The sequence below is a fragment of the Rosa rugosa genome, chromosome 4 (genome assembly GCF_958449725.1).
Source record: "Rosa rugosa chromosome 4, drRosRugo1.1, whole genome shotgun sequence".
NCBI lineage: Eukaryota > Viridiplantae > Streptophyta > Magnoliopsida > Rosales > Rosaceae > Rosa > Rosa rugosa.
Genome location: NC_084823.1, coordinates 14202241 through 14273596, shown reverse-complemented (window position 1 = coordinate 14273596; position 71356 = coordinate 14202241). Strand labels below are relative to the sequence as shown.

Sequence of the window (71356 nt, the reverse complement as noted above, 5' to 3'; positions counted from 1 at the left end):
AGGGGAGGCGCTAAAGGCCTCCGTATACGGTACTCATCCGCGGCGGCGATAGAGTTTGGAAGGGTAGAAGTGTCTCTTTCTCACCCATTCATAATCTCTCACAAGCTTTTAATATAATGTCACACATTAAACATGGAGTTAGAGGTGAATTCAGATATTTTTCAACATAAAGGAAAAAAAAAAGGCCTTGCCTTTTTTTTTTTTCATATAGTAAGAGACATTACTCATAAAGAAGTTTTATATACACACCCCTAATTACTTAATGTACACGCCTATATTTTTTTACCATCAAACTTCCATCTTTACCCTTCCTCATTAATAAATAAACAAAAATAAAAACAAAGAAGAATCTACAAAAATAAAATAAGAATTAAATGTTTTATATATTTTCTTATAGGTTAAATTTTTTTCTCGTCTTGGATCATGATATAATCGACCTCTCTTCAGGATCATACGTGAACGTTAATGGCAGATGAAATAATTGTAGTCCATATGAAGAATTAACAAGCCACCAAATTGATTGAAACATATTGAAGGAGCAACCTTATTGATGTGAGAAAGAAGAAGGAGCAACCCTTATTGAATAACATATTAAATTATTCAATTTTTCAGCAATATATCAACCTTATTGATGTCAAAAAGAAGAAATATAATTAATAATTACCATATTGATATGTGTCAGAATTAATTAGCAATTAATTCCACAATAAATAAATAAAATTATAGTGAAAGAATGTATTAAATAAAAATCGGTGATACATAGCCGACCTAATTTTTTTTAAAGTTTTCATCATTTATTTATTTAATCAAGAGGAGCATAGATGGAAGTTTGATGAAAAAATGAGACAAAAAAATATAAGAGATGTGTATTAAGTAATTTAGGGGGTGTATTTAAAGTTTCTCTTACTCATATTCACTTTTTAATGAAAACACAAATAGCATTTTAATGTAATGGATAGAAATGATACCATATTCCTTTTATCAAACAATAACATTGGTCTAGAATATATTCTGTCTCTTTAAGACATTTTGTCAGATAGATAGTGTAGAATAGCTAATATACTCATGTTGTCAAAACTACATGATTATAATTATTTTAAGTTAAAAAAAAAAAACTTAAAAGATATTTTGTTTACATAGAATTATTATCTTTTCGATGGTTTGGTGGTCGTACGCTGGCTGAGGTTGCTCGAAGACGGCGGTGGTGGTTTGCGATGACAGCAACGATGGCAAAGGCTTGGGCTAGGCCTGTGGGCTGTTCTCTCTATACTGTGGTGGATGGTTTGTGGACCTGGAATGCTTTGTGCCCAGATTGGGCTAATGATGTTTTTACTGTTTATTCTCTTATTGGGAAAATTTTACAAATAATACCCCAAATAAAGTTCATTCATCATTTCGGTACCTCAATCTTTAAAACTATAACAATGGCACCTCAATATTGAAATCCGACACGATATCGATGCCTTCCGTTAATAAAGCCGTTAGGACAGATTTTTTCCATGGGCAAAATCATCTCTCCATCTTTTCCCCCCTTATCCATTGGTGCATACATCCAAGACTGGTCAAAAAGACTCCTCCCGGTCTCTCACCATCAGAATCTCACTTGCTCACTCTCTCTCTTTCTCTCTGTTCAAGTGAATCTGAAAAAAGGTAGAGGATAAGAGATTTTATTCCAATCCAGGCCTGGGTAAAGTAGGTTTGGGAATCCCAAATCCTGAATGGGCATGGCAAATTATTGGAGGTACTTTCGGATTAATGGAAATCCACCTGTATTTGGAGGTATGCAAAAATGGTCTCTCCATATGACTTTGGTTTCTTTTAGGGTTTTGTCTCCCTAACTCAATACTATGCTTGTTAGTGGTGTAGTAAGTATAGATTGTTTAAGAAAGTGAAGAATGTATTGTCTAGGTTTTTTTGGTTCTAGGGTTTTCTGTTGTCATGTTCTGTCATACTATAATGTTATTGCTGATGGGAATGGAGTTTAATGTGGGAAAGCTTTGAATATTGGTGGGTGATGAAGAAGTTTGAACATTGAATTTGGTTGGTGAAGTATTGAACTCATTGATGTTGAACATTTGAAAAATGGGACTAGCAGAATTAAAAAACACACTACTTATTTGGACTAACAAACATAAATAAAAGAGATATTAAATTGAGTCTATTTAGTATGCAGTTGGCATCATGTGTATTGGATTGAGTATATTAGGTTTAAATATGACTATAGCAGACTGTTGTTGACTACTATTGATTGTTATTGACTTATGTTTAAATCATGTTGAATGATGCAGGTCCAAATTAATTTACTGTAAAAATACATTATGGGGGAAGGTTTTACAGCTAAGGTGGTGTAAACAGATATTATAGGGGTGGATCAATTGTTTTCTTGGATGGTGTGGTTCTAGAGAAATTGTCATTTACAGGCTTCAACTATTAGGCACATGACTTGGGTTATACCCAAGGTCCAATTGCATATTGGTTTTGGATACCTGGCAGTGAAGCAGGAAGTGGCTATTTACCAATTGCAACAGATGTAGATGTTGTTGATATAGTTCAATTTATTCTAAGCACTAGAAGATTATTGGATGTGTATATTGTTTGTTTAGGTGAGAGGAAGGTTTTTCAGCCTTGGGAACTAGATGCCCTAACAACATTATTAATGGAAGGCAACGATATTGTGTCAGATTTCAATGTTGAGGTACCATTGTTATAGTTTTAAAGATTGAGATACCGAAATGATGAATGAACTTTATTTGGGGTACTATTTGTAAAATTTTCTCTTATTTTTATTCTTATTTTTAGTAGAATGTGGCTTTATGCCAGTAATAAGCCCATATCGAGTAGTGGTAGGGCGATGTGGGCTCCGTCAGGGACTGCACCTTTTGTGTGCCTGGTCTGCCCTAGTTAGGTGGCGAGTTCTTTGCTTTGTCAAATGGTCGCAAACTGCTAGTGGCAGGATGAAACTATGTGCCACTGGACTAGTTTTCCAGTGGCAACATAGTGGTAAAGCCGATCTTATTAGTATATTATGGCTTCTAGTAAGCATTTACTTTGTGGTATGTCGGCATACTTATTTTTATTCTTTTATTCTTTAAAGAGGAACAAAGGATTTTACGTACTCCTACCCCCATGGTGACTCGAACCCAGGACCTGGATCCTAGGTAGTGGATCATTTAGATATTTAGCTTCAAAATATGACTTTTAATTTGAATAAAGTGACGATCTTACACGTTAATTATCTTGTTGTTTCACAAATTCCTGTTTTACCTTCAGATGGAACTCAACGAACTTCACATGCATTATAAACTTTACCACCCTTTTCCATCAAAGCTAGGGCGTGATAAAGTAATCTGGCGTGATAAAGTAATCTGGGGTTCACATCCAAAACCAATTGGCAATAGATGAAGTGCCCAAACCCTTATAAATTCATAGGCAAGGTCCCACTCTGGCGTGATAAAGTAATCTGGGGTTCACATCCAAAACCAATTGGCAATAGATGAAGTGCCCAAACCCTTATAAATTCATAGGCAAGGTCCCACAAATCTGGGGTTCACATCCAAAATCAATTGATAATAGATGGAGTGACCCAAACTCTTATAAACTCATAGGCAATGTCCTATTTTTTCCATGTGGGATGTATATATTCTCAACACCGCCCTCGCGTATGTGGCGGCGAATTTTCAAACCATATACATGGACAACTTTGGGTGGCATGGAGCCCATGAGGCAGGTACACGTACATGAAATAACCTGCACAAATTTTCAAGCTATACACGTGGATAACTTTGGGTGACGTGGAGCACGTGTGGCTGTGAGACATATACACGTGGGATAACCTGCTTTGATACCATGATAGAGTAATCTGGGGTTCATATCCAAAACCAATTGGCAATGGATGGAGTGATCCAAGGCCTTATAAACTCATAAGCAGTGTCCCATTTTTCCCATATAAAATGTATATATTCTCAACAGGGCGCACAAGCAAATTTAACCTCCAATTCTGCTCGAGAAAGTAGAGCTGAAAGCTGATCGAGGTGATCTCTTTAGTGTTGAGACATCAGAGTTTTGTTAAACTCTCGAGTACTCAACTAGCTGTCATAGGAGGAGAGGGCCCGTCTTGAGCTCATTTTCATATTACTAGCTCTCAGCTCCCAGCCTCCCACATATTTCTTATGGACACAAAAAGACGCACCACTAGCTAGCTCCATCTACTTCACAAACTTCTCTCTCTGCTTCCTCCCTAACTAGCTCACTCAGTTTTCTCCCCGACTCTGACAAAACATAAACATGGTACAATCAAAGAAGTTCCGAGGGGTCAGGCAACGCCACTGGGGCTCTTGGGTATCTGAGATTCGTCATCCATTACTGTACCTAACTTAGACTCTCTCTCTCTCTCTCTCTCTCTCTCTCTCTCTCTCTCTCTCTCTCTCTCTCACCATCCATTAATTCCATATTATATGTGCCTTCATTTACTCGATTTTAAGTACAACATAGAATTTCTATATTGCTGGTTCAAAGTATTCTAGTTATTTATCTTAAATCTTCTTTATATGGTTTCCATGATAGAATAGTTCTCTTAATTATGTCTTGCAACGTACTATAGTTTGTTAGTTATTAGCTTATTATTACTAACCGTATGTGAAATTTGATCCTTAATTGCGTACTAACATTAAATAATTTATGTTGCAGGAAAAGGAGGATGTGGCTTGGGACATTTGAGAGTGCAGAAGAGGCAGCACGAGCCTACGACGAGGCTGCGATTCTGATGAGTGGTCGAAATGCCAAAACAAACTTTCCGGTCACCACAAATGAAATTGCAGCTGCTAATAATAAGAACTCTATTAACAACAAGAGCAACTCCAGCAGTACTACTACTACTTCACCTTCTGCAACCCTCAGCGCCAAGCTTCGCAAGTGTTGCTCTGCTTCCCTCACTTGCCTCAGGCTCGACACCGAGAATTCCCACATCGGAGTTTGGCAAAAGCGCGCTGGGCCACGCTCAGATTCGAATTGGCTGATGATGGTGGAGCTGGGACGGAAGAGTGGTTTAGAAGCGGAGAAGGTGGAGAGTACTAGCGTCCCTCAAGTGTCCGATGGACATGAAACGCAAGGATTGAACGAGGAGAAAAGGATTGCATTGCAGATGATAGAGGAACTTCTGAGTAGAAATTAATCGCTTGGTATTTTATTCTTTGGGGTTCCGGGTTCCGATCGATGATAGGTATGAAGGTAACTCCTAGCTAGTCGAGTATCAACATCACATGGAGGTTGTTCATACTTCATACCACCAAATTGTCCGAGGAATTTCCATGTGCTTAGTCATATCAATTAATGCATTTTCTAAATTTGTTTGGTTGAAGTTAAGGATTTGTTTCTTTGTGTTGACGATCAATTTGTCACTTGCTTATAACCAATATTTAGTTGGTTTTTTTTTTTTTTTTTTTTGGGGGGGGGGGGGGGACGAGAGAGAAAAGGGGCGACTGTTTTATGTAGTGACAATCGTTGTCAGTTGAGATCGATGTACGACAAGTAAAATTGATCGAGGTATAAGTTACTAAATTCTTTCACACCCTAGCAAACTGCATATATGTTCTTGGGCTAAATATAGATTACTACCTTATAGTTTGGGTCTAAAATCAATTCAGTCTCTGAACTTCTAATTTCATCAAAAACACCCCTGCACTTTCAATTTTGATCTAATAGGTCAAATTTGTTAGTTTTCCGACAATTGAGTTATTTAACTTGTTAATGTGACTCATAGATGACCCATGTTTTATGATGTGGTGTATGCAGGTCACCTCTAGTCAATTTAAGAGTGAGTCCTACTTTTAAAAATAAATAGTTTTTCAATAAATAATCCAATTATAACTTGAACTCATAACAAAATATTAATGAATTGGACCTATTAGATCAAAATTGAAAGTGCAGGGGTGTTTTTGATGAAATTAGAAGTCCAGGGACTGAATTGATTTTGGACCTAAACCACAGGGTAGTAACCAGTATTTAGCCCTATGTTCTTCAATCTGAAGACCATGGTGCTTAGTTAGGCATCTGTTATTGTCCACATATAGACATTTAAAAGAAAAACAGAGAGAAATGCTAGCACCTCCACATGTAAAGGTCATTGAAAGCATATATTAAAATTGCTTCTGATTCATGATCGATGGAATGATATTAAAAAGACAAAGGATTGAAGTACGGTGATGAATTTTTTTTTTTTTTTTGAAGTACGTTGATGCTTGCCATGGGTTTGATTTAGGGGGGTGTATTGTATTTGGATTTGTGCAGACTTTTTTTAAATGACGGACTTTTTGAAAAGTTGATAGACTCTTTAAAAAGTTGATAGACTGTTATGGATTTCTTAAAACCATTGATTTTAGCAACAGACTTTTATTGATTCATGAAAATCTATATACTTTATTATGAATGACTTCTACAGATTTCCTAGGATGTACAAAATATTAAAAAAAAAAAAAAAACAAATGCAGCCCAAACACAAAACAAAATAATAACTTGTTGTCTCTTCAATGCTCCAGTATCTTCTAATAGAAATTGACTCAAATAAATGATTGTTAGTCTGTCTAGCGAGTTTGTTCTCATTCCTAATCTCCCAACAATATAAATATACAATATAGATCACTTGATGTTTATGGTTAATTATTCTCATCAATTTTGTTGTAGCAATATTGATCAATGTCTTGATCTATAATCAATCAATTTAAATTCAATTGTTCAACCTTTTTTGAACCCTAATATAAATTTAAATTAATGAGAAAAATTAATTAATAAAATAAAATTTAGTATGGTTCAAGGTCTTAGGGACGTTAGACCACAATATTTGAGTTTTAGGGTTTCATAAATCATTTTTATTGCTATTAGGGTTCGAAGTATCACAATTGAAAAAAAAAATCACATTCAACAACTACAATGAACATGTTGGGTATCAAAAAATGTTGACATCATAAAAGATTAGAGAAAAGACAAAAAATTAAGAGAGGGATGATGAAGGACAAACTTCTTCGTGCATAGAGAGAAGAACTTTGATAAACTTTTTTTTTTTATGAGGAAACTTTGATAGACTTTTTGAAATCTTTGGTCTGGAGGCTGGAAAATTATTGGAGTTTGGTATGTATAGTTAACACTACAAAGTCCATGATTATCCATGATTTTCTAATTCCATAAGTATGAATGATATTTTGAATACCTCTGTACTTTTATTCATTTTTAAAAGTCCTAATTGAATACCCCTAGATTTTGGTAGAATTCATGAAGTCTTTAAAAATCCTAATTGAATACTTCAAGACTTTTATGGATTATTAAAAGTCTATATTGAATACACCCAGACTTTTAAATTCCATAGATTTCTTTAAAAGTTACACTAATTCCATATACAATACACCCCCCTTAATTTCAAGGATGGTACTGAAAGCAACATCAAAGTACTTGGGTCAGTTGGGTGATCACTTAATATTGCTAACGTAAAGGGTTGTGAATTATCAATCACACGTGCTGCGGAAAAAATCAAAAATGAGTTTATCTAGGATCTAAGTCCTAGGTTCAAGTCACCATGGGATTAGGAGTGAAATCTTTGATCATCTTTTTTTAAAAAGAATGAAAAAAAAAAAAAAACCTGTTTTTGTAAAAGTTCAAATTTGAAGTCGTACACTTTAGAAATAGTTTGTTTGGAGGCAATAAGTCCAAACTGCTCTTAATGAATGACTAACTTACTAAAGGAATCAGCTACAAAAATTCACATTAACGAGCTGCAAATTTTGTAGTCAAGCAAAATAAAGTCAACGCACTTGAATTTTTGTCTTTCTTACATGATTTGGTGCACTAGTATCGAGATGCCTACCAACGAATTGGCTAAGGAATAATTCGACATGCTGCTTTTCAGTCACAATTAGTGCCACTTTGTTACAATTTTGTGTAATATACTGTATTAATATAATAATTAGCACTTGAGATAAAAAGAATAGAGTTGTTAATCTCAATATTTGAAATGAAATCCAAATATAGGTGATTATAAAATTCTTAGTCATTTGATGACCGTGATATCCAAATTCATCGGAATTCTCAGCTATCTCTTCCTCTTCACCTAAACAGAACGACTTATGAATGAGTGATTCTATTTGAACATAGCAAATATATTAGTGAACCCAGCACTTAAAAGATTATCCAATAATTCTAACTTTACCCTTATCTACACCTAGCAACATAGTACAAACCCAGCAACCTTTCACAATACAAATTGTAACGCCCCAATTTACACCTCATCAAATCGAACACGTTACAGTGACGCATATCTTTAAGGTCACTAGCTAAGTAAACTTAACTAGTGTCCTAAAGATAAGCAAGCCATGTTAAATAAATAAGCTATAAATTATTTTTTGTTAAAGGAAAAGCACATTATGTGTCTTCGTCAAAGCGACTAACGGAGAGGGATTCTATACATTGATGATTGGTTTGTGTCTTACTCACCCTCTTCTTCCTTGGGTGAGTGCCAATCGAACCAAGTGACCTCCCCCTCTTCCTTGGGGAGCCACGGCCTCAACCACACCTCCACTAAGTGCGGTTGCAATGCCTCTATCTGCGGCATCGTGCCCCTTGTTGGGGACTTCTAACCTTGTAGACATATTTGTAGCTGGTATATGTGATCTCGTCACTTTTGCGATATCAGTAAACGCATCAGGCATCGAATCTGCTACGTTCTGAAGATCGATTATTCTTTTCACTTCACTGTCACTTTGTGAAGTGTGGGGATCAAAATGAGACAGAGTGGGAACAAACCACGACAATTCCTGTCGTTCCCTTGGAAAATCCTTTTTCCTATCTCCCCCTAACGATGGGAAGACTGTCTCATCAAATTGACAGTCCGCAAATCTAGCGGTAAAGAGATCGCCTGTCAAGGTTTCCAAATAGAGGATAATTGTTGGGGATTCGTATCCAACATAAATACTTAATCGTCACTGAGGACCCATTTTGGTGCGCTGTGGGGGCGCAATAGACACATATACTGCTCAACCAAATATGCAAAATAGGCCCATTTTACGCTTTATAATTATGCGTACACATGCATTTTCATTATGTTATTGCTTATATTTTTTTAGCATGCCATATATATTTTGTGATTTATGCAATTTTAGCATGTTTTATTTTATTTGCGCTTATATAATTTTCCTATGCATGCCTTTATTTGCTATGATTTATTATTAAATATGCTATGGCTATTTTTAGAATGCAATATACAAAAATTGTGTTTTGCCATGATAATGAAAATTCATGCGCATTATACACACACACTTACTGTGATAAAGTATTTTCACATAGCATCGAAAAAAATGTGACCATTACGAATCTTGGTCTTGAAATCTAATTCATACGTTTGGAAAATAATTCACGTGGATGTCTTTATGACTGCGTAATTTATTTCTTCTCTCTTGTTTATGTAGATGGCTGATCCATCTAGACCTGAATTTGACATTTTGGACTCAGACGGACTTGAGTACCATCGTTGGGTTTCCGATGTAGAAACTGCCTTTGTGGCAAGAGATTACATTGCCACCATTACCGACCCCAAAGACAATGGACCGTCTGACAAGGTGAAAGCAAATGCCTTAATGTTTCTGAGGCGACATATTGATCCTAGCCTTCGCTGGGAATACCTTCAATTGAAGACACCCAAAGAACTGTGGGATGCCCTTAAGGGACGTTTTGGGAACATTCATGACACATTGCTCCCAGAACTGACCGTTCAGTGGAATGAAATCCGCTTGCTTGACTATAAAAGGGTAAATGACTTCAACAAGGATATGTTACGCCTAAAATCACGTCTAAATTTCTGTGGAAAGGAACTCACAGAAGATGATATGATCCAGAAGACTCTTTCCAGTTTTCCTACTTCAGTAATTATACTAGTGAACCAGTATAGGCTGGAGTATGATAACAAAAGAATCACAACCTTCAACAAGCTGATCAACCTACTGCAAGTGGCTGAGAGGCATAATGAGGTTCTTTTGAACAACAATGCCAGGCCTATTGGGACAAAGAAAATTCCTGAGGCTAATTAAGGCAAAGTGAAAGGTGGACAGAACCCCAATGCAAAGGGGGTTGGACGTGCTGATCCCTACTCACGTGGCAACAATGCACCACGTGGCAAGGGACATGAGGGTCATGATATGGGCCGTGGAGGCCCTCCCAATGTATGGCGCAGAGATGGTGGTGCTGGCCCTAGTGGTCATGGAAAGAAGGTGCAAAGGGCACCTAAGAACCCTTCGGTCAAACAGAATAGAGTTGGCAATGAACCATGCTGTAGGTGTGGAGTCATTGGGCATTGGTACAAGAACTGCCAAGCAAGCAACAGAGTCGTAGCCAATTACAAGAGGTATAGGGAATCTAAAGAACAAGAGGCTCACTATATGGTAGAAGGAGGCCATGACCCAGACGTCAACCTCACAATTGCAGACTTTAATGGCAACAAGGAACTTGCTCAGTCAACCGATGCCCCAGATTTTGACTGATCTGCTTTATTTACTTTATTTTCCAAAAACAGTTGTAAATGCATAATGCCTCATTTTTAATTAGACTATTACTTGGTCTTAAAGTTTCTTTCAATAATACCTTGATGAATTAGAACAAGACCTTGACTTGATTATCGTTGGCTCATTAATAAATTTTGAATTTTATTCTCAAGCACTGAATTTATTCAAATTTATTTACTACACATATTTACATGGTTCGAAATTGCAATATAAAGATGTAAAACAATACATCTAGAGAAAAAATTATTATTAGAATGAAAAGATTATCATTCTACTAAACTAGAAATACTCTAAAGAATCTGAGATATATTTAAAGTCAAAGACGCTCTGTATGCACCAAGAGCTAATCGAACCTTGTTAAAGATTCAAAGATATTCGTGCCAACGATTATCATGTAGAAACACACTGTGAGAATGGAACTGAATACATTTATATTACCTTTAATGAATGTGGAAGGAAACGCATTTTAGAGAAACTTATGAGTCAATCTAGTGGACTGTACCTCACTACGATTCGGATCATTGAATCCTATATTGTCACCAACAGTGAAATGTGGGACACTGACTCATACAGGCTTTGGCATGACCGCCTAGGGCACCCCGGTTGTGACATGATGATCCGTATTTTAACGAACTCATATGGACATCCCTTCTTTCAAGTGAAAAATAAAATGGGACAAAAATCCTTCACACTGCACGGTGTCGGTTCTAGTACTGCTCAAATGCAGTCATTGCCTTCTGAAGTACCAGAAGCACTACCACTCTCCCATTATGCCTCATTGACTGTTTCAAAGGCACATCACTCGTTTTGCAAAACCTGCTCTTTAGCAAAAACAGGATCGAGACCTTCCTATGCTAAAGATATAAAATAAAACATTCCATTCTTACAAAGAATACAAGGAGATATCTGTGGACCTATCCATCCAGAATGCGGACCATTTTAAGTACTTTATGGTTCTGGTGGATACTTCGACACACTGGTCACATGTCGCTTTATTGTCCACAAGAAATGCTGCAAAACTCCTAACACAAATTATACGTTTAAGGGCTCACCACCCTGATAACCCTATCAAGTCTATAAGGCTTGATAACGCTGGAGAGTTTACATCAAAAGCATTTGATGAATATTGCATGCCTATTGGGATCGATGTAGAGCATCCTATACCCCATGTGCATACACAAAACGGTCTCGCAGAAGCCACCATCAAAAGGCTACATATGGTGGCTAGGGCATTGGTTATGTGCACCAACCTGCCTATATCTACCTGGGGTTATGCAATATTGCATGCAGCTTTACTTATTCGTTTCAGACCCACAGCTAGCCAACCATTTTCTGCGTACCAGTTGGTAACTGGGTATGAGCCTGACATTTCACACTTACGCATATTTGGTTGAGCAGTATATGTGCCTATTGCGCCCCCACAACGCACCAAAATGGGTCCTCAGAGACGATTAAGTATTTATGTTGGATACGAAACCCAATAATTATCCGCTATTTGGAAACCTTGACAGGTGATCTCTTTACCGCTAGATTTGCGGACTGTCACTTTGATGAGACAGTCTTCCCGTCGTTAGGGGGAGATAGGAAAAAGGATTTTCCAAGGGAACGACAGAAATTGTCGTGGTTTGTTCCCACTCTGTCTCATTTTGATCCCCACACTTCACAAAGTGAAAGTGAAGTGAAAAGAATAATCGATCTTCAGAACGTAGCAGATTCGATGCCTGATGTGTTTACTGATATCGCAAAAGTGACGAGATTACATATACCAGCTGCAAATGTGTCTGCAAGGTTAGAAGTCCCCAACAAGGGGCACGGTGCCGCGGATAGAGGCACTGCATCTGCACTTAGTGGCAGTGTGGTTGAGGCCGTGGCTCCCCAAGGAAGAGGGGGAGGTCACTTGGTTCGATTGACACTCACCCAAGGAAGAAGAGGATGAGTAAGGCACAAACCAATCATCAATGTATAGAATCCCTCTCATGAGATTGTCTCTGATTATAGTTATGTCCATGAATCAATATTGGAGGACGCTCCGATGTTAAAAATAATTCCAGAGAACAAAGAAATCTCAAAGGATTATGAGAGTGCATATGAGTTGATAGAAAGATCTTCCATACACATTGATGATATATACTGTTGCTCAAGGAATCATAGAGCACTATGATATCGAACCACGCTCTCTTGCAAAATGTCAACAAAGAGCAGATTGGCCGAAATGGAATGAAACAATCCAGGCAGAATTAGATTCTCTGACAAAGAGACAGGTATTTGGTCCGGTAGTGCTAACCCCACCAAGTGTAAAGCCTGTAGGACATAAATGGGCCTTTGTCAGAAAACGTAATGAGAAGACTGAAGTCCTAAGGTACAAGGCTCGCCTTGTGTTGTGGCGCAAGGTTTCTCACAACGCCCTGGAATTGACTACGAGGAGACATTCTCTCTCAAAATGGACGTTATAACGTTCCGCTACTTAGTTAGCTTAGTAGTTTCCAAAGGACTGGAAATGCAGCTCATAGATGTGGTTACTACATATCTCTATGGGGACCTAGATTCAGAGATATATATGAAAGTGCCTGATGGCCTTACATTACCCAAGTCAAGTGACTCTAAACCACAAAGTGCGTTTGCAATTAGGTTGAAACGCTCACTTTACGGATTGAAACAATCCGAGCGGATGTGGTATACCCGTCTAAGTGACTACTTGATTCTGAAGGGATATAAGAACGATGAATTATGCCCCTGCGTATTCATAAAGGAAACAAGTTCCAGATTTTCAATTGTAGCAGCATATGTCGATGATATGAACATAATCGGTACTCTTGATGAAATAAGAGAAACCGCGGGCTACTTGAAATCCGAATTTGAGATGAAGGATCGTGGGAAAACTTGATTCTGTCTAGGCTTTGAACTAGAACACCGAGTTTGTGGAATACTAATCCACCAGTCTGCATATGTCCAAAAGTCAGGCAATTTAACATGGACAAAGCGCATCTTGCTAGCACTCGCATGATCGGTCAAAGTTTGGATGTAAGGAAAGATCCATTTCGTCCAAAAGAATATGATGAAGAGATGTTGGGAGCTGAAATTCGCTATCTAAGTGCAATAGGCGCATTATTGTACTTAGCCCAATGTACTCGACCAGACATTGCATTCTCAATGAACTTGTTAGATTTAGCTCAGCGCCAATGCAGCGTTACTGGAATGGTATCAAGAACATTTTCGATACCTAAAAGGAACCATTGACTTGGGACTGTTCTTTCCCTACAGAGAGACAAGAGGGACCGTAGATGGAACTACAATCCCTAAAGGAAATGTTGATGGCAAAAGCGCCACTCCCTACACCAAAGCGCCAAATGACGTTTTGGTTGGTTTTGCTGATACTGGGTATCTCTCTGACCCACATAAAGATCGTTCCAAACTGGTTATGTATTTACCATTGGGAACACGGCGATATCTTGGAAATCAACTAAGCAAACCCTTGTGGCTACCTCCTTGAACCACTCAGAGATCATTGCTCTACATGAGGCGGTTCGTGAGTGTGTATGGTTAAGAGCTATCATTACACATATTCGAGGGACTAGTGGTTTGAGTTCTACCACTGAAAAGCCTACTTGCATTTAAGAAAATAATGCAGCTTGCATCGAACAGATGAAGCGAGGATATATCAAGGGTGATAATACAAAACACATATCGCCAAAGTTTTCCTACAATCAGCAACAACAGGGTCTCCTCAATATTCAAATGAATCAAGTAAGTTCTGAGGAGAATGTGGCAGATTTGTTCACCAAATCACTGCCTAAGGACACATTTGAGAAACATGTGAAAAGCATAGGAATTCGAAGACTTTCGAAGCTCACTAGATTAATGTAAGTATCAGGGGGAGGTGTAGACGTCAGGGGGAGTCTAACACACACATGTCATACTCAAATGTAAAAGGTGCGTTGTGCTCTTTTCCTTCGACCAAGGTGTATTTTTTGTCCCACATGGTTTTTATTGTTACTTGGCAAGGTTTTTAGTGAGGCAACAACTCATGCACCATTTCATCTTTGACTTGGCACAAGAGGGAGTCTTAAAGCAAAAACACATTATGTGCCTTCGTCAAAGTGATTGAAGGAGAGGGAATCAAGCAACTAGCAATTACCATCAATCAGCATGGATTACGGACCAATCAGTAGTTAATGTCATCATTGTAATTGTTTTTTCCATTGTAATTCTCTCCATATATAAAGGGGTTATGAAATGAAATGAGCAGACCAATTCCAATTCTCATTTTACTTTAACATTTTTAAAGAAACTAAATTTGAAATTAGACAAAAGCGTTAAGTAAAATTTTTGAGGTGAAATTTCAATGTCATTACTCTAAATAAATTGGAAACCTTTCAATGAAACTGGACATAAAAATTAGGTTAGACAAAATTTAATGTCAAACAAGATCGAAGCAAATTAGTATTAAATTACATTTGAAATAAATAAAAAACTGAAACATGAGAAACATTATAAATAAGTCATACGTGAAATAATTTCATCAGTATACCCAGCTCATTCTAGTAATGTCCCATTCACGTGCACAATACCTGTAACCAAAATTGTTGTAGGGATGAGTTTTTTTGTCATTGCTACTCAACAAGGCATTCACCTTGGTTAGGTTTAAAAACACGTAAAAATGTGTGTGTGTGTGTGTGTGTGTGTGTGTTATGGCTAGTATTTGAAAACTACGTATATAGGTAAAATAAAAATAAACTAATAAATATCAAATCATAAACCTTAAGTTTTATTTTAAAAATATTTATGCGGGCCCAGAAAACACAAACATGATGATTGGTCATTATACCAGCTACACCTTTACCAAGATTAACATTATAACCGGCAAAAAGTAGCGGGTGTATCCATTTACGCCGTATCACTTAGAAGTGTGTCACACCTCACACGATGTAAGACATCCATCCCATCCATACAGCCTTTCCAGAGGTTTAAGGGATCAAAACTCAAGGTAGCCGCTATGCTCCGCTCACTTAGGTCATCACATGATATTGAAAACAATTGAAAACAAGCATGGCAATAAAAATATCAAATCCTTTAGCTTCATAAAGAAATAACCATAGCCAAGCAATTATTAATGACCCAAAACACCAAAATTGGCTAAAATCATCTCACTTACCCCAGCAATAGATTTTTATTCTCATTAACCCAATTTAAAGAGAAATGACTATTATGCCCTTAACCTAATTAAATAAATATTATCATGCCACACTCTCTCATCCCTCCAATATGCACTCTCTCATTCTCTGATCTGTACTCTCTCATTCCTTACAATATGTGTGTATTGCATTCTCTTACATATTGTAAGGAATGTTTTGGTTGTGTGTGCATTTTTTTTTTTGTTTTTTTTTTCTTCAGATATCGCGTCTTGACCCTCTCTCTCTTCCTTTTTTTTGGGTAAAATGTGGGTACAAGGCCTAGAAGGAAAGGAAAAAACAAAATCTATTGGAGGGTAATAATGGTCTATTGGAGGGCAATAAACGTTTTGAATTGATGTAATCTCCTTGTTTTTTTTTTCTTCTGTAATCAAAGTTTTATTTGTCTAAATTTAGAGAGATTAGTTCTCATTCTGGCAACTGAAAGTCCTATTGGGGGGCAATAGAAGTCAATTGGGGGGTAATACATGGCTGATAGTCATCTATTGGGGGGAAATAGATGGCTAATAGTTATTTATTGGGGGGCAATAGATGTCTATTAGGAGGTAATAGACTATTGGGGCAATAGATGTCTATTGGGGTGGCAACAGACCTCTATTGCTCCTCTATTTGGGGGCAATAGATGTCAATAGAGGTCTATTAGGGGCAAAAAAACATTTCCGATGAGATTTTCAGCATATCCGGTGACCGGTGTCCGGTGACCGAACTCTGGCAGCCGGTGACGGGGCTCCAGCGAAGTCTCATATGATTTCTCTCTCTCTCTCTCTCTCTCTCTCTCTCTAAGTAACAAAGCGGTGAGGGTAAAATGGTATTAAAAAAAAAAAAATCTTAATGGGGTATTAGGGAATACCGAGTGTTTTGGGTAAGAGGGAATTAAAAAAACTTAATGGGGTAAGTGGAAAAAAAATCTTTAAAAATGGTGTAAATGGACAAAAATCCTTATTATTTATATCTAAGAATGATTCCTAACCTAGAGAGTCCCAAGTCATCATACCTAGAAGGCTAGAATATAGCAGTTTTGATTCCATTCGCTTTCTTGAGGCTGACACCACAACTTTTCACGTTTGGAAAATCACAGTCCTAGTCCGAAAACATTTGCTCTTTGGAACATGCACAGCCTGGCAAAGCTTTCCAACTTCCAGCTTCCTTAAAAGCTTCCACGACATACACTAAGAGCAACATTTTAGTTAAGAAGATAAATCAAATTCTGGAGACCAAACTAAACCAAAGTTGGACAATCTCCCTACCTTTGTTTTTTTACCAAATGGGAAATCTAGGAAGATTGGTTGGACACCTTCTTCTTCCAGTCGTTCCCTTCTTAACATCAGATTTTATAAACAAATTGACTCAAATCTCCCAATTTAGTCAACACTGTGAGTTATGTTCAGAAGGGCACTAGTGCTTCTTCTGGGCACAAATCAAAACTGAAAATGGGCCAAAGAACATTGTAATAGCTGCTGCAAACAGTAATTCCGATAGTGGCTGATACCAATGTTCTAGGCCCTTAAAAAAATTGTCAGGTCGATTAGAGGTTCGGCTTGCTTCTCCCCTACCTTTTAGCATTCCAGGCCCTAAAAAAAAGTTCCTTTGATATGGAGCTTTAATTACAAAAACTGAAATTTAATCAACAGTTTGATGATCTACAGCAAGCTCAAGAAGTTGAGGCAAGTCTTGAAGATAGAAAGAACAACAGGGCTTGAAACTATTGAAGAGTAATATGCATCATAATATTGGAGCTCAGATTACTGCAGCGAAGCCTAATTGACTTGATACACATTTACGCAAGTGTATGTATTATTGTCAAGATAGGAAAATGTTATGCCCAAAAGTTATTGTACCACGGGGATTAGTGGTTAGCCCATAATCCTTGGGTAGTCGGAACTAGAGTCACTAAGCAAATAAAAGAAAATTAAAGTAAATATAATAAAAATGCTAATTTAAGGCACTAAGCCTTAGCAATACTCGGCTTTGGTTCTCACCAAAGCCTAATCAAAGCTACAAGATTAGTGATGGATATTTATAATGGGTCGAATTTGTCACCAAAAATTGTAAATTGAATTTCCAATAACTAAATTGCATGAATTTAAATGAAAACTTTAACTAACAACTAAATTAAATAAAGGAAAGAAAAGTAAGAAATAGAAATTAGGTCACTAGGGTATCCTCCTAGCCAAATTCAATACACAAATATGTTCATACAATGGTCATTCAATTCATAATAGCATCAATAACCGTACCCAAGGTTTTTCAAGGCTCATATTAGATTAAGGGTCGTAGAAACTCAATTGGGACAATATAGAGTCTTGTCAGGGGCTCTAGTTGCATACCAAATGGCGAAGAGTTCTAAAATCAAGGCTCCCAAACTAGCTAGTACAGCAATCGAAATTGGTATTGTAGATAATCATGCTCTAAACTAGTGTCCTAGCCATAAATTCGTGAAGTAATTAAGTCCCCTAGTTCGTTCTAGACATGCTGATCTACACATTCAAGAATTAATCAAGTTCCTAATCATGCATCTAAGCTAAATAATATAAATTAGAATATACGCCAAACACGAAATTGAATACCGTTGAATTAAAACATATTTATTACATTAAATCCATGCTAGGGTTCACCCTAGTTTCCCAAAAAAAAAACTACTAACTACCCATATTTAAATACATCATCAAAAGTATAGAAAAATATGAAAGAGATGATACGGAAGAGAGGGGGGAGTTGACTTAGTCACTCCTAGCTATAGGCCAGTATGAACTAAGAAATTTATTCACCCAATTACCCAAAATAGAGGTGTGGTGTTCCTAATGATGATTCCTTGAAGCTTGATAAGTCCTAATAATGAACAATTGATGATAGGAAGATGGAAAGGGGAGAGACTAGAGAGCAACAGCCCTCCTCTTGTTGCGGCTACGGGGCGTTTTTAAGAGGAAGGAAGAGGAATATATATGGGTCGTGGTGGTCAGCTTCAGTGAGAGGATGAGGGGATGGATTGGATGGGTGGCTGTGATTGCAAGAGAAAGAAAATGGACGGACTAGATATCAAGTCTCGGTGAGAAAGGTCACGTGGGCTAAAACTGTGAGAACCATCAACCACCGTTTTTCACTTTTAAGACTGAATGAAGATGAAGATGAGAAAAGATAGCTTGATGCCATGTGTCATGAGCTTATTGGATAAGCCAAACAATTAGAGCATGTCCATGCATGTGTTTGAACCCAAAATAACATTTTTTCCCGACAAGGGGGACTCGAAGAAAACCGGGCCAATATCCGTGACCCAAGCTATTTATTTTCGACAAGTTCGGAAAATATTGTTTAGAGGCTAAGTAAAGCCTATTTGGAGGCCAAGCAATCTTGGAGCAAATCTGAATATTCTTTGATTTATTATTAATTATCAAGATATGGTGATTTGTTTGCTTGATTGCCAAGTATTGTGCAAGCGAGCAGATTGGGTTGATCAATTAAGGAAGGATGCAATTACCCTTCACTAGCCTTCCCAATCAATAATACCAGTGCTCGCGAAGACGCGAAGAGATATATTTGCAGTTAATGCATATCCTACAGTCCGCGCGCAACCAAGAGGAAGATTACGTCCAGGACTCCATAAGGTAATTAATCTTGCCTAGAAGATTGCTATGACAGAGTCAATCTTTCATTATCGCTTACGATAGTTATCAAAACTATTAAGAGTTTTGATTTGATTCAAGGCCAATAACTGTGGCCTAAAATATAGTATTTCATTCATATTTGGAAAGTGAATCTGCAGCAGCCTATATATAGAGGCTAAAAACGATACAGAAAGGACCTCTCTCGAATCAATCAATCCAAGCGATTACAAAGCCTCCCCGGAGCGAACCTTCAACCCCGTTGAAACCCGGTGACCGCCCGCCAGTCCTAGTCTCCTCGCGAGCCGACTGTCAGCATCACCAGATCAACCCGGCGACCGTACTTCCAGTCCCAGTCTCCTCGCGAGCCGACTGCCAGTACTACTGCCACCGATACACCCAGCGAAGCAAGGGCAACGCCCTTGCAACCCAGCGAAGCTAAAGTCACGCTTTAGTAAACCCGTGCTTCTCTCAACTTCCCAGTGATTGCTCTGCTTAGTCTACAATACTAAGTATCGATTCGGTGAACGCAAGAGACCACAACCAAAGCCCTTACCAAGTAAGGCAAAAAGTCTTTTCCCGAAAGGCAAGAGAAGAACCCTGTGACGAGATTGGTGCTCTCCTCATCCACAGCGCTTGAAGAAGAAGTCAGGTCAAGGAACTACCCCAATGACTGCACCCCGCGGTGCTGGCACGCCTGCGCAACCACAAGCTCAAAAGAGATTGTTTGCACACCAGCTGGTTTTGGAGCCAAACATTTTGGCACGCCCAGTGGGACAGTAATAGTGTTTCTTTGCGAACGCAACCATTGGGAAGTCTAGCAATAACCCTTATCAAAAAGGCTACGCTAACTGCTCAAAACATAAGACCTCCAGTTACAGACCGCATTCTCGCGCGGATTGTCGTGGTCTTTCTGAAGAACAAGTGACGCAACGATTCTCTCATCAGCCTCAATCACCCGGTATGTCAACTGCACAAGATGAGAATCGCTCGACCGCTACTGAGGGTCAGAGCGTCAATGTTAATCAGGCCAGCGAGCCTGTCATCCCCGCCATTGTCGACACTGCAATGGAAAGTGGAGAAGAAGAGGCTTTTGTTCCGAAGCCTATCCCGGAAGGAGCGACCGCTGAGGTCAAATTTGCGATCATCATGGAGAATATCGAGAACCATCGCAAGAAGATAGACGCTGATTTTGCCAGGGAAACCGCGAAGGCAAATCGGCTCACACACGAACTGAACGAGCGTATCGCCCAACAGACTGAGGATACCAAGCGACAAAAGCAAGTCATGGAGGCCATCGCAAACCAAAACATGCATACCTCATCGGAATTCGCGACCTTGCGCAAGGAAGGTCCCAGCTTGACTACCCAAGTTGGTTCACAGCAAGGCGAGTTGGAGAGTCAAGAAGTTGCAAGCGGAGGTGGTGTTGCTGAGATTGAATTGCCTATAGGAGGCGATCAATCTAAGGACAAAAACCTTCATCTCGACCAACCTGTTGCAGAAGAAGAAACCAATTTGCTCGCTGGTGAATCACAGCCTTACACAGGGGCTGTGCATGGAGAAGACGGTCAGCAAGAATGTTCTTCTGACGAAGTTGTCTCTGAACATGTACTCGACTTCTCCAATGATCAAGCCAAATATGTGGCTACTGATCAGATGCCTGGGGGGCAAGACGTAGCTCATGTTCAGGCTAGTGATCACCAAGATCAACTTAATTGTCAATTAATTGCTATCTACCTACTGGGCTTCATCATAATCAAAAGCATGGTCAAAGTCATGGTCCAATCAGTCATCAACCAAGCCATTATATGGCTATTGGACGTCATCATGGTCAAAAAGGTGACCAACGCCATAATCGACTTAATTATCAATTAAGTTTTGGTCTAGAAAGGCCAATCTGTGGCTTTAGTAATAAATTCAACTTGAAGTTCTTCATGGATTCTGCAAGGCCAACCGGTGGATTTGATATGTGTGGAGAATACATCTGCAACCCACCTTGCAAGAATGGCCAGAATAATTATTCTAGTGGCCAATTTGTACTTCGCGACTGTAAGTTTGAGTATCATCAATACAAGTTAACTCTTGTTTACAGTTATTCAAATTTCTTGCAAAAGAAATTTATCTATGATAATACTATATAGTCTATAGGGGCGTCTCGATATGATGCCTGGAAGGAAAAAAGAGGCAAACAAATACTTGATATGCCTATTTTTGAAGAAGAGATCAATTCACCTCTTTTCGGTGATTCTAATTATGATCTCGATGCAGGGCCAATATATGATGAATATGATGATAATTATAATTTAATTATTGGTTCCACAAGTCGTATGCAGGAGTACAAGTTCTTTGAAGCTCTTGATATGAAGAATTTAGACCAACCAGTGGTTAAATGCAAAAGCCAATTTGTGGCTTGTTCTGAAGACACCATGTTCTATGACATGGTAGTTGGCGACAAAGCCGATCTTGGGACAACGTCATCTCCAGAATTCCAATTAAAGATCATGCTTCGTTAACCAACAAAGATACTTGGGGGGCAATATTACTCCTTCTACGAGCCAAATTTCTTTCAAGTGTCCGACGCGAAGTATCTTTGTTATTTTCTTACAAGCTCCTGCGAGAGGGATTTTCGTGCCATGAATTTTGATACGTCGGAGCTTGGAGTGAAGCATAGATGGCCTCCCCCGTTGCCTTCTAGAGGTTAGCCAAACGCACTGATGCTAGCTTCTTTATTTGCTTCTAATTTTTAGTTTGCATCTTTTAGTTAGTTAAAAAAAAAAATAGAAAAAAAGAAAATACAAAAAGAGAGTTATGCGGCGCATAAGCAAGCGACCGCGAAAAGCGCGGGGCCGCGAGCGAAAGCATACGACAGGGAGGAGATGGCCGCTAAGCGAGATAGTCGCGAGGACATCAGCGAGTGGCCGCAAAGCAAGTGCTAGCGAGGAACACTTCGCGAATGCTGATCAAGTGAAGCGAACGCTCGTAAGGAACAAGAGGCAGAGCTCGCTGAGTGCACTTGGCCTAAGTTTCGTCAATGCGATTCGATCCGTGAAGCGCTGCACCAGGACTTCTTCCAACACGAGATGCACGCTCTGAGGCGAGGTCGCTCCAAGGTCCAGCGAGTGGTCCTTAGTGGATAATCTCCTGCCAACCACAGTGGCAGACGTCGAGGCGGAAGCAAGATGAAGGCTTTCTGGTGCTGAAGCAGAATCAGAGAAAGACATTGCAGCTGGCGAAAAAGGCAGAATTGAACATATTGAAACTACATATCCAACCCAGTGTTATCTCCCACTGCTACCGCGAAGAATTGAACCCAATCCCCAGGTAATAGTGATTAATTTGAACTCTTTGTTGATATATTGATCTTCTATGGGCTGCTTGGTTGAAATTTCATCACAGGTCTGAGAATCTGAGATATGCCCACGAGGTGTTTGATAAAATGCCTAAGAGAAACCTCCTGTGGAGGTGACATATGCAGACCTGGGGGGCATCAGGGGACTGAGGGCCTGTACGAGAGGAAGATATGGTGCTTTGGTCTCTGTTATTGGCAGTCCTGAAAGTCTGGGGACGAAACGCACAAGATTGCAGGCTTGGGGGGGCAGAACTGTTGCCTCGAGATCACAATCCTCAGCAGAACACAGTAGCATTCTTGTGATGATCAACAAATTGATTATTAAGACAGAGATAATCGAGATGCCAGCAAGTGGTTTTTGGTGGAGGTATATATGCCAATTACTGTGGCGGTATACATTGGTTTGCAGCGGAGGATACTGCATAGCTCTATATCGGAGGATTTGGGCCAATTGGTGCCTTTTTATTTATATACATATTTGAACGTCGGGCTAATGCTTTATCTGAGCCATCATGTTTGGTGTTAAAAATTAAATAATTGCAGCAGGGGCAAAGAGAAGAGGGTTGATGGAGAATTCTCATTGCCAAACTGGGCACGAATAGAAGAAAGAAAGACTCATCTTCCTGCATATTGGTTGGTTCAATTGCCAACACATGCAGGTGTTAAAGCAACAAGGAGTACGTGGCCCCTCAATATGCGGCAAGTTAAAGCAAGAAGGAGCAGGCTGATTGACACCCAATTTCATGGAAAGACGTCATGCGATTACAAGAAGAAAGTTCTTCTGCAACAATTAAATGGCTGCAAGACACTCTGCGAGAGTTTGGTCACCGCACGCAAAGGATAATTATAGCAGTGAGCTCGCGAGCGTTCATAACCGAAGCTCATTCTCATCACCGCGAAGGGTCGCGAGCAGTTTGAAGACTTCATGAGGCAGAGAGTCTTTGTCTATCAAGATTGAGTTGGTGGCAATCAAGCTTCATGGCCTAAGTAGAGGCCTATCCTATCTAAGATCAGTCCAGTGATACCAATTTTCATTTGAGCCAATCCAAGTGGCTTTAGCGCGACGTTATTACAAAATTAGTGCTGACTCAAGACCTCTTCAGTCAAGATGGGGAACTTTGACTTCGAGGTCTGGGGGGCAATGTTTGAACCCAAAATAACATTTTTCCCGACAAGGGGGACTCGAAGAAAACCGGGCCAATATCCGTGACCCAAGCTATTTATTTTCGACAAGTTCGGAAAATATTGTTTAGAGGCTAAGTAAAGCCTATTTGGAGGCCAAGCAATCTTGGAGCAAATCTGAATATTCTTCGATTTATTATTAATTATCAAGATATGGTGATTTGTTTGCTTGATTGCCAAGTATTGTGCAAGCGAGCAGATTGGGTTGATCAACTAAGGAAGGATGCAATTACCCTTCACTAGCCTTCCCAATCAATAATACTAGTGCTCGCGAAGACGCGAAGAGATATATTTGCAGTTAATGCATATCCTACAGTCCGCGCGCAACCAAGAGGAAGATTACGTCCAGGACTCCATAAGGTAATTAATCTTGCCTAGAAGATTGCTATGACAGAGTCAATCTTTCATTATCGCTTACGATAGTTATCAAAACTATTAAGAGTTTTGATTTGATTCAAGGCCAATAACTGTGGCCTAAAATATAGTATTTCATTCATATTTGGAAAGTGAATCTGCAGCAGCCTATATATAGAGGCTAAAAACGATACAGAAAGGACCTCTCTCGAATCAATCAATCCCAGCGATTATAAAGCCTCCCCGGAGCGAACCTTCAACCCCGTTGAAACCTGGTGACCGCCCGCCAGTCCTAGTCTCCTCGCGAGCCGACTGTCAGCATCACCAGATCAACCCGGCGACCGTACTTCCAGTCCCAGTCTCCTCGCGAGCCGACTGCCAGTACTACTGCCACCGATACACCTAGCGAAGCAAGGGTAACGCCCTCGCAACCTAGCGAAGCTAAAGTCACGCTTTAGCAAACCCGTGCTTCTCTCAACTTCCCAGTGATTGCTCTGCTTAGTCTATAATACTAAGTATCGATTCGGTGAACGCAAGAGACCACAACCAAAGCCTTTACCCAGTAAGGCAAAAAGTCCTTTCCCGAAAGGCAAGAGAAGAACCCTGTGACGAGGTTGGTGCTCTCCTCGTCCACAGCGCTTGAAGAAGAAGTCAGGTTAAGGGACTACCCCAACGACTGCACCCCGCGGTGCTGGCACGCCTGCGCAACCACAAGCTCAAAAGAGACTGTTTGCACACCAGCTGGTTTTGGAGCCAAACAGCATGCTTAAAGACTTAATTAAGCAATTGAGCCACTTGATTAATGAATTAAGCTCCCTTTCATTCTATATTTCATTGATCATGGTTGAGCGATGTTCTACTCGGGATACTCCAATTTATTTCATTTTTGTGTCATTTTATCTCGATTTTCGCAACTCCACTTATTTCCTACAAATAAATAAAAGTAGATTAATTACATAATAATTGATTTGGGTATTCACTTTTTTCTTGTGTTTTAGATATAATTATATGTATAAAATTGCGTGTAATCACTAATCATAACTTGCTTTGAACTGGCGGCTTTGCAGGGCCTGAAGAATCAAGGCTGCTCATTTGGTACATTTTATTGATCATATCCTTCCTCTTTGCTAGGAAACGTTGAAGTGAAGCTTTCCTTTGTGTCGGTATATTAGAAATGATGGGTCGTGTGGCAGTTGGCTTGATGGTCTCATGTTGGGTGAATCACTTGATTGCCAAACTTTCGGTAAAAGGTTAGAGCTCAAAGGAATCGAGGCAATCTTGAAACTAATCAGAATCTTCCCCAAGTAAAAGGCAAATCAAGCAGTGTTGGTGTTGGTCTCGACAGGACTAGAAACATGATCGGTTTGGTGGCTCTTGGATACAAAAAAAAAGGGTATAATTGAAAAAACATAGAATAATTTTTTAGCGGCGGGTGCATTTTGATATGGGTAAAAACTCCAAATAAAACCTGAACTATTGCGAAAGGTATTTTTTGGCACCTACAAAAAAAATTTTGGGTGCGGCTATTGCCACTCTACTAACGACATACTTTCTTCACCCTACAAATTTCTTATTTATCTAAATACTAAAATACCATAATATGAAATTACAATAAAAAATAATATTTATTAAAAATTACAATTTATTTTTCTTCTTCTACCTTACAAAACACGCACTTAAACTTCATTCTTTTTTTTTGTGAATGAAGGGCCTTAAACTTCATTCTTAATAAAGAAAATTTCACAAATGGTCACTGAACTTTACTGCGTTTGACACTTTGGTCACCCAAGTTTCAAATATATCATATTAGTTACTCAACTATTACACCGTCTTACACTATTTCTCTGTTAAAAAACTGATACAACACCCAACTTCAGGGGTATTTACATATAAGACTAAATACTCGTTACTCCTCATACTTTTGCATGAAAAACAGTTTAGTCCAAAATTTTAAAATTAAACAGTTTAGTCCTTATTTTTTCTAATTCTCACACAACAAGTCCTAAAATGACTATTATACCCCTCACTTTTTTTTTCTCTCTCTTTTTTATTTTTATTTTTCTGCCTCTCTCTCTCTTTGCGCACACACACACACACACACACATATATATATATATATATATACAGACCATATCCAGAGCGGAGCTCCGCTTTGAAATTAATGTGTGAAGTTCGAGTTTTGAGTCACTTTTCGGTCGCATATCCACATCTCGACCGTTCAATTTTTAGGTACTAGTGTATAGATCATCTCTGCAAATTTTCAGCCAAATTGATGATTGTTAAGATATCTAACTCTCTTAAACCAATGGACGGACTGAATCTGTCAACCTGAACTGTACTAGCTTTAAGGCAGAAATCAATACCTTAACGATTATCATTTTGGCTGAAAATTTGCAGAGATGATCTATACACTAGTACCTAAAAACTGAACGGTCGAGATGTGGATATGCGACCTAAAAGTGACCCAAAACTCGAACTTCACACGTTAATTTTCAAAGCGGAGCTCCGCTCTGGATAGGATCTGTATATATATATTGTGCATATATACACATATATACATATATATATATATATATATATATATATATATATGTATATGTAAGTACAAGTTTTGATTAAATTGGTGTGTTGGCATTCCATACAAAACGGGAAAATATCTTTGAGGTTTAACTTTCTTTATTTAAATATATTTTTCTGTTTATAAAATTGTGTATTTGATTCCCTAGGATTTTTAGGATTTTATGGATATCTTGGAATAAAAGCTCTTTCCTAATAGAAGTCTAATTAGGGTTGTTTCTGGGTTGTTTAAATGGTTGCCGCTGGTTGAATATATATTGCAGAAATATGCACGGCAAAAATGTGTGAAAAAAAACGCAAGAATAAGTGTAGGTGTCTTGCATGGTTTTTGAGTTTGTGTCTTCACAAAGAGTCAAAACAGTACTTGATCCATGTATAAGTGTTTGTGATCATAGTTTCATATGCATAATACTCTCTCAAGATCAGTAGGGAGCGAGACTGTGAAGAAAGAAGAACAAGATTTGAAGATCGTTCAAGTGAAGGAGTTCTAGAAGGAAGACAAACTTTGTATTAGATTTTGTGTGAATCTTATAGCCGAGCTAGTGCTATTCAAAGTTTGTAAAAGAACATATCCTTTTCAATATGAAGATCTTTATTTTGGGTTCTCAAGAGTAAGAGCCCCGCAGTGTTTTTAATCTCATACTTGAGGTTTTTACTGCGTAACCAAAATCTGGTGTTTAGTTTGTTATTTTGGTTTCTGCTGCCCAGTAAGGATTGATTAGTGCACTGCAATCCCCGTTTTCCAGAAAATCATATTCTGTCCCTGTATTTTCATTTGGCATCAGAGCAGGTTCTAAAGCTTTTTTAGTTGATCCGTGGTCAAGGATGGAACGTGAATATAACAGAGCCTCTAGTTCTATAAATTGCCCGCCTTTGTTTGATGGTGAAGACTATTCACAATGAAAGATTATGATGAGGGCTTTTCTCTACTCTCAAGATGAAAACATGTGGAATATAGTTGAGAATGGATGGGAACACCCAACCAAGGCCGAAGAATCAAAGAAAGTAGAAGGGTCCTCTGCAAGGGTTCTCAAACCTAGGAAGGAATGGACAGAAGAAGAAGTTCGTGATAGAACTTGTGACTTTAAGGCAAGGAATTCACTATTCACAGCTTTGTCCAAGAAAGAGAGGATGAGAATTAGCCACTGTGACACAGCCAAACAAGCTTGGGATCTACTTCAGGTTACTTATGAGGGAAACAAGAAGGTTAGAGGTCAGAAGCTTCAAAGACTCGTATTGGAATTTGAGAACATGACCATGGGGGAAGATGAATCAATTGATGATTTTCATGCTCGACTTCTCAATGTGACAAACCAATGCTGTAGCCTTGATGATCCATTTGAGGAGCATCGAATAGTCAAGAAATTTCTCAGAGCTCTTCCCTCAAAATTTCAAGCCAAGCAAATTGCAATAGAGGAGACTCATGACCTGGACACCTATTCTCTTGACGAACTTATAGGTAATCTCAAAACCTTTGAGATGAGGATCAAGCCCGAGAAAAAGGTAAAAAATACTTCTTTCTCTTCTGTTAAAAAGAAAGATGTTGTTGATGATTATGTGGATTTATCGTTGTTGACAAAAGAGTTCAAAAATTTTCTGAAAAATAAAAAATCCTTTGGAAACTCTTCGAAAATTTTGCCTAACAAACCTAAATGCTTTGAGTGTGGTGGAATTGGTCACCTTGCTGCCGATTGTGGCAATAAAAGGTATAATTTGCGTGGAAACAAGGCTCTAAAATCTACTTGGAGTGATAGTGATGAAGGCTCTCAGTCAGATGGTGAAGAGGTAAATCTTGCTCTTACTTCCTCTCTTAATATTGATGTTTCTGATAATTCTGACTTAGAAGATGATACCCTTGATGAAGAAACAAATGTCAAGTGTAAGCAATTATATCATGCTTCGAAAATTATTCTTCGAAAAAATTATACACTTGAAAAAGAAGTTGATTCTTTAAGAGAAGAAAAAGAGAAAATTGAGCTACAATTTGAAACTTCTCTAAAAGAATGGAATGTTGAGCGTACTAACCTTGTTGATAAGATAAAAGTTTTGCAGGATGAGGTTAAGTCTAAAGTTGGGGACAAGGAACATGGTGATCTCATTAATAAAATTAAAGTTTTGCAGGTTGAAGTCAAGGCTCAATCCACTTTAAGTGTTTCACTAACCCTTGAAAATGAGAAATTGCAGGATGAGTTGCTTAAAGTCAAGGAAAGCTTCAACAAGTTCTCCATAGGGTCTGAAAAGGTCTCCAAGATGATAGGATTTGGTAAAACTCACGCCAACAAAGAAGGGTTAGGGTTTGAAGGTGAGTCGTGCAAGCCTTTGACCTTTGTAAAAGGTGAAAATTCGTTGAGTCAATCACATGCATCAGATGACATTGATTCTGGTCCCAAATTGCCCAAAAGACCAGAACGTAAATTGGATCTTCAAACCTATAAAAAGGTTGCTCAGGTAAGTCCTGACAAACTTTGTCAGCCCAGGTATATTCACAACTCCAAAAACTTTGTTCCTACTTGTCATTATTGTGGAAAATTAGGACACATTCGTCCTAGGTGTAATATGCTTCGCAGGGTTACTCAAAATCAAAGGAAAACGTTGAGCATTAACTCACCTGCTTCGCTGCAAGCTGAGTTGAAAGAAGGTCTGAATCTGATCGCCAGGATTGCAAAGCTGGCTTCAATCCCCGTGGATCTGGAAATAAAAACGAAGAAGAAGCAAATCTGGATTAAAAAAGGTTCAAATAATCATTTTTCTACTCGATCATATGGATAATCTTGATAATATGCTTGAGCGTGCTTTTGTTCCTACTGATCACAAATTGGCAAATTCGTTTACTAGGCCTTTAGACATAACTCAATTTGAATCACTTAGAAGCACCGTTGGTGGATGCTCTAAGTATTGATACTCTCACTTCATTTGATCCATTTTGCATGCATTCATGGTGTATGTCTTCATGATAGTATAGGTGCATTTTCTTTACGTTTCTGCATTGTTAGGTTCAGTTTCTGAAAATTTAGGATTGAAAAATAGTGGTTTGTATCCCCGAGTGTTTGACAGATTATTTTGAACTTAGATTGACAAGGGCCATACTCTTTTCTTTAAATCTTTGTGCAATAAGGTGCCTAGCACGTTTTGAACTTGTACTTACGTCACTCTGTAATTGTGAGCTTGAACAACATATTATTTACAATCTTGAAACCTCACTTGCACACATACTCTAAGTGGTGGTAAGTCTTAATTGATGGTTGACTTGTTCTCATTGCTCATGTACGAAATTACTCTTGTTGGTTGCTCCTTGATAAATAAATAAATAAAAAATTATTGGTTTATGAAGCATGGCCAGGCTATTCCCAAAGTAAACAGGCCTCGGTCGTGACGAACGATATGAGGATTGGGAAGAAACAGGAATGGTTTGGTCACCCCGGTGGATTGTGAAACTATTGACTCGAGTAGATGTGCTCTTTGGGATGTCCTTGTTACATCTAGTACCCTAAAGTCATCTGACTTGGGAGCTGCTAGCATAATACTCGTTACATGGGTCGTAGTCTTCTTGAGCAAAAATGTTACTTTGTGTGAAAGGCAAAAAGAAAAAATTCAAAATCATGCCCACACGGTGTTATAAGGGGGAATAAAGTTTATGTGCTTAGATGTGTTTCGTATGTGAGCTTTGCTTTTCAGGTTTCCACAAATATTGCACACCCCATCTTGAGATATGTTCACTCTACACATCAAGAGGTATAGAATACTCGATCATTCTCTATCTTACCTTGTGATTGTCGGAATCAATTCACTCGTGTGAACTTATTTTGTTGCACTCTTGTTTATGGTTAAGTGGTATTGCTCTTGTTGGAAAAGCTATGCGAATTAAATCTGTTCTTAGCATTTGGATACAACCCACTCATTGTGTGTTTGCATTTCATTCTTGCATCTTTCATAACATGATTACACTTAGGGGGAGTATTAATACTTGGACTATCTTCCTCTGATTGATTCGACTTGGGCTACTGTCTATTATGCACTATCTATTTGTGATCCTCCTGTTTGGACCCAAAATGAACATTTTGGCCTGACAAGGCATGTGTTGGAGAAATTGAGCCAATGTCAGTGGCTCAAGCTATATATTGTCGACAAGCTCGAAATATATATTTAGAGGCTAAATAAAGCCTACTATGGAAGCATGGAAACATGAAAAGTCAACTTTAGCACATTTTCCTACTTCGGCTAGGAGAAACCGAGCTAAACAAGGAAGGAGGGGCGGCAGACTAACCAAATGAAATTGAAATGAGCTAAAACTGTCCAGATCAAATCTAGACATCCCAAGGATCATTTCTTATGAAGAGTGCCAGAGATTTTTTTGAGTGGAAGGCCTTCAAACAATCAGTCCAATTTTCTACAGAAGCAAAACTGGAAAACTGGACCTGTAAGAGGTCCAGCAGCATTTTCGGCCCAACCACATGGAATAAAAATCTGAAAATTTGTCAGGATGATCTACACTCATAGTGGAACATTTCATATGAAGAAGTCGAAGGCATATAATGAAGTCTTGTTGGAGAAATAATTGAAGGAATAAAGGGGCAGAAACTGACCTAAAACCAGCTCAATATTCACATGTTCATGTTTCCTACCCACATGAAGAAAGCTAGATGCTTTTCTCTTTTTCCTTGGATATATTTTTCTTCTACAATCTCTTTAATAGATCATCACCACTTCCATGTTGCTGCACCTTCATGTTTTGCTTTCATTTCATCTTTTCTCTATCTTTTCCATATTTTACAAGTGAACTTAGATATACTTTCATTATTTTTCTTCCACTCATCATTTCACTCTTCTTTTTCTTCCCTATATAAACACCTTCTCCTCTCATTCTAAGACACAAAGACATTCACAACATCAAAACATCTCTAAGATGATCTAAGTTCTCTCTAGAGCAAACCTCTCTAAGAGCAACTCCTCTCCTTCTCTTTCTCTTAGCGGTGATCACACTCCTAGTCCTAGTCTTCTCAGAAGCCGACTTTCAGTGCCACCAAACCCTCTGTCAACGTGCTTCGGTCCTAGTCTCCTCGGGAGCCGACGGTAGTGCCACGACCAAACAAACACATTCACATTCAACAACAACATCTCTAAGATGATCTAAGTTCTCTCTAGAGCAAACCTCTCTAAGAGCAACTCCTCTCCCTCTCTTTCTCTTTCTCTTACCGGTGATCACACTCCTAGTCCTAGTCTTCTCAGAAGCCGACTTTCAGTGCCACCAAACCCTCTGTCAACGTGCTTCGGTCCTAGTCTCCTCGGGAGCCGACGGTAGTGCCGCGACCACAACGGTTACAGAACCAGCCAAGCAAGGGTAACGCCCTAGCAACCCAGCCAAGCTAAAGTCACGCTTTAGCAAGATCTCAACATTTCCCGGTGATGTCGCTCTGCTCGATCTACAATATTGAGTATCGATTGTGTTAACAAGAAGAAACTTCAGCAAAGTCCTCACCACGAGGCACAAAGAATCCCACGACGAGGTTGGTGCTCTCCTCGTCTACAATCGCTTGATAGAAGTCAGGTCAAGGGACACCCCCGACGACCGCACCCGAACGGTGCTGGCACGCCCGCGCAGAAAAGAGACTGTTGACCAGCTGCAGTAAAATTGGAGCCAAACACCTCCTTCTACATTGCTTCCGCTACGTAAGTTACCTTTGTCATTTCTATTCAAAAAGGGGGAGAAAGCATATTCATAATTGTGATCACGTTATTCTATCTTATGCATTTTAAGAAATGTTTCAGGTATGAATGGATGAAGAGTTGTGATGTTCCTTCGGTACTTGTTGAGGGGGAGAGTTTGTCATAATTTATGTTTTGTATAGGAATGCCAAAGGGGGAGATGGTAAGTACAAGTTTTGATTAAATTGGTGTGCTGGCATTCCATACAAAACGGGAAAATATCTTTGAGGTTTAACTTTCTTTATTTAAAGATATTTTTCTGTTTATAAAATTGTGTATTTGATTCCCTAGGATTTTTAGGATTTTATGGATATCTTGGAATAAAAGCTCTTTCCTAATAGAAGTCTAATTAGGGTTGTTTCTGGGTTGTTTGAGTGGTTGCCGCTGGTTGAATATATATTGCAGAAATATGCACGGCAAAAATGTGTGAAAAAAAACGCAAGAATAAGTGTAGGTGTCTTGCATGGTTTTTGAGTTTGTGTCTTCACAAAGAGTCAAAACACTTGATCCATGTATAAGTGTTTGTGATCATAGTTTCATATGCATAATACTCTCTCAAGATCAGTAGGGAGCGAGACTGTGAAGAAAGAAGAACAAGATTTGAAGATCGTTCAAGTGAAGGAGTTCTAGAAGGAAGACAAACTTTGTATTAGATTTTGTGTGAATCTTATAGCCGAGCTAGTGCTATTCAAAGTTTGTAAAAGAACATATCCTTTTCAATATGAAGATCTTTATTTTGGGTTCTCAAGAGTAAGAGCCCCGCAGTGTTTTTAATCTCATACTTGAGGTTTTCACTGCGTAACCAAAATCTGGTGTTTAGTTTGTTATTTTGGTTTCTGCTGCCCAGTAAGGATTGATTAGTGCACTGCAATCCCCGTTTTCCAGAAAATCATATTCTGTCCTTGTATTTTCAGTATATATATATATATATATATATATATATATATATATATATATATATATATATATAGAGAGAGAGAGAGAGAGAGAGAGAGAGAGAGAGAGAGAGAGAGAGAGGTATAATAGTCATTTTAGGACCTGGTGTGTGAGAATTAGAAAGAATAATGACTAAACTGTTTTTCATGCAAAAATATGAGGAGTAACGAGGATTTAATCCTTACATATATAAGACTATCTTAGTGTTGCAGAACAACCATCGAAGTTGACTTATTAACTCACTTAATTGCTAGTAGCTTTAAAATAGTTCGAAGGCTCTCAAGCTTAATTATAGTTTGGTTCATGCTAATTTTTTTTTTTTTATCTAGTGATTGCTTGCTTGTTGGTATGCAGACGGGAAAGCTAAAGTAGCCAAGGAGATAATCGAAGCCATAGACAGGGAGAACAATTCGGTGATGACTTGGGAAGTAATTGGAGGAGACCTACTTGAGCATTACAAGTGCTTCAAGTTCATTCTGCATCTTACCACTCAAATGGTAATCAGGCCTCACCTATGGTGCATTGGATTTTGGAATATGAAAAGGTGGATGACAATGTTCCAGAACCCCATGCTTTGCTCTAGTTGGTAATTGACATCAACAAAGACATCGATGCTTGTTTAAACAATTAAACATTTGAATAAGCTAATCGTTGAAAATCATGCTCTACTTATCGAATATCATCATGTCAATGAGTCAATCTAATTGTCAAAGCAAAATTAAACTCCAATAAGTGCATCAGGAGCAGTACACATTAGCCACTACCACGTTTGAAATGTTCTCGAATTAATCTTTCTGCATGGGTTGGATATCGGATATAGCTGGAAGACACTTCTGGAAGGAGAAGTCTATATCCATACGTACATCATCAGTTCTTATGACAAATAGGCCGGAACCCATCAACCATAATAGTATCAATTCCACAGCCATCTTATCTTCGATCGGAATGTGGACGATAAGCCAGAATCCCCTTAATTTGCACCACCAGTTTTTCATCTTCAGGGGTCAGCTGCTCGCCATCCATATACCTATCCGAATGGATCGAGAATCTCTTTGGCAACCAAAACGATGGCCTCGACGTCCCTCAGAATCTAGCATTCCTTTTCTTTCCATTTGCAGTCGTCAGCGTCGTCCCACCCCGGATACTTTGGTGCCACGTTCACGCTCAGCACGCCTCTTAGAGTGGAGTTGTCCGCAGAGGATGAACTACTCTCCACCGCCGCCGCAGCCCGAATTGACTTGACGCCGCACGGAGGAGCGAAATACCTCGGAGAAGCATAGGATTCAAAGATCCCAGTTTCCTAATCTCACATTAATATCCCATACTGCTTGTTTATTTAACAATTATTGCTTTACATTTTGTATTGTATATATCTCGATCATTAATAGCTTAGAGTTCTACGTACATTTAGCTTTTGGAATCCTTCAAACTCCAGGACTTCAATGCCTGAACTTCGAGCTAAACATTAATTTGCATTATAGAAGTTTAATGCATTAAAACAGGCATATCATTGTGGCACTTGTGTGGTATGACAAAATATGCCAACTTTTGAGAACACTTTTTTATTGAAATTTTCTTATGTAAGTAGAAAAGAATACTTCAATTCAGGGTTAATTCGATAATTCTATTCATCCCACAATGAGGGTATATATACAAGTACAAAGGAGTAGTCTAACTCTAATAGAAAACAATCTTTCCATAATTACAGGATATCCTAATTAAATAAAAACCTAATTACATACAGATTTACAGCGATTCTACACTCCCCCTCAAGTTGGTGCATAGATATCTATCATGCCCAACTTGTCAACTGAGCTGTCAAATACCTTCCTGGACACTCCTTTAGTAAGAACATCAGCTAATTGCTCCTCTGAGTTTACAAATGGAAAGCGAATAACCTTTCTGTCAAGATTTTCTTTAATAAAATGACGGTCAACCTCCACATGCTTTGTTCTATCATGCTGAACTGGGTTATGTGCAATCTCAATGGCAGCTGTATTATCACAATGCAAATCCATAGGATTTTTAAGCTTGTATCCCAGGTCTTTCAAGACATTACGAATCCACAACATTTCACAGACTCCGTGTGCCATACCTCGGAACTCAGCTTCTGCACTTGATCTGGCAACAACTTTCTGCTTTTTGCTACGCCAAGTGACAAGGTTCCTTCCAACAAAAGTGAAGTACCCAGATGTAGAACGTCTGTCAGTTTTATCACCAGCCCAATCTGCATCTGTGTACCCAACAACTTCCAATTCATCTTTTTTCTGAAACAGTAACCCTTTACCTGGCGCCATCTTCAAGTACTTCAAAATACGAAAGACTGCATCCATATGCTCTTCACTAGGACAATGCATAAATTGACTAACAACACTTACAGCATAAGCAATATCAGGTCTAGTATGTGAAAGATAAATCAACCTTCCTACAAGACGTTGATACCTCCCTTTATCAGTTGGAACTTGATTAGGATAGATAGCAAGTCCGTGATTCATCTCAATGGGTGTCTCGATGGGTCTGCAGTCCAGCATCCCCGTTTCAGCAAGTAAATCAAGAACATATTTCCTCTGTGAAAGTGAAATCCCCTTCTTAGACCTTGCAACTTCAATACCCAAAAAATACTTCAGTTGTCCCAGATCCTTCATTTCAAACTCCTTTGACAAATACTTTTGCAATTCATTTATCTCTTTCGGATCATCCCCTGTAACAATCATGTCATCAACATACACAATAAGAGCTGTAATCTTACCACTCTTGCGCTTGATGAACAAGGTATGGTCAGAATTGCTCTGTCTGTATTCAAAGGCTTTCATGGACTTTGAAAATCTTCCAAACTAAGCTCTTGGAGACTGCTTCAGGCCATATAAAGACTTCTTCAATTTACACACCTTGCTAACGTCACTTGGGTAATTCTTAACACCTGGGGGCACATCCATGTACACTTCTTCTTCCAAACTCCCATTAAGAAACGCATTCTTCACATCAAACTGGTGCAAGGGCCAATCTTTGTTTGCTGCAAGTGAGATTAGAATCCGAACAGTATTAATCTTTGCCACAGGTGCAAAAGTCTCCTCATAATCAATCCCATAGCGTTGTGTATATCCTTTGGCAACCAACCTCGCCTTGTATCTATTAATAGTTCCATCTGCATTAAGCTTCACAGTAAATACCCAACGACATCCTACAGTCTTCTTTCCAACCGGCATAGGTACTAGCTCCCATGTTGCATTCTTTTGAAGAGCTTCCAATTCTTCATTCATCGCCTTTGTCCATTTTGGATCCGTCAATGCATCCTGCACGTTACTAGGAATAGATACAGTAGATAATTGATCAACAACAAGTGCATGTGACCCAGAAATCCTATGGTTAGACATAAAATTAGCTATAGGGTATTTAGCTTTGGCTTTGATATCTGGTTCATATTGTTTCTTAGGAATTCCCTTGGTAACCCTTTGTGATTTCCTAGGTTCGACACTTTCTAACCCAGAAGACTCATTACAGTTTAGGGGTACCTGAGGTGGATCATTCTGACCGGGATCTTCAGTTGGTGATGCAGAAGGGGAAATATCTTGTGTGTGAGCTTCAGATATGTCTTGATTTTGATTCAAACTATCCAGAAAAGTTGTCTCTTCTGTCTCGGAATTCACAACACTCTGTTCGGCAGTTACATTTCCTATTTCGGAATTCACGACACTTCGTTCGGCAGTCGCATTTTCTGTTTCGGAATTCGCAACACTTCGTTCGGCAGTCGCATTGTCTATTTTGGAATTTACAATGCTCTGTTCGGCAACTGCATTTTCTGTTTCCGAATTTCTACCTTCAAATCTATCCTCCAAATTTTCCAAGTCTTCAAAGACATCAAAATCAATAATAGAACGAGGATTCCCTTCACAACCTCTCTCCCCCTGAAGGGAAGACTGAGAAGCTCCCCCTGAGTAATAAGGCTCGGATTCACGAAAAGCAACATCAAGAGAGACATGTATAGTGCCAGTGAGGGGATCATAACATCGATAACCCTTCTGGAAGTCAGCATAACCAACAAAGATACACTTACGGGCACGGGGATCAAGCTTGCTGCGTTGAGGCTTGGGAATATGAACATAGGCTGTGCACCCAAACACCCGGGGCTCCAAATTAGGCATAGAAGGGATGGTTAAAAGTGTATGAAGCGTCTGATGAGGATTCTGAAACTCAATCACCCGTGAAGGAGTACGGTTGATAAGATATGCTGCTGATTTTATTGCTTCTCCCCAATAGGACCGAGGTACATTCATGCCAAATAAGGAAGCACGAACAACTTCCATCAACTGCCTGTTCTTCCGTTCTGCTAAACCATTCTGTTGAGGAGTATAAGAATTGGAGGTTTGATGACGAATTCCATGTGACCGGCAAAACTCAATCATAGGGCCATTCACATACTCTCCACCATTGTCAGACTGAAACACTCTGATGGATTGTTGATACTGAGTTGCCACCATTTTGTGAAATTCGGTAAACATTCCAAATACATCACTCTTATTCTTCAGTAATGACACCCATGTCATGCGAGTGCAATCATCAATAAATGTTACAAAATACCGAGCTCCAGAAAGAGAAGAAATTTTCGCAGGACCCCAGACATCGGAGTGAATCTTCATAAAAGGAACAGGACTTTTATTAAGACTTGGTGAATATGAAATACGGTGACTCTTGGCCAGTTCACAGATGTCACAGTGGAAATCCAAATCACTAACAACTGAAAACAATTGAGGTTGTAGCTTCTTAAGATAACGAAAGGATAGATGACCTAAACGGCGATGCCATAACCATACAGCTTCCTTCGCATTCTCTACCCCGTTGATCTGATTAGCTTGTCCCAAAAGATGCTTCTGTTTCTTTCCAGTCTCTGTCAGATCCAGATAATATAATTTCCCCCTTCTAACACCATAACCAAGAATCCGTCGAGTCAGAATGTCCTGAAACACACAGAAAGACGGATAGAAGGTCACAATACATGCAAGAGCTAAAATAACTTGACCAACAGACAGGAGATTATAAGCTAGTGATGGAACAACTAAGACAGATTCAAGGGTTAAGGTATCAGATAAAGCAATAGAACCTTCTCCGGTGACCGGAGTTGGAGTACCATCAGCAGTAGAGACAACGTCTTGAGGGGAACGTCTAAGGTTTTTCACAAGACTTGGGTCATTGGTCATATGGTCAGATGCACCTGTATCAATTATCCATGTACTATTAAAAGTAACCTTACCCTTCATACCTGACTGCGCTACATTAGCGGAGGCATTGTCTAGGTAAACTTCCTCTTTAGTAGCAACAGCGGCCTTGCCCAGATTCTTTCGCGGTTTCTTGGTGAAGTCCCACCAATCAGGGTAACCAATCACTTCATAGCACCGCTCCTTGCTATGACCTAACTCCCCACAGATAATGCACCTTTTGTTTGCATATGGATTTGGTTTACGGTGTGGAGAAGGTCTTGAGAAGCCTGGAGGACCCTGTTTGCGTTGAGCCATAACAGAAAATTCGGTAGTCACCGAATTCCCCATAGCCTGTTTCTCTGATTGCATCATTGAGGAATTCATGATTTTCGCAGGATTGGATTTTCAAGGGTTTCAAGATGGATACGAATGTTTTTGAATTTTTTTTTTTTTTTTTTTTTTTTTTTCGAAAAAAGGTAGGGTGATGGTGGTTTGAAATTCAGGATGGTTTGATTTCAACGGTGGTGGTACGCAGCGGTTTGTGGTGTTCTTCGGGATTCAGGAGTCAGGATTCAAAGGATGCAGCGCAAGTTCAAAGGATTGAACCTGCTCTGATACCAAGTAGAAAAGAATACTTCAATTCAGGGTTAATTCGATAATTCTATTCATCCCACAATGAGGGTATATATACAAGTACAAAGGAGTAGTCTAACTCTAATAGGAAACAATCTTTCCATAATTACAGGATATCCTAATTAAATAAAAACCTAATTACATACAGATTTACAGCGATTCTACAATGTAGACATAATCTCATCACCGATGATAGAGCATGGAGACGGCTTGGAAAAAATATCGAGTTTTCTTATTTTCACGATTTTTTCTAGTTGCAGACTAGTAAAATAATAAATATATATATATATATATATATATATATATATATATATATATATATATTCTTTATTTTTGTGAGCCTTCACTTTGAATGGGTTCTAAGAATCATATTTTATTTAAAGTGAAATTTTGGAATGAGAAATTTTGAATAAAAAGTTATCATGACATGGTTTGGCACTCATGGCATGTTAAAACATGCCAAATCTTGTCCACACTATTTTTTATTGACACTCTCCTTGTCATAATGGTAGAGCATGATTCATAGGATATGTTCCGGTTGACAGCTTGATTTTCTATTTATATGATTTTCTCAGTTCTCCAAATTTGAAAATCTTAAAAAAGAAATATTATGCCAAAAAATTTTAGTTTTGTCAGTTCTAGAATTGCTTAAAAATTATTGTTCAAGGTTGAAAAATTTTGGGGAGAAAATAAGAATATGCTATTTTGGCCAAAAATTCATGTGCGATAAGCCTATCCACGATTTTTTGTGGAAATCATATATGATTTCGGCGATTTTTTTTAGAAGGAAGTTTTAGGGTTTGTTCTCACAGGATTAAAAAAGCATACAACATCTTTCTTTTGGTGTGCTTAACATGCCTAACATTAGGTTTAGCCTCACTTAACGGTGGATCCCTCGCTAAGTTATATCCTAAATATTGATAATAGGTCCAATAAACTTATCATCATAAACTGTCAAATAGATGGGAATGTTTCGAATTCATGTGACATCTGAAATAACTGAAGACCCAAAAATGAGAAAAGAAGTGGAATGTATACGCAGGGGATTATATACCATCTAGGTCCTCTTTATTCTCCCCTTCCTATATAACTGTAAGGCACCAAGTATTGCTTCCACGCTACCTAGCTAAAGTATTTACTATTTAGTGTGGTTTATAAAGGAAATCAAAATGTCCAATTATGGTAAGGTGGAGGTGGCTATTGAGATCAAGGCTGGTGCTGACGAGTTTTATGATATGGTTGTACACAGACCACACCATGTACCCAACAACAAACTTGATGGTGTTGCAACTAATCAAGCTGACAAGTCCTCATCCGCAAAAGTCGGTTCTATCTCATCCTGGAAGTATTTCCAAGGTAGGTACATACTAATCAAGTTTTATTATATATGTATAGTACTGGGTGTTTTTATTTCTTTACCAACTGATTAATTGCATATATATGCTTACTAATGCAGATGGGAAAGCTAAAGTATCCCAGGAGATGATTGAAGCCCTGGACAGCAAGAAACATTCAGCAACTTGGAAAGTCGTTGAAGGAGAACTTCTTGATGATTACAAGAGCTTCAAGTTCATCCTGCAAATTATTACCACTCCAAACCCGAAAGCAACGGTGCATGTGATTTTGGAGTATGAGAAGATGCATGACGATGTTGCAGACCCATATTTTATGCTCCAGGCCGTAACTGATAACATCAAAGGCGTCGATGCTCAACTATTCACTCAGAGCAGGACCTGAGGTGAGCTGGAAGAGGTCGCCGCCTCGAGACCCAGCATTTTTCCAGCAAGAAATGGGCTCAACTTTCTATCCAATTATTGTATAAATAACTAATTAAATAAAAAAATCTGACAATGCATGCTAATAAAAATTGAAAGTTCGAAACCTGCTCACTAGAAGTAGCCCTGTGTATTTACTCATCCATAATCAGCTGCTTATCAATAATAAGGCTGTTTATTCAATTTGATCCTATATGTCAATGTTTCGGTATGCCAAGATTCATTCCTTACAGCACCCACCAACACCAATCTCACCCTGGAGGAACCATCCACGTCCCACCGTCAGGCTTGCACCAAGAAGCTGATATTTCTGCATCTTACACATGGTAGTTGCCTTAAATCACTACATGGCTTCACTCAAAATAACTTGTATGAAGTTATAAACCAGCTTTAAAATTCTCATTCCAGGCGAAACCATGAAATTTGTAGGTTAGCAGCAAGCCAACTGTCCCAGTTAACAAAAGGTACCTATTAGGCCTCAGAGTAATACACAAAGCTTGAGCTTTTAGTAACAGTCACCAAGTGACTCATGGTTTTTTTCGGAGCCTGGACAAGAAGGGCTGCAAGGGTCGTCAGTTAATTTCCTGCTGAGTCTTTTACTCACAAGCCTTCCTTGTACCATGATCCATGTAAACAAGCCTTCCTTGCACCATGATCCATGTAAATACTTTCAATGCTGGGGGCTTGGAAGCTTCCAAATACTAGTGCATTTGGTATCATAAGGGCTATCATCAGTTAATTTCCTGCTGTGCCTTCTATCATTAATCACAAGCCTTCCTTGCACCATGATCCATGTACAAAATTTCAATGCTGGTGACTTGGAAGCTTCCAAATACTAGTGCATTTGGTATCATAAGTGCTGTCATCAGTAATTTCCAGCTGTGCCTTCAATCATTAGTCACAAGCCTTCCTTGCATCATGATCCATGTATATATTTTCAATGTTGGGTAACTGGAGGCTTCCGAATATGTCTATTTGGTATTGTTAGAGCTGTAGGAACCAAAATGACTCAAAATAACTTACATTATACTTTAAGCAGAACTGCAGAAGGAACAGAATTCCCTTTTGAAGTATGCTTCCAAATCAATTTATCAGCTCCACCACCAGTCATAGCAGTTCGAATGCTGAGAATTCTATCCACTGAAGTAGGCAAGCACTGAAGCAAAGTCTTGGAATCCCAGCGAATGGCATTCCAAAAGTGCTGGAAAATGGGTATTTAAATTTAAAAGGCTAAATTCAGTAGCCAAATCTAAGAACTCCACAACCAGTCCAGTCATCAACCCAAGACCTTGCAGACCATCCATCGCCAAATCTCCAAATAGACCATCCTAATCAAACCAGCCCCAAAATGAATACTACTCCAACTGCCACTATCTCCTTGAACCATGCACAGCTTGCCTTAACTCGATTAAATAGTCTGCTAATAAGGTATGAGATTGAAGTTATTTTTCCATAAATGCTTGGATCGTATTTCTATATTTCTATCAAAACTGCCAAAATCTAAAGTCAGACTTCCAGACTTTTTATGCGTGCCAAATAAAGAAAAGCACAAAGCTTATAGTGGTTTAACCACTCGACTGCATTTGTGTTTTCTAAATGAAGCATGGATGGTCAGAAATTTAGAAATGGGCACTTACTACATGAGAAGCACCATGAGGAACTGTACCTCTGTTTCTATACTACTTTCGGTAGATAACTAGGTAATGTGCCCGCGGCCCGCGCTTTGCTGCGGGTTTTGAAGTTGAATAATTTAGCTGTAGTAGCATACAGCAGTTGGATTGTTCTTAATATAAAAAATAGGACACATTGCTCATAAAGACTAAATCTCCACATGATCTTCAATAAATATCTTGTAAGCAAACATTCAAGATGCTTTTGTTATCCCCAGCAATTAGAAGTAAATCATAAAATCAATCATATATTCAGAGATCAGATTTGAAAATTTTTAATGTTTGAAAGGATGCTATTACAGAAGCAAAATACAAAAGGAAAGAATGGTATTGAGGCTGTTGAAAAGTAATTACAACCTCATAGATGAGTTTATATAAACTCTTCTTTTTGTTAGCATCCACCTGAGCTGTTGCAGCTTCTTTATCTTTAGCTACAGGTTCTTTCTTTATTGTCATAGACTCCGCTCCATGGCTTTCATCAATGCATCAACTTTTTTCATCAGGCATCTGGAAAAGTCATAATATGTATCAAGTACATTCAGGCTGCAGAGATATTGCATTGAGGTTACTTAATGGCACAGATTATTATCTGTGACTTGTTTGACTTGGTGTGTTCATGAACATATTTTAATTCGATCTGTAATTCTGTATACAACCCTGGAATGATGTACTCTGTAGAATAAGGAAAGCAGATATGATGGAAAAGCCTTGCAGATAAAATCCCAACATACTATATGACCATGCATGCACCAAATCCTTGCTAACATGGGGTTTCAAGTGCTCCATTTAACTCAACCTAAATAGTTTTATTTATACTTTCAATTCAGCTGTTGACATATATATAGGCTTAATATTCCTTCAGCATAAGTTTATCATCAGCAGTGTTTTGATTTGGAAATGCCTTTTAGTAATAATGCTAAACAACCTACAGGTTCTTATTCCATGTAATAAACTAACAATTATGAAACATAAATAATATGCACCGTACAATCTGAAACAGCAGAAAGCAATTGTACTACAGGACTGTTTAAATTTTAAGATATCAGGAAGATCTAGTGTGCTTATTATGGCATGTGGAACTGAATAGGAGCATGCTTTCTGAGGACTTACCATCAAATAACAAATTCATGACAGTAAAATGTGTAGCTACTTCATAGCATGACTTTTCAAGGGAGCATCGTATCCATGCAAAAAAGGATGAGTGTGATGCATATTGTAAAAAAAACAAAAATTTATCCACTTCAACTTTACCTGAATTGGTGTTTTCTCAAACGGCTCTGTAGTTCAAAGAGTGTCCAAATTGTGGGAAGCTCTAGCATTTTCTTCAAGAGCACGAACTATCACTTTCCCTGAAAAAGCGAAGATGACTATTACAAACCCAAAAACCCACAAAAAGAAAATCTATCGTCCTGCATCAATGAAGGGTTTGATCACTGTGCACACACTGTGAACATTGTAACATATGAAAGATTTCAAAGTAGTTTCAAAAATTTACAACAGGAAATACAAAAATAGAATTCATTATCCCTAAAGCTGAACTGACAAAAAACATATCAAACAAATTTGAACTGGCCAAACACCTGCTCACTTACCATGAGATACCATTCAGAACAATTGATAGCATAATTCAAAGGTGATCACAAACTTGAGCAAAAATATCCTAACTGACCATAAAGCAAAGGGTCCTGCAATCCAAAATGCAGCAATGGTAAGAATGCAGCTCTCTTTTCTGCCACCTGGTTTGAGAAAATATTGCCTTTTGAGGCAGAAAGCCAGTTAAACAATAGACTTACTGACCAGCCATCTCATAGGCTTCCACCAAGTTACATCAAAAACAATAATTTCAATTCAGTTAATCAAGAAATGAACTTCAATATTCTAAACTTTCCAACTTTGACTACAATAAACAAACAGAGACAATTTCAGGAATTCTCACCACCACAAACGATAATTAAACATTTCTAACCGCATGTTAGCTCATCGGACTTGCGAATTAATCTGCATTTCTGCTAACTAACCACAGAATGAAAAAAATAATGGACCTGGAAGTATCAAGAAATCATAGATATACATGAATCTATTGCTAGTAGCAGCAGTATAAATCTTTTCCTCAAACCTAACAGTAATTTATCCACTCAGCAGTGTAATCATAAGCTTCATACTAACTGTTCTGAGCTTCTAATTGCTTTCTACCATTTGTGTACAGATCACATTCATGACTTGTATGCAATAGCAAAACATCGTATAACTTTTGATAGTTCATACATAGTCGGAGAAGTAAAAAAAAGATACCTTACATAAGCATATACAACGTCCAAGAGTTAAGCAATTTTTACAATCCAGCAATTCTAGGAGCTTTGTATCGCAACTTCCTATTATGAACCTCCTGCAAAGCACACAATTGACAATATCAAGCATTCAAAATGGAAAACACTGCCTTAACCAAATCCGACTCAATTTGGTCAATAATTGAATTAATCGTTATCAAGGTAACGACACAAACAGTAAAATTTTATTCTCAAGACAGTAAAGATATTCAAATTTAAAAAGACCAGTGGCTGTAATCTTTGATTTCTGAACAGGATATCTTGAAATAAAACAAAAACTCTGAAAGGGGTTTTCATTGCAGAGTTACTGGGATAGAAAGAAAAAGACACAAAACTCAATCAAATCCTAATATGCAAACTATCACACATAAACCTTAAATTCTTTAGAAACCAGTACCCTAGCATTCCATAATGCCAATTTTTCTTTGTTGACTGTGATTTCATTACAGGCGGACGCTTGATCTAAACATCATCAGCATTGGGATATTTATACGATGGCATTGTTATGGGAGCGAGGATTTGATAACAATGACTATTACGGCTATGAAGACACCAACTGTACAAACCGAAGCCTGCAACAACGATCACAACATTTGTGATCAGTGATAGGGTGATGGGTAGCACAATCTTCATCACTACAAAGTAGTTTAGGTACACGTACATAGTTCAATACGAAGACATATTTCACTAATGCACAACATGGTTATCAGCCAAAAAGGAAGCATAAGAATAAGGCCAGTCCCTAAGATAGTGAGTGATGCTACATGGTGCTTTAACTAATTAAAGTATGCTAGCCTCACTACACTGAAGATGTGAATTACTGAAGGGTCTCTCTATCACTTATGATCATGGATGTAGAAACATAAGCAAGGGAAGCCAAGTTGGATCACACTCAAATGTAAAACTAACCAAAATATTGTAGACAAAAGGAAGAATTGAGAAGGGAGGTTACAACAGATCAGTTATAACTGTTAAATCCATAACAGAATACAACTTAATTTTGGGTTCTATTTTCAGAATACAACACATACAAACCCAAATCAAACACACACCTCTTTTCCTGCTAAAAGCTATCCCCCAAACTCGATCTAAATTTTTGAATCCACCTCTCCGGAAACAAACCCAAACTCTTCCCCCAAAGTCCACCACAATCTTGAATCCCTCCTCTTCTCTTTCGCACCCCCAGCAACCTACGATGACATCAAATCAAAAATTTTAAATCTCAAATTTGGCAAATCAGCATAGAAAACCAACCTCTCCTACTCGTTTTCAGCCCAACCTACGTATCTCAGATCCTGATTGATGCGGTCGATACTCGCATCTAATGCCACGCTTCTATCGGACAGCTTGATGGCCACGCCTGTATCTCAGAGCTGGATAGCTATAGTCGATGGAAGTCTACCGAACAAACTACAAAACGCTCAGCCTTTCTCTCGCTACATAATGAACTTCGGGGGCAAAACGGCCATTCCATTGCTGCTATGAGCAATGCTTAGGAACAGTACAGGTGCTTTAGTATATAGTAAATATCCAGTACAGTCTCTGGTTAATCCAACAGTGCCAACTCAAAATAACTTAAATTATACCTTGCCAAGAATCATATCAGTCAGAGGCTCAGAGATATAGAACCCGGGCACTTACTAAATGAGATGCACCAGACAATATGAACCTTTTTTCCTATATTTATTTGGGTAGAGCTATTCTGCAACAATGGATGACCATCCAAGAATGCCAACTAGAGTAACTTATATTATAATTTGCCTAGGATTATACTGGATCACTCTCAACTCTTAAGCTTAGATTCAAGGCTTCATTGAAAAAGATTTGGAACAATCGTGAGAATGAGTTTCATACCACTCCATACATTGACCACCGGTAAGAACCAATTCAAAAAAAATATATGTATTCCACATCTTATTAGATATCAAAGAAATTAACTTATTTGTTAAGATGATACAAAGAAACTGAATTTACATACGGCTCTTTGCCACCAGATCTATTAACCAACTCTCTGTCTTCCCAAACCTTTTGGCCTGCAAATGCATCAACACAAAGCTTGAAAAACATTTGCAACAACAAAAAAGGACAGAATTTGAAAGAGCTAAATGAAAATTAATAACAATTAATCTGAATCATTAGAAGAATGCTAAGCCATCAAGGTGGTTTTCCAGAAAGAAGTATGAAGTTCCATATGTGTATCATATTGTCATTACCTGATCGGCTGAATGGATGATTCTTTCTTCACTCCTCCTTTCCATACTCCGGTAGGTTCCTATCCATACCATTTCTTCTTTGATTAACTACCATTGTCTCTTAACTAAAATGGCAGACGCAATAGTCATCCTTGAAGAGCAAAAACTCATCATCATTCCACTACTCAAATGAAGCATCATCATGTACCCCTAAGAGAAACTTCCAATTGCTCAATTCTCTTAGCCAGATCATGCTTCCCACTATTCTTCAATCCATCCGTGACCAAATCAAAGCACCGTGAAATCGGCATCAACCCCAACTCAGTCATCTCCATCAAGTAATTCGCAGCCTCAACAAACCGGCCTCCACGTCCAGCCATAGTTATCAACATGGTATATACCGGCCGATTCGGAGGATGACCCTTGACCTTCATCTCACTAAAGAAACAAAATGCATCATCAAACTGACCATTCCTACACATCCCCTTAACAATAGGGGCATACAAGCCCGGAAACGGCCTGTGCCCGTCCTCAATCGCATTATGCAAAAGCCTAAATGCATCATCCATCCTCCCAACCTTCGAAACCGCCGGTATCAACACTTTATAAGTATTAATATCAGGACAAAGCCCCAATCCAGTTGCCTCCCAATAAAGACCAATGCAAAACTCAACCTCCCCAGACTTACAAATAGCTTCTAGCAATGCATTAAAAGTAGAAACATCAGGTACACAGTTTTCCTTCACCATTTTCCTTACCATATCTTTGGCAGCCTCAATATAACCAGCATTGAGCAACCCCTCAACCAACAGATCACGGCCTCGAACCGGCGGATTAAACCCCTTCTCACTCATCTCCTCCAAGAACAGCTGCGCCTCCTTCATCTTCCCATTAGAACACCAAGCATTGACCAAAATGGAATACGTCATCTTATTCGGAATGAGCCCTTTTCGAATCAGCCTCCTCACCAAGGCATAAGCGCCGTGAAAGAGCTTAGTCTGGCAGAGAGAGAAGAGCAGAGCGTTGTGAACTTCCACCGACTGCAAGCAGTTAAAGGTTTTGGGAGCTCGATTGAAGAGCTCAACGGCCTGGTCGATTAGGCCGTGCTTGCCATACTCTTGGATAATGAAGCAAAGGGTGTCCTGGGAGAGTGTTAAACCGTGGTGGGTTTTCATGGAGTCGAGGATTTTCCACATGGACTCGTATTTTTTGGAGCGGGCGAGAGTCTTGACGAGCTCTTCGGTTTCGAGGGTGGTGGGGTGGTAGGTGGGGTGGTGGGTGCGGGCCCAATTGAAGAAGCGGAGGGACTCGGTGGCGGAGGCGGAGCAGGCGCGGAGGACGCGGAAGACGAGGTCGGAGTCGACGGAGATGCGGAGCTTGTTGAGGGTGCGCTCCATGAAGTGGTCGCGGCGGACGATGTTGGTGATGTGGTGGATGGCGGAGAAGTAGTCGTCTTTGGTGGGGGCCACGGCGGGGTTTTGGGGAGGGAAGGCATTGAGGGTGGTGAGGTGGCGGAGGAGGAGGAGGTGGAGGGTTTTTGGGTTTTGGTTTTGGTTTTGGTGGAGATAGAGGTGGAGGGAACTTTTGGCGAAGGACCTGAGCATTTTTTTTGCGTCGTTGTTCGCAGTTTAGTAGGGAGTAGCGTGGGACTTTAAGCAAGAACGTAGTGGTGCTCTCCAAATTCTAATATGGAGTCGCATTTCTTTGGAAAAACTATACAACCTTCAAATATCATCTCCGTAAAAAACTAAATGAATAATCCTAGTGAAATTCAGAATTTTCAACTTATATGATGGAGGGATTTTTTTCTTTCTTTTTTTGAGGGGTACGGAATCAGATTCCATTACAAATAGAGACGTTTCTCTGTCAAGTTAGAGGGATCCGAAAATCCCTCAATAAATTATTCAAAGCCAAAAAATCCAAAAGCAGAAACCAAACTAAATAAAACAAAACAGAAAAGCACAAAAAGAAAAAATACAGACCTACATCATCCCATACAAAGCAACTAACATGAAGCAATGACGCCTAAAGACCCTCTTAGTGTACATCCCAACAACATCCCAGCAAAAGCATCCGCCTAAGATAGTGTAAGAACTATTACTCGAACCCTCTTGGGAAAGGGTGTCCTCCTTTGGCTCCTCCGCAGCAAGGCCCACACCTGCCACCTCTGCAGGCTTGGGTTTGTTTCGACGATCACGAGGGCGGCCCTTTTTCTTTAGAACCTTCCCAATAGCAGTAATGGGGACCTCCTCTAGATTCTCATCCAAGGTTTTCGGCAAAGCCACCTCTACCAAGCAAAGACGCTTCCCAGCCACAAGTCAGTTATCTTCACGGAGCTTGTGCACACCCAAATCCCTTGTTGTCCCCCCAAAAGAAAATAGTTAGCCTTGGGTACAGAATACTTACCAGCAGTGAGACTCAGTCCATTCAACAGCCCAGACCTGGTCAACCCTCCAGCGGTCAACTCGAACTCAAAATTAGGGTTTCCCGCCGAAAAAAAATGGGGCCTCCAAACAAGCACTAGCTGCCACCTTTACTGGAGATCCAGCCTCTGACCTAGTTTCTAGCACCGGCCCCAGGCCCCTTAGGCATTTCTCTAACCAATCCCAGCTCCATGCTCGCCACCACTAGAGACGGCAACCCTGACGTTGGTTCCTCGACATCACAACCCGGCTCTGATCCTTCATACCCCAACACTGGCAACACTAAAGCCTCCGCCACCGAACCTTTGTCACATGTACTACCTCCATGACTAAAATAGCCACACTATGAGAAAAATACCGTGGCATTTTTCATACCGTAACTCCAAAAGCACTGAGACCTCCAGCAAAAAATCAAAGGTACACCGAGCCCAGACCCTCCGGTCAACATCATGGAACAAACGGATCCTTTGAATGGGATTCTTCCGCAGTAGCACCACTTTGTCAGCCTGAGCAAACACTCCCAGAGCATTGCCGATTAGGATTAGGGTGCGCTTGTTGCACATGGAAACCCGCAGCCCTTTCACCACCACCCAGAGCTCCAAAGATTGGAGGGAGACCGCGTCTAGTAATTCGACCCCGTCATAGTCCGTCAACACTGATATAGAGCTACTGTAAAACCAAGGACCTCAGTGAAGAATGCGGTTCTTCTCCTTCTATTCCATGAATTGAAACGCCAAAACACCACCCTCCTCTTTATGGATCGAAACCCGCTTCAAGGAGAGATTAAGTGATGGATTTCATTTGTTATATGAATTGTTCAAATTTGAGTTCTAGATATGAGAGTGACATTATGGAATACGACAATATCATTGTCTTCTACAAACAAGTTTTTTTTTTTTTTTAGAATGACTTCTACAAACAAGTTTGGTTTCCATGGAAGCGAGAAAACTACCTTACCTTAAACCAAATATACCATTGTCTACTAAAAATGAACGCCTCCTCTCGATTTAAGCGAGGCACTGATATTCTTCAACAAAGTCATTGAAGCTTCATCACAGATATTTGAATCGTCCATTCAAGAAGTACTTATTGATTTGCTTTTTACCTATACTTCAGATTTTTTGCTGGAGAAACAGAGTTGATTACTTAACTTCATCGATCAATTTTCAAATGAATAGCTGTTAGAAGCAATATTTTAAGGTTAATAGTTATTCTAAGAGCTAAAAATTGATTAAGTAACCTGAAATTATTTCATACTATATTGAAAAAAAAAATTAATTATTCAGATTTTTTTTTTAGTGAAAAATAGATTTCAATATAACTCAAGCTAGAATGACACAAACAACCATCCCAAAATATGAGAAAACATGAAACCATTCACTTATACATCAAAACTCACTTATTTGAGAGCCTACAAACTACATAAATCACCTCACACAAAGTTTAGATTGAAACTCCCTTCGTTAATGCACTTAATTGTGGTACTCCAAAAGCTTCGTTAAACTAGGTGTAAAATAATCTCATAGTATGTAGGCAAGACCAACCTAAACACAGCTTACAACTTTCATCGTATTGTGCTCTCCAAAGAGCAACTCTTCTCAAAATCTCAAAAAAAAAGGAAAGGTGCTGAGTTGGAATCCCATTCTAAAAGAACTAACCAATAAGTTTTCCCTTACCCTTAGAGTTAGGGCAAGGAGTCTTGCATGGGTATGTCAAGAGCATCTTCTTGTTCATTCTTTGCCATTCAGAAGGTCCAAAGGCAAGATTATGCAACAACACATGAAGCAATAAAGTACGAAGATTTAAAGCCTTCTAGTCGGTCATAGCACACAAGGTTTTGCAAGAACACGATTATATTCCTTTCAATGTGACTAGAGGGCTCCAAGGCTATGAAGTCAAGCTAAGGAGATGTGCCTTAGGAGGGGTTTTGTTTTTTGCACCCAATGGATGACCTCTTTTCTTCCCAGTAGTTTTGTTGGTAGCCTCAATTAGCTTTTCTTGCACCATAGTGCCTCCAGGTGTTTCAATCAGCCCCATTGAATAAGCAGTAAATTTAGAGGAGAACTCTAGAGCTTTGAGCTTTTTTGGTTGCATTGTATCTGCTCCAGAAAATAAGATACATCATGTTCCTTCAACTTCTTTAAGGAGGGAGTCGATTTGCGCACCACCCTCTCTCACTTTCCAACCTACTGCTCTTCCACTAAAATTATGGCCAAAGCCTTTAGAGCTTGCACTAGCCCTATTCTCAACATTGATGATAACAGGCTTCTTAGACTTTTTTGTCAAACTTTGCTCATATTAGTGAATAGACACTACAACAATGATAGTCATTTCCAAGGGTGGACTTTGGTCGAAAAAGGCACTTTCCCCGTCGGAAAAAGCTATTTCCGACAGCTAGGTGCCCTCGGTGGTCCTCGGAAAAGATATCATCGGAAATAGTCTTTTTTCGACCAACCCTCGGAAAAAGATATATTTCCGACAGCCAGATGTGGTCGTAAATAATTTTTCGGCGGTCGGAAATTGTTACTCCTCAACGACGACAAATTGTATTTCCGACAAAAGATGTTTGTTGGAAATAATTCGTTGCTTGTAGGAAAAAATTGGTTGCTAGCCAATCCATTTTTTTCCAAGGACTTATTTCTGACGAATAGGAGTGGTCGAAAAAAATATTTCCGATAAGAATATTTAATTCCGATGACTAGTTGGCATCGAAAATGAATAAGTTTCGAGGGTCATATTTGTTTGGCTCCAATTTTGTTGCAGCTGGTCAACAGTCTCTTTTCTGCGCGGGCGTGCCAGCACCGTTCGGGTGCGGTCGTCGGGGGTGTCCCTTGACCTGACTTCTTTCAAGCAATTGTGGACGAGGAGAGCACCAACCTCGTCGTGGGATTCTTTGTGCCTCGTGGCGAGGACTTTTGCTGAGCTTCTTGAAAATCACAATCGATACTCGATGTTGTAGATCGAGCAGAGCGAGAACCACTGGGAAGTGAGGAGAACTTGCTAAAGCGTGACTTTAGCTTGGCTGGGTTGCTAGGGCGTTACCCTTGCTTGGCTGGTTCTGTAACCGTTGTGGTCGCGGCACTACCGTCGGCTCCCGAGGAGACTAGGACCGAAGTACGTTGACAGAGGGTTTGGTGGCACTGAAAGTCGGCTTCTGAGAAGACTAGGACTAAGAGTGAGATCACCGGTAAGAGAAAGAGAAAGAGAGGGAGAGGAGTTGCTCTTAGAGAGGTTTGCTCTAGAGAGAACTTAGATCATCTTAGAGATGTTGTTGTTGAATGTGAATGTGTGTGTTAGAATGAGAAGAGAAGGTGTTTATATAGGGAAGAAAAAGAAGAGTGAAATGATGAGTAGAAGAAAAATAATGAAAGTAGATCTAAGTTCACTTGTAAAATATGGAAAAGATAGAGAAAAGATGAAATGAAAGCAAAGCATGAAGGTGCAGCAACATGGAAGTGGTGATGATCTATTAAAGAGATTGTATAAGAAAAATATATCCAAGGAAAAAGAGAAAAGCATCTAGCTTTCTTCATGTGGGTAGGAAACATGAACATGTGAATATTGAGCTGGTTTTAGGTCAGTTTCTGCCCCTTTATTCCTTCAATTATTTCTCCAACAAGACTTCATTATATGCCTTCGACTTCTTCATATGAAATGTTCCACTATGAGTGTAGATCATCCTGACAAATTTTCAGATTTTTATTCCATGTGGTTGGGCCGAAAATGCTGCTAGACCTCTTACAGGTCCAGTTTTCCAGTTTTGCTTCTGTAGAAAATTGGGCTGATTGTTTGAAGGCCTTCCACTCACAAAAAGCTCTTACACTCTTCATAAGAAATGATCCTTGGGCTGTCTAGAATGGATCTGCAGAGTTTCAGCTCATTTCAAGTTCATTTGGTCAGGCTGTCGCCCCTCCTTCCTTGTTTAGCTCGGTTTCTCCTAGCCGAAGTAGGAAAATGTGCTAAAGTTAACTTTTCATGCTTCCATAGTAGGCTTTATTTAGCCTCTAAATATATATTTCGAGCTTGTCGACAATATATAGCTTGAGCCACTGACATTGGCTCAATTTCTCCAACACATGCCTTGTCAGGCCAAAATGCTCATTTTGGGTCCAAACAATATTTTCCTCGGAAATTGATATTTTCTGTCGGAAAAATATAATCTAATATTTCCGAGAATGATATTGTAGTCGGAAAAAGTGGTCGGAAATGTTTTTCACGAGATTTATTCGTTGAAATTTGTCAGGAATTTTTTTTTCCTCCCACTCAATTTAATTGTCAATTAACCTGATCGGAAGAGGTAGATGAATCAAGATAATTTTTTTTATTAAACACAAGGAGACAATTAAATCTTCATAAAAAAATTGCATTAGATGAAGCATAGTTAATCATTCATACATGTTCAGATAAAGATAAATATTCAATATTTGGTCTTTATAATATAATCATTCTTAAGCAAGGAAGCTAGCTAACAATATATCTAATAAAAGTCCTCATTAGAGTTTGCATCATACTCATCAGCAACATCTTCATCACCATCTTCATCAGTACCATCTTCATCATGGTGTGCACTTGAATCTGTTGCAATATTGTCCTATTGTAAAAGAAAAACAAAGAAGTTAGAATGCAAAATAAGAAGTTAGAATGCAATATTGTCCAATTCATACATCTCTAGAGATGTATGAATTGGAGTAGGCATAGAGGAAGAGAATTAGAAAGTTGCTCCTCCCAAATTGAAACATCCTTCAGCGAAGTTGATTTTCAGAGTTAATGACTTCTAGACCCTAGCAACAACCTGCCGCACCAATACACATGACCCAGATGCATGGAAAACCAAGCCACATTTTCTATAGCGTCCAAGTTCTAAAGAGATTTGATAGTGTGAATAATATGTGATATCTCCTATTCATTCAGAATGGTTTACAACGTTTTATATAACAAAAATGCTAATTCTATCCATAATTATAGGACTAACTATATTAATACAAATCTCTTAATTAACTTGTGATAATACAGAAGATCCCAATAGCGAAGACTCCAAATCATATGGGACTTCTTTCCTCAATACTCCCCCTCAAGTTGGAGTGTATGTTAATTACACCCAACTTGCTCAATAGTGCTGAAAATTGCTTCGAACCTAGCAGCTTGGTGAACAAATCAGCTGGTTGTTCCTTTGTTCGAATATATATGCATGGTTTTGACTAGCCCCCTCTGTACTTTTTCCCGCACAACATGGCAATCTATCTCAATATGCTTTGTGCATTCGTGGAAGAATGGATTTGATGCTATATGAATGGCAACCTGATTATCACAGAATAATTTAACTGCATGTGCATGTTTAACATTCAAATCTCTTAATAAACTTCGAAGCCACGTAATCTCACAGTACGTTGTTGCCATAGATCTATACTCCGCTTCTGCACTAGAACGAGACATTGTTCCTTGCTTCTTTGTTTTCCATGAGATGGGTGCGTTGCCTAAGAAAATACAATAGCCAGTAGTTGATCTTCTTGTGTCCTTGCAACGTGCCCAGTCTGCATCAAAATATGCCTTGATCTCCAATTGTCCGGTGGAAGGCAAAAGTATTCCTTGTCTTGGTGTCTGCTTAACATATCTCAACACCTTGTAAGCTGCATCTAGATGAGGTTGTCCTGGGTTATCCATAAATTGACTTAGGATATGTACAACATATACGAGGTCTGGTCTCGTGATTGTGAGGTATATGAGCCTTCCAACTAATCTGCGATACTGAGAGGCATCCTTTAACACGACTCCATCACCTTGCGTTAGCACCAAGTTCTGAACAATTGGGAATCGAGATGGTTTAGCACCTAGGAAGCCTGCATCTTCAAGGACCTCTAATGCATACTTTCGTTGGCACAAAACAATGCCTTGCTTAGACCTTGCCACCTCTATTCCAAGGAAGTACCTTAACTGACCTATATCTTTGAGCTTGAAATGACTTGCAAGGACGTGTTTTGTCTCCATGATCTCTTGTAAGTTGTTTCCTGCCAGTATAATATCGTCAACATAGACTAGCAAGGCTGTGAATCTACCTTGAGTGTGTCGGACAAAGAGTGAGTAATCAGACCAAGACAGATTGAATCCGGCAACCTTGAGAGCACTAGAAAGTTTCAAAAACCACTGCCTTGATGCTTACTTGAGGCCATACAATGATTTATGTAACTTGCAAACTCTATTCTCCCCCTTTCGTCCAAAACCAGGAGGAAACTTAATTCATGTACACATCTTCATAGAGGTCACCATTAAGGACAGCATTGTTGACATCTAGTTGATGAAGATGCCAACCATGAAGAGCTGCAAGGCTAAGTATCACTCGATCTGTTGTTAGTTTGGCCACCGGAGCAAAAGTCTCGCGGTAGTCAATCCCTGCAACTTGACTATAACCTTTTGCAACCAAACAAGCTTTATACCTCTCTACTGTGCCATCTAGGTTGTGTTTGATCTTGTAAACCCACTTGCAACCGATTGGTTTCTTGTCAGGGGGAAGAGACACCAAACTCCATGTCTTATTTTCTTGAAGAGCTTGAATCTCTTTGTCCATAGCTTCTCTCCATCGTGGTTCAAGGACAGCCTGAGAGAAAGATCTAGGTTCCTTTTCGAGTGTAATGTTAACAGTGAAAGCTTTATGTGTAGGAGAGAGTCTATCATAGGATAAAACATGAGCAATAGAATGAGGGGTACCTGGAGGAGATGATGGTGCAGTACGTGAAGGAAGGGCTGCCTTAATATGAAAGCCTTACAATGTGGTCGGAATTCTGGTTGGCCGGGATGATCTTCGTGGTTGTGGCAATGAAGAATGAGGTATTTCATCTTGGGATACGGATAAGTCTGGTGGTGAAGTATTTGGAGAAAGAGATGGTGCAATATTTGAATCTGAGTGATTTGTGGGATTGATATCAGCGAAAGTTGTGGGATTAGAATCAAGATTTGATTCCAAGGGATTTGAGAAGATTTGATCGCCATCAATGTGAGGTGAGGTAGATAAAGAAGGAAAGATTTGAGGAGGTGTCGGAGAACTGACAGGAAGATGTGGAGAGTTTGGATCGATAAGGAAACTCGGTTTCAAAGAAGATGACATCTCGTGAGACTAACATTTTCTTATCTTTCAAGCTATAGACTTTATATCCCTTTTGACCATGAGGGTAACCAAGGAAAATACACTCAGTAGAGCGTGGATCAAACTTGCTAGGCCGGAGTGGATGAGTAGACACAAAGCAACGACAACCAAAAACACGCAAATGAGAGTAGTTTGGTGATTTGTGAAATAACGTTTCAAAAGTTGTTTTACCTTGCAAAAGTGGTGTCGGTGGCCTATTTATTAGATAGATAGCAGTGAGTATGGCATCCCCCCAAAATGGTTTAGGTAAGTTTGATTGAAAGAAAAGTGCATGAGCAACGTTCAACAAGTGCCTGTGTTTGCGCTCAGCGACCCCATTCTGTTGGGGCGTGTTGATGCAACTAGTCTGATGTAAAATACCCTTGGAAGAGTAACATTCTGGACCATTGTCACTCCTAACAATTTTTACTCTTTTGCCAAATTGATTCTCAACTAAGTTGACAAAGTGAATGAGTAGGGCTCGTGTTTCTGACTTGTGATGCATGAGATAAACCCAAGTGCTTCTAGAGTACGTGATCATCAACTATGGTTAAGAAATATTGTGCTCTAGAAAAGATGGGACGTGGTAGCCACCCCATATGTCCGCATGAATCAAATCAAAACAAGAATTACTAGAAGAAACACTCAATGGAAAAGGTCTTCTAGTTTGTTTAGCTAAAGGGCAAATGGAACAATGATTTGCATTGCAAGATTTATTTTGCAAAAAAGGAAATAATAAAGACACTTTGCTAGATGGATATCCGAGCCTTTGATGCCATAGGTCATGTGTTTTGGTGTTCACCACATTGCACGTTCCTTTCTTTGGCAGATTGAGACAGTAGAGTCCCTCACTTTCAGTTCCCGTCCCAATCATCCTCCCCGATTGAAGGTCCTGTATGAAACAAACTTGTTTAAGAAATATGGTGATATAAAAGGAATCAAATGCAAGTTTGCTAATGGAGATGAGATTTAGGTAAAACAATGGGACACATAGAACATTGTAAAGGACAAAGTGTGAAGAAAATGACACTGTCCCAATGTGAGAAACATGTAATGTGATGCCATTGGGCAACTTCACTGTACGATTGTGCATAGGTTGAAAAGATGTGAGGAAATCTGAATTACAAACTATGTGGTCACTAGCCCCACTGTCTAGGATCCATGTTACATCTTTTTTATCTTGTGAGAGGGCTGCTCATATATAAGAACGTTACCAACAAGATTTATTGAAGGCTGTTTGGTTGAATTCAACTTCTCTAGTAGCTGGTGGCTATCATTGGCATTCTCCCGTGGTTCTGATGTCTTGGAAGAGCTCTGGTATTTCTTGTGTTCAATGACCTGTTGTTCTTCGTCACCAGCCATGAGGTATTTTGTTTGTGTAGATTTCTAGGTTCTCAAGAGCGATTGCTCTGATACCATAAAGAGATTTGATAGTGTGAATAATATGTGATATCTTCTATTCATTCAGAATGGTTTACAACGTTTTATATAACAAGGATGCTAATTCTATCCATAATTATAGGACTAACTATATTAATACAAATCTCTTAATTAACTTGTGATACAGAAGATCCCAATAATGAAGACTCCAAATCATATGGGACTCCTTTCCTCAATAAGTTCCAACAAGGTTTTCAAAACAATAAGAAATCTCTCACCACTCTTAGAGCGATCTTCAGCACCTTAAGAAAATATGGTTTAGTAACATCATGGAAACCCTAACCCTAATCTCCCTCTTACTATTGAAAAGTTTCTCATCTAGTTTTAGAGGCTTGCCTGAAACATTAGCAATATTGAAGATTGTTTGCTTAACTTCAAAAGCAAGAAGGATTTCGTGATTCGGATCCAATAAAAGACTACACCAAAAAGGAGGCATACAAGTTGAGTGGCGGGTACGTCAACAAAACGAAACAAAATGAAGAGATGAGCTTATTGGGTTCATGGCTGCAAATGGTGGATGATAGCCTTCGCTGGTGGTACAATGATGGTGGTTCGATAGTAGAGGCGGTTCGATGGGAAGGGCGGTATAATGGTAGTGATTGTGTATGGACTTCTCTGACTAGAGGAAAAGGCTGCAGCAACAGTGTTTTAGCCTTGCTGCCTGGGTGTTTTACTAGGCTATAATTGAGCTCTTGTTAGGCGTTTTGCTCTTGTTACTAGGCTGGTTTCTAATCACAATAAGATGATCAATATTGACATTTCTAACAAAGTTTGCAATTTTTGGGATGATCATGGGGTGGAACACTGAGCTTCTATCTAATTATCTACCTCAGCATTACATTGAGAAAATTCTAACTATTCCTTTTGATTTTGATGGGTGTGGAGAGGACATCCAAATTTGAGCTCATTCTTCCAAGGGTATGATTTTAAGTCTGCCTACAACATTTTTTTTTTACCTCTTATTGTCATATAAGAGGTTAAAAAAATGGAGAAATAAAGTTGTTTTTGACCCTAATTTTCACATGCCATGAAACCCTAGTTAAATTATTTCTATTGCTGTGAAGGAATGGATTCAATAGAATGACGTGTAGGTTATAAAAACGTTGGATAAGACTTATTATTTTACCATGCTAAAATATATGGCAAATTCCTTCTTGTGTAGTTAAACTGAATGTAAACATTTGGCTCTATTAAAAAAAAAACGTATCGAAAACTAGTGTGAGAGGAACCCGCCTCACGCGCGAAGAAAAACAGAGAGAATACGAGAGGAGCACCTTCTCCCGGCCGAACGCCGGCGGTGGCCCTGCCGTTGCGTCTCGGTCCGGGAGGGGATGATATTTTGGGCTACTGGTTCGGCTCTAGGGCGGAGGCCTGGCTTTGGGTTGGAAGGTGGCGGGCGGATCTCAGACGGAGAAAACCGATCTGGTTTCTCTCTTCTTCGATCGGGGGACAAGGAGCTCCGGCATGGTGCGATTTGTTGGCGCGGTGCGATGTGCCGGTGTTTTCTGGGGTCACAACAGAGTTTGGAGGCTGGGCGATGCTTGGCGAAGGCTAGGCAGCGCTCGGAGGCTTGGAATTGGCTGGGGATTCCCTGGGCAGAGACGAGCTCAGAGATGTGGTTGCCTAGGAGGAACAAGAAGGGGGCGACGAGATCTGGTGCAGAGGGTCTTGGATCGGATCGGATTGTTCCGATCTGGTTTGGGCGGCGATTAGGTGGAAAGCGGGTGATGCTGATGTCGCTCCAGCGGCGGCGGTGTGCTCCAAGGAGGCGGTCTGGTGCCGGTGGTTGGAATTGGATGCAGGTTTGGTGGGCTGCTGAGGTGGGTCCTCGGGGGAGATGGTGGTTGGGCCGGGCTTCTGCTTTTGAGCCTTGCTGGTGGTTTTTAGTTTCTGTTTGTTTTGTTTCCAGTTGGTTGTTTCTGTTTCTGTGTTGCTTAGTTTGTTTGTGTTTTTTACGGGTAATAACTCCCTACAGTAGCGTTGTAGGGCTAGTTGGGCTTGGTCCCGGTAAGTGCACTCTGTGTGCCTGGTCTGTCCTAGGTAGGCGGCGAGTTCCTTGCTTGCGCAAATGGTCGCTGCCTCCTAGTGGCAGGATGAAACGAAGTGCCGCCAGATATGATTCTGTGCGGCAACATAGTAGGAAAGCTACGCTATTTGGTATGATGATGCCTCTCCTTAGTAGAGTTATCTTTCCGTTATGTCACCGCTTGGTCAAAGCAAATAGAGTTGCCAATGATGCACTCTTTGCTAACGGGTGCATGTTAGAATACATTACTTTTTGTAAGTTGGGGTTCAGGCTTTATGTCCCCCCCCTTGTATTCTATGGTTTCATTAATCAAGGCTTGAGGGCAGCCGCACCGGCCCTCTTTTCAAAAAAAAAAAAAAAAACTGAATGTTGATGGTATAAGAACTACTGGTGGCAAAATTGGAGTTGGTGGATTTATTAGAGATTCTAGTGGAGATTAGATTAAGGGTTTCCAAGTCAATTTTGGTATTGGAAAGGTTTTTGACGCTGAAGTGTGGAGCCTTTATTATGGTCTGAAAGTGTCTAGCGATTGTATTATTAATTGCATAGAAATTGAATCTTATTAAGCCCTTCATCATCTTAGTTCCATCATCTCAAATTGCAAATTAAGTGCTTATGAAAAGATTCAGATATGTAAAATAGAAGCACATATATAGAAAATTCAACATGGTTGTGTTTGACCTTCCTCTTGTCCATGCTAGTCAAGCTTTCTCGGATGATCTGGGGGAGGTGCGTTATGCTGGAAGAACTACTGCTAAGCCCTCTAATAGGTTGAATAGATAGCGTCTTTTTTTTCCCCTCATTTTAAGAATTTGCTCTTCAAGAAGGATCTTCCCAACTCCCTCCGGAGCTAGGCTAGGGTTAGCCGGAAGACTAATCTCTCTTTGCAAAATGGGTTGCTGGCTACCGAAATTTTACCAAGTTGAGTTTTAAATCGGATGGAGGGTTCACACCGTGCATTTGTGAGCCTATGCTTTGATAACAATTGTAAAACCATATATTCACCCTCACAATCATATGCACATTAACTCGACAACAATCACAAAAGGATCAAGGCTTACCTTCAGCAATCACAGGCATGGATTCCATCTTCTGCAACTGCAACCACGATCACTGAATATGGCTTTCTGTTATTTACCAACCTTGCTTCCTAATGGACATAACTAATGCAAAAATCCGTGGTAGCAACAGGGACCAATTCATCTATTTATATAGGTGACTTAAACCTCAAGAAGCTTTCTATCAAAGCAGTTCATATCGGATTAGGTCTCCTAATTAGATCCTTAATGTAACACTTCATTGTAATCTTCCTTGCAGACTAAGAATTGGATTACTATACTTAATGAATTGATACACTGTTTCATTAAGCTACAAGTATTGGTTTATAGTTTGTGTCCATGTACGTTGAACTAGTTTTGACATTAAGCTAATTATCAATTTACTTTATGTTAATGTGTCAAACAAGTATACCGTGTAGAAAAATATGTCCACTCAAGTACACCGTGTAGAAAAATATGTTCACTACCAAACAAGTATACCTAGAAAAATATACCAAACAAGTATACTGTGTAGAAAAATACGTCAACTACCAAATAAGACCGCGAACACCTTCTTTACCTTGGAGCTACTGCACGGTGATCAAAGATGATTACTTGCTATATAAGATGTCCATTTGTTTAGAATCTCCACACTTGAAACGTCTATCAGCCTCCACTCCTAGAACCTCCATCTTTCTTGTTGTGTTATTTTCAGTTTCTGTTTTCCTTCCTATTGTCCGCTTCTTGCCTTTGTTTTCTCTTTCGGTCGTTTTCAATGGTATCAAGCTCCAAAACAGCCTATGAAGCATCATCAGCTCGTCAGTGGAAGTATGATGTGTTTTTGAGTTTCAGGGGTCCTGACACTCGCAGGAGTATCACATCCGAAATATACGATCGACTGGACATGAGAGAAATTAAAACATTCCTGGATGATCAAGATCTCGAGGTAAGGGATGCTATTTCTCCCAGTCTCCTAACAGCAATTAAAGAATCAAGGTTTGCAATGTGTGACAAGTCCATAATGATTCTAACAGAAAAGTCTGCATCAACAGTGTTTTAGCCTTGCTGCATGGGTTGGTTACTAGGCTATAATTGAGCTTTTGTTTGGCGTTTTGCTCTTGTTACTAGGCTGGTTTCTAATCACAATAAGATGATCAATATTGACATTTCCAACAAAGTTTGCAATTTTTGGGACGATCATGGGGTGGAACACTGAGCTTCTATCTTATTATATATCTACCTCAGCATATCATTGAGAAAATTCTAAATATTCCTTTTGATTTTGATGGGTGTGGATAGGACATCCAAATTTGAGCTCATTCTTCCAATGGTATGATTTAGTCTGCTTACAACATTTTTTTGTTTTACCTCTTATTGTCAGATAATTCACCTTGACAAGTCATATGAAAGTTATAAGTTCTTCCCAAGCCTCAAACTTAACTGGATCTTTAGTCATGGAAAACTACTTACAAATCTTTCAGAGAATGAGAAGACAATTTACCGTTGTTGCCCTATATATCATTAGGAAAGAGAAACGTTAGCCCATCTTTTTAGAGATTGTGCATATGTTCATCATATCTAGCAATCTTTCACTCTTCCTATTGTAGTTAATTATTAATTCTTTTGAGATGCAATGAAATGCCTAGCTGCAAGCTCATTTACATTAATTGTTATAGTCCAACTGTTTTGAGCACTAAATGGTGTAATATTTTCATCTTCGTATGTTGATTATATGAAAATGGAGAAATAAAGTTGTGTTTGACCCTAATTTTCACATGCCATGAAACCTTGGTTAAATTATTGCTACTGCTGTGAAGGAATGGATTTAATAGAATGACGTGTAGGTTATAAAAACGTTGGATAAGTCTTACTATTTTACCATGCTAAAATGGCAAATTCCTTCTTGTGTAGTTAAACTGAATGTTGATGGTACAAGAACTACTAGTGGCAAAATTGGAGTTGGTGGATTTGTTAGAGAGTCTAGTGGAGATTAAATTAAAGGTTTCCAAGTCAATTTTGGTATTGGAGAGGATTTTGATGCTGAAGTGTTAGGCCTTTATTATATGGTATGAAAGTGTCTAGTGATTGTATTATTAACTACATAGAAATTGAATCTTATTCAGCCCTTTTGGTGAAGCTAATTCTGGACACCAGTACTTCTCTTCATCGTCTTAGTTCCATCATCTCAAATTGCAAAGCGCTTATGAAAAGATTCAGATATGTGAAGTAGAAGCACGAATTTTAACATGGTTGTGTTTGACCTTCCTCCTGTCCATGCTAGTCAAGCTTTCTCGGATGATCTGGGAGAGGTGTGTTATGTTGGAAGAACTAATGCTAAGCCCTCTAATAGGTTGAATGGATAGTGTCTTTTTTTTTTTTTTCCCTCATTTTAAGAATCTGCTCTTCAAGAAGGATCTTCCCAACTCCCTCCAGAGGGTTACTAATCTCTCTTTGCAAAATGGGCTGCTGGCTACAGAAATTTTACCAAGTTGAGTTGGGAGATAATTTTCTTTCCTAGTCCTCCTTGTAACAAAAAAAGGAAAAAAAAAAAATATAACCTCCTCATTTATAAGTGGGACTCCAAAGCCGCCACAGGTGACAGGACCATTGACTCCCCAACAAATCCACATTGAAATTGGGTCCTTCTAGGCACCAACACAAACCGACAACTGAACCGTTCACAACAACAAAAATAATAATTGTAATAATAAAACAAATTAAAAACGAGTGAGAAAGAGGAAAGTCTCTCTTCAAAACTAGGAACCGCCTCATCCTCTCTATCTCATGTCCTGTCTCTGCAATTCTCATGGACTCCAAGCCCCAACCTTCAGGTTCCTCAATAATCCCATCTGCCTTACTATGCAATTTTCCATTGAATTCTAGCCTATCGATTCTGGATTACACCAAAAGTTTCATTTTTTTTCTTTCTGTTTTATTCTATCTGATTTCTTAGATTTTTGTTCGCTTGGGTAGTTGTTCAGTGGTTTCGGTAGACTTTAGGGTTTTCAATTGCGGATTGCTGAAATGAGTACCCTTTTCAAGTAATTGAGGATTGGATTCAAAAGGCTGAATTTTTGTTCTGGTTGAAATTTGGGTTCAATTAGCTTCTGATTTAAGTTTTTATTGAGCATGGAATCACAGAAATGCCTGGATGGTTTGGGAAATTCAATGGGTTTGTTAATTTACAGAAGACTTGCACTTATGCTATGCTTTTGATTGGTAGTTTAACTCTGTTCATGAATTGATGATGGTTTTTGCTTAACGAAAGCCAATTCCTATTGCTGGAATCCAAGTTACACCTTAATCTTTTGCTAGTATTTGTTTTCTGTTGATGTATGCTTGCTGAAAATTGTGTGGTAATTGAAAAGGTCGGAGGTTCCACCCATCCCAGTTTCAAATTATCTTTCTGCCACTGGTCTCTGTGAATAGGAGTGTGAATGTTTTGATGTTGTTACTAGTTTAGACACCTGGAAATCTCAAACGTGCTTGGCGAACTCTGGCTCGGAACTGGGGACTTGGAAAATAACTAGGTCAGTACTAAGGGGGTGGGAACCTATGAAAGCATGGGCCTAAAGCTATCTAAACCTTGGTAGTTACAATATGTTATGATTGACTGCTTGACAGTCAGCGTGTCCTTTCTGTGTGCCTTTCAATGTGCTTATACTGTTCTAGCACTTACTCATTTGTACATAACGCATCCATAGGTATGTACAATTGTTCTAGTATGGAATGTGGGCAGTACTCTAACTATGACAGTGTTTTGGAGCAAAATAATGTTTAAAATTAAGATCCATATCATGCTGGTCAGTTTTGATTATTAGCTGAACTTTATCACGTAGTGTATGGACACTGAATTTTGATAAAAATACATGGGAGATTCATTTCTTATGAGAACTAGCGTAACCTTCTTTTATTTGTTTGTGGCATTTATGAATATTTGCAAATTTTAAATAGGTAGGAAGATTTGTGAATTTGTTTGTTTTCTCAATATTTGTTGGGCTGGTCAAGGGCCATTAAGATGATGTGGTCTGGTCTGGGTGCTTTTGACTGAATTATGTTGATGCCTGCTGCAGCTAATGGTCCTCCCCCAAAGCCGTGGGAGAGAGCAGGCTCCTCATCTGGTCCTCCACCTTTTAAACCCTCATCAGCTGGAAGCACAAGTGATGTAGTGGAGGCTTCAGGAACTGCTAGACCTGGAGAAATAGTATCAACTGCTGATAAAAGTGCCCCGAATAACAGAAATACTCTTGGTAGGCCTGTTCCCTCTAGGCCTTGGGAGCAGAACTATGGAAGTAGCAACACGTATGGAGGTTTGTGAACGTGCTCTTTTCTCTCCCTCTCCTCATTTGTGGACTTCCATTTTTTTTATCTGTTTCCATAGTACTGTTTTTATATTTGTTTCCCTATTAAAGGATATGGTTTTACTACAAACAGTAAACTCAGGTTATGGCTCTGGAATGTCTGGAATGACCGGAATGTCTGGAACATACGGTTCATATGGTGGAAGTGGAGGATTATATGGTGGAACTGGAGGGCTGTATGGTGGAGGGTATGGTGGGTCTTCTGGGATGTATGGCAACAGCATGTATAGGGGAGGGTATGGTGGGCTTTATGGTGGGTCTTCTGGGATGTATGGAGCTGGGTCTTCTGGGATGTACGGAGGTGGAATGTACAATAGTGGTATGGGAGGCCCAATGGGTGGTTATGGAATGGGCATGGGTGGTCCTTATGGAGGTCAAGATCCAAATGATCCATACGGTGCTCCTCCATCTGCGCCAGGGTTTTGGGTTTCAGCACTCCATGTGGTAAGCGTTCCCTCATTTGGCCTGTTTGTAATTTCTATCGGAGGGGTGAAGAATGCATAGTACCTAATGTATTAAAGTTGAGGTATTGTAGAATGCAAAGCTTCCTAAATGACCAAAAGTCTGTGTGCCGTTGATTGAATAAGAAGAGGATGCATTATTAATAAGTTTATTTACTACCAGTTGCAAATAAAGTTTCTGTTAGAGTTAACTTTTTGGGTTTTCTGTTACCCAAAAACAAAAGTAGTTGATGATACTTTCCATACAGATTCACTCAATTTTCCCTTTCTTGCAGCTGCAAGGTGTGGTCAGCTTTTTCGGTCGGATTGCAATTCTGATAGACCAAAACACCCAGGCATTCCATTTGTTCATGACCGCTCTACTTCAGGTTTTTATCTGTCATTGTATCTTTTCATTTGTCTGAGTGTAAAATCAACACTTTGTGATTGTTTCAGGAAAACTGTCTGGTAAATGCTTGCGGCAACAGGTTAAAATGATTTTTTAGGGCTGTAAATTTTTTTGAAAGTTTCACATGTTAAGCTAAAATAAAAAAATTAAAAAAGAAGCTAAATTTGATGTAGTGATTGTCATCTTCCTTTCTTTGTTGATAAAATGGCAATGCAAATTTAGGACCTTTTATAAGCTTCTTTGCCTTCTTGCAAAAGAATAGTTTCAAAAACCTGGATATTAAATTTTATGGGGGTCAATTTGGGAGGTTTTCCATATTCTTACTTGTTTTGTTGACATGGAACATTGCCATAGCTCTTCAAGTATTTGAAACATCTCAGAAAATGCTGAAATGGTGCTAACGGTGCTAACTGTTTGATAATACTGTGCTGCAGCTTTTTGATCGCTCTGGTCTATTGTACGGAGAGCTAGCTAGGTTTGTATTGAGGATATTGGGAGTCAGAACAAAACCCAAGATGGGCCCTCCAGCAGGTCCCAATGGGATTCCGTTCCCTGGGCCTCGCGGTCCCCATGAGAACCGAAATTACATTGAGGGACCAAAGGCCGCTCCTAGTGGTTCCTGGGATAATGTTTGGGGAAATGATACCAGTAAATGATGAGGCAACACAAATTATTGTCATTTGATTGGCACGTGAATCTTTGCTTCCATTCAGAGAAACAAAAGAAAGAGGGAAATGTCACCTGACTCCTCATTTTTAGTGAAAATCTGTGCGGATATGTTCATAGGAGTTGAGTAATCTCTGCAACTCATACCAAAGTCGGTTTGTGGGTTATTAGATGGACAAGGAAGAAAATAATGTATGGTAAAGCTTTGTATCATGGATTTGAAAAAGATAAATTAAAGTCTGAAAAAGTTGGTATGTATTTGATTGTATATTTACCAGCCTGATACTGCCTCTTATGCGTATATAACAGACTACTGCAATAAATATTCATTTATCTAAATTTGAGCTACACTAATATCCAATTAAGTTATTTTTTATTATTTTTTGTTTAATTTTGCCCTCTCTTCCTTTGTCACTTAGAGAGAGAGAGACTTCGTCGGACTCCAGTTGCCAGATCGGAGTTCGGCGTCTGGTTTTATTGCCCCTAATAATACTCAATAAACTTTCTATTGCCCCGTAATAAAAATTTATTGGGGGGTAATAAAAGTCTCCGACGACCTCTTTGCGAACTTCTGGCAACTTCCGGACTGGTGACGGGAGTTCGGCGTCCTGTTTTATTGCCCCCCAATAAAAATTTATTGTCCCCCAATAAAAATTTATTGGGAGGTAATAAAAGTCTCCGGCGACCTCTTTGGGAACCTCCGGCAACCTCTGGCCGGTGACCAGAGTCCGGCGACCGGTGATCAGAGTTCGTTGGCCGGTGACAAGATTCCAGTGACCGGTGACAGGAGTCCGGCGAAGTCTCCAATGACTTTTTAATTAGGGGTAATTCCCGTATGCCCAAAAATTCCACGTATTGTGCCCAGATGCACCAACTTTTTCGTATCTTACTATTTGCTTGGGAAAAGACTAAAAGGGGTTTTTCCTATGCTATCCTGAGCTTTAGAGCTTTTGTCTGCCTTAGAAACTTTATCTAAAAACAAAATGAAAACAAGACTAGCCTTCAACATGCCTAAGTTTTTCTCCTAACGGCTTCCTGCCTAGCGGATACTTTAACAGGCGGAATCACTGCTGTTTTGTCTTAATCTTGGTTTTAAAACTGGTTTTGTTTTGGTAAGCAAAGCTTTTCAAACTTCAGACTATGATAGGAAACGGATAGTGATAGTTGTTATAGATGGAATGCAAACAACAGATAGTGATAGATGGAATGCAAACAACAGATAGTGATAGATGGAATGCAAACAACAGATAGTGATAATGCAAAATTATGTAACAGATAGTGATAGCTAGAGATATTTAATTTTTGCTACTTTTGACAAAATGGGTAGGGCATCCTTGTTTTATTTATTCAAATAGAAATACATGCTAGGAATCCAGAGCCTCATTCCTTAGGTAAACAGCACGAAGCTGTTTAGTTATTCATGATAGCGACACTTACTTGGAATGATGCTCTCTACTGCACACTGAACAGGAAGGGAAGCACACTGCTATACTAGTTGAGAGAAGACTCTCAGGTGTTTTAATCTAAAACTGATATGGCTATTTTCGAATAGTGGAAAGATGTTTTCCTGTTTTTCGAATGCCTTACAAATGAAACGAAAGCTCCTTATATAGAGAGCGGAACTCAAACTAGAATTCAAAACTAAAAAATGTACAGGATAACTCCGTGACCTTCTGCTTTTCTGAGTGCTCCTGCTGGTGGAGGTCGTACGGGAAAAGCAAAAGCTTCAGTAGGTGAGAGGTGAAATGTTTCTTACTTCTTCCTTTTGAAAAGCAAATGGTATCTTTAAGCAAAAGTCTTAAAGGTAACAGTTGCACTTTTGGCTCTATTCTTCTTCACCCGTGATGCTACATGTTCTCATCAGTCTCTGAGTGGTGGCCAAAGACAAAGGAGTTGTTGTCCGTCTGGGCCATTCGAACAGTTGTAGCGTTGTCTTCAACATCAGTGTCGACATACATCTTGTAGTGGTTGTCATTTTCAAGCTTTTCTACCCACTGCATGCATGCCATTGTTGAATCTATCTCTTTTCTGGTAATAGATAGGAATAGGTCACTGCTGACTACGTCAGGATGATCGTAAGCAGTGATGATAGTTTTTTCTCCTGCTGCCAGGAAGGTATTGTTGACATCTTCAGAGATGATCTTCTTGATGTAGTCTAGAGCCATGGCTTTCATCCATGGGATGCTTGAGTTTGGTTGGCCATTATACGCTACACAAGCTGGTTGAAGATATTTTCTTTGAATAATCCTGACATAATGATATGGGGGAATATATTCAACCTCACCGTTTGCCTTGTGGATCCATTCTGGAGGAGTGGATCTGAACTTCAGTCGAAGTGTACAGTCGTTCTTTCTGATATTTTTGACTGTGTTTATAATGATGGGCGGCAAACCTTTTAGATCATCATTAGTTTTAGTCCATAAGTTATGGACAAAACCATTTTCAACAAGCCAAAGCTTGTGTTCTTGTGGATGTTCACTCTGAACATTTACCAAGTATCTTCCAACATATGATCCTGAGACAATGAAGAGGGTTGGAGGAATTAGGTCTTCTGAATTGTGCCTTCCTATCAGATTGTGGAATTCATGCCAATCTGATTCATTGAGTGCCATGATAGGAACCCTAGCACTTTCTGGATGTTCGAGGAAGTTAATTTTTTCTTTCTTGACAGCACTCTGCTGTGGCTCTTCGAACTGTGGTCTAGCATTTTCGTATAGTTCTTCAGTTAATGCAAACAAGGCTGGAAACATTAGACCACTGCTTCTTTCCTGAAAGGCAAATAAAAGGTTATCCAGAATTGCCTTCTGGTGGTAAGCTAATCTCCTGCCAGTTCTGAACACAGGAGTATCGAAAGTTCGAAGTTCATAATTAAAAACATTAATTACTCCAGTTGGAGTAGGTTTGCTTTTTGGCAAAGCAACAGCCGTCAACGGTCTTGATGAGCCTTTACCGTCTGCCGTTTGAGACGGGCTAGCCAATCCTTTACCCTGGGATTGATCAGTTGTGGCTGGCCTTTTTGGACCTAGCAAGAATCTTTTGAGGATTTTTTCTTTGGGATCCTCATTGTCTTCCTGTTCTTTCCCTGCTCTTCTGCTTCTGGGATTGCGACCTTCGTCGTCATCATCTCTTCTGTTGAACATGGCTAATTCTCTTGTTAAGGCGTCTGGAAGATAGTTTTTGTTTCCTGCAATTAGTTCAACAACATAATCATATTGGTTAAGAAATAATTGCCAGTTAGCTAATCTTCCTCTATCAGCAGCTTTATCAAGTTTGAAATTTTTGAAATTCTTTACTCTGGCACAATCGGTGCGAACAGTAAAGGGTTTTCCAAGAAAAGCTGGAGAATTTAAAATCATTTTCTTTACAGCCAAAATTTCTTTTTCCCCTGTGGGATAATTCAGTTCTGCAGGGCTGAACTTGCCACTACAAAATTTACAGATTTTTTCAATGTTAGTTCCAGGCGTTTTTGCCAGAACAACACCGGACCAGTAATTATCACTCGCATCTGTTTGGAGGATAATTTCATCATTCTCTTTAGGTTGTTGAAGAGGAGGGAGGTTTTTGCAGAGATTTTTTATCTGCTTCACAGTTTTTTCATCATCTTCTGTAAAGTTCCATTTTCTTTTGGAACTTGTCTTTGGAGATAACATTGCTGTTAACCCTGAGATCTTGGGGATGAAATCTCTCCCATAATTTATGACACCAAGGAATCTCTCTAGACTCTTAGCATCAGGAATTCTATCTGGGAATTTCCAGATTTTCTCAAGGATATGAGGTTGGAGTTTTATCACTCCATTTTTGATATTTATACCTAGGAAATCAACTTCATCAAGGATAAAGAAGATTTTCTTTTCTCCTAGAATAATTCCATGCTGAACTATCAGCTTTACAACCTCATGGAGGTGTTTCATATGTTCTTCTCTGTTTTTGGAGAAAACCAGAATGTCATCTATGTAGACGACGCAAAACTCCGTAACGTGCTTGAAGATATTATCCATTTTTCTCTGGAATATTGAGGGAGCTTGCTTTAAACCAAAAGGCATTACTAACCATTCGTAATGTCCTTGTGGTGTTCCAAATGCAGTGAGAGGTACACTCTCAGGATGCATTTTGACTTGCCAAAATCCTGACTTTGCATCAAATTTTGAAAAGACTTTAGCTCCTCTGAGCTGATTGATCAATACTCTTACTTGAGCAATTTGATAGCCGTCTTTGACA

The 71356-nt window shown here is 39.2% G+C and overlaps 5 protein-coding genes across 24 annotated transcripts; 4 read left to right on the top strand and 1 right to left on the bottom strand.

The window, feature by feature from the left end:
• Positions 1–4132: 4132 nt before the first annotated feature.
• On the top strand, positions 4133–5406 carry LOC133706469 (ethylene-responsive transcription factor WIN1-like). 2 transcript variants are annotated; one of them, XM_062132009.1, is made up of 2 exons: positions 4133–4364; positions 4693–5406. In XM_062132009.1, the coding sequence occupies exons 1-2, from the start codon at positions 4285–4287 to the stop codon at positions 5168–5170; spliced, it is 558 nt and encodes a 185-aa protein (XP_061987993.1). In that variant the 5' UTR covers positions 4133–4284; the 3' UTR covers positions 5171–5406. The 2 variants fall into 2 exon arrangements, with proteins under 2 accessions (XP_061987993.1, XP_061987992.1); XM_062132008.1 differs by having other exon boundaries at positions 4137–4364; positions 4687–5406.
• Positions 5407–27700: 22294 nt separating this feature from the next.
• On the top strand, positions 27701–28977 carry LOC133744387 (uncharacterized). The gene is made up of 3 exons (XM_062172505.1): positions 27701–28188; positions 28495–28877; positions 28973–28977. The coding sequence occupies exons 1-3, from the start codon at positions 27701–27703 to the stop codon at positions 28975–28977; spliced, it is 876 nt and encodes a 291-aa protein (XP_062028489.1).
• An 11419-nt stretch (positions 28978–40396) lies between these two features.
• LOC133742493 (MLP-like protein 34) lies at positions 40397–41134 on the top strand. Its single transcript, XM_062170171.1, has 2 exons — positions 40397–40611; positions 40712–41134. The coding sequence occupies exons 1-2, from the start codon at positions 40425–40427 to the stop codon at positions 40990–40992; spliced, it is 468 nt and encodes a 155-aa protein (XP_062026155.1). The 5' UTR covers positions 40397–40424; the 3' UTR covers positions 40993–41134.
• A 1817-nt stretch (positions 41135–42951) lies between these two features.
• On the bottom strand, positions 42952–48885 carry LOC133744030 (pentatricopeptide repeat-containing protein At5g18390, mitochondrial). Of its 18 annotated transcripts, none has more exons than XM_062172144.1 (7): positions 47241–48885; positions 46080–47060; positions 45425–45599; positions 44637–45086; positions 44293–44456; positions 43952–44049; positions 42952–43207 (listed from the first exon to the last, which is right to left on the bottom strand). In XM_062172144.1, the coding sequence occupies exon 1, from the start codon at positions 48821–48823 to the stop codon at positions 47420–47422; it is 1404 nt and encodes a 467-aa protein (XP_062028128.1). In that variant the 5' UTR covers positions 48824–48885; the 3' UTR covers positions 42952–43207; positions 43952–44049; positions 44293–44456; positions 44637–45086; positions 45425–45599; positions 46080–47060; positions 47241–47419. The 18 variants fall into 18 exon arrangements, with proteins under 18 accessions (XP_062028128.1, XP_062028126.1, XP_062028132.1 ...); XM_062172142.1 differs by having other exon boundaries at positions 44293–44742; positions 44993–45086; XM_062172148.1 differs by having other exon boundaries at positions 44293–44385; positions 44993–45086.
• Positions 48886–63934: 15049 nt separating this feature from the next.
• LOC133745457 (peroxisomal membrane protein 13-like) lies at positions 63935–67517 on the top strand. 2 transcript variants are annotated; one of them, XM_062173532.1, is made up of 5 exons: positions 63935–64093; positions 65336–65572; positions 65706–66067; positions 66360–66452; positions 66907–67517. In XM_062173532.1, the coding sequence occupies exons 1-5, from the start codon at positions 64069–64071 to the stop codon at positions 67126–67128; spliced, it is 939 nt and encodes a 312-aa protein (XP_062029516.1). In that variant the 5' UTR covers positions 63935–64068; the 3' UTR covers positions 67129–67517. The 2 variants fall into 2 exon arrangements, with proteins under 2 accessions (XP_062029516.1, XP_062029515.1); XM_062173531.1 differs by having other exon boundaries at positions 65697–66067.
• Positions 67518–71356: the final 3839 nt, after the last annotated feature.

Excerpts from the sequence above, each read along its gene's own strand:
- LOC133706469 (XM_062132008.1), top strand. The coding sequence starts at position 4,285 with ATGGTACAATCAAAGAAGTTCCGAGGGGTCAGGCAACGCCACTGGGGC. Across the intron at positions 4,365-4,686 it reads GAGATTCGTCATCCATTACT|GAAAAGGAGGATGTGGCTTG; the intron begins GTACCTAACTTA and ends TTTATGTTGCAG.
- LOC133744387 (XM_062172505.1), top strand. The coding sequence starts at position 27,701 with ATGAGGGCTTTTCTCTACTCTCAAGATGAAAACATGTGGAATATAGTT. Across the intron at positions 28,189-28,494 it reads CCCTCAAAATTTCAAGCCAA|GTATAATTTGCGTGGAAACA; the intron begins GCAAATTGCAAT and ends TGGCAATAAAAG.
- LOC133742493 (XM_062170171.1), top strand. The coding sequence starts at position 40,425 with ATGTCCAATTATGGTAAGGTGGAGGTGGCTATTGAGATCAAGGCTGGT. Across the intron at positions 40,612-40,711 it reads ATCCTGGAAGTATTTCCAAG|ATGGGAAAGCTAAAGTATCC; the intron begins GTAGGTACATAC and ends TTACTAATGCAG.
- LOC133744030 (XM_062172141.1), bottom strand. The coding sequence starts at position 48,823 with ATGCTCAGGTCCTTCGCCAAAAGTTCCCTCCACCTCTATCTCCACCAA.
- LOC133745457 (XM_062173531.1), top strand. The coding sequence starts at position 64,069 with ATGGACTCCAAGCCCCAACCTTCAG. Across the intron at positions 66,068-66,359 it reads GGGTTTCAGCACTCCATGTG|CTGCAAGGTGTGGTCAGCTT; the intron begins GTAAGCGTTCCC and ends CCTTTCTTGCAG. Across the intron at positions 66,453-66,906 it reads TCATGACCGCTCTACTTCAG|CTTTTTGATCGCTCTGGTCT; the intron begins GTTTTTATCTGT and ends ACTGTGCTGCAG.